At 40.1% G+C, this 72,089-nt stretch overlaps 2 protein-coding genes across 2 annotated transcripts; one reads left to right on the plus strand and one right to left on the minus strand.

The window, feature by feature from the left end:
• The first annotated feature begins 9,083 nt into the window (after nt 1–9,083).
• On the plus strand, nt 9,084–39,680 carry NRDE2 (NRDE-2, necessary for RNA interference, domain containing). Its single transcript, XM_010394068.4, has 14 exons — nt 9,084–9,209; nt 13,012–13,120; nt 15,185–15,397; nt 15,877–16,026; nt 18,411–18,873; nt 19,065–19,467; nt 23,070–23,203; nt 25,232–25,352; nt 27,359–27,534; nt 28,228–28,614; nt 29,774–30,702; nt 32,906–33,044; nt 36,447–36,518; nt 37,172–39,680. The coding sequence occupies exons 1-14, from the start codon at nt 9,131–9,133 to the stop codon at nt 37,295–37,297; spliced, it is 3,501 nt and encodes a 1,166-aa protein (XP_010392370.3). The 5' UTR covers nt 9,084–9,130; the 3' UTR covers nt 37,298–39,680.
• A 1,061-nt stretch (nt 39,681–40,741) lies between these two features.
• PSMC1 (proteasome 26S subunit, ATPase 1) lies at nt 40,742–49,428 on the minus strand. Its single transcript, XM_039552336.1, has 11 exons — nt 49,371–49,428; nt 48,941–48,994; nt 48,005–48,101; nt 47,485–47,609; nt 46,816–47,001; nt 46,492–46,620; nt 45,494–45,590; nt 45,113–45,302; nt 43,919–44,070; nt 41,755–41,909; nt 40,742–41,040 (listed from the first exon to the last, which is right to left on the minus strand). The coding sequence occupies exons 1-11, from the start codon at nt 49,371–49,373 to the stop codon at nt 40,906–40,908; spliced, it is 1,323 nt and encodes a 440-aa protein (XP_039408270.1). The 5' UTR covers nt 49,374–49,428; the 3' UTR covers nt 40,742–40,905.
• Nucleotides 49,429–72,089: the final 22,661 nt, after the last annotated feature.

Below are 72,089 nucleotides of genomic sequence, written 5' to 3' on the forward strand. Positions count from 1 at the left end.
TGTTATAGAGCTTATCCTCTGTACTTACCTATGCATTCTCCTCTTTTCAAGGTTGTGCAGCATACTGATGCTTTTTGGGTTGCAAAGAACAGCTCATCAGCAGAATAACTGCAATCTGTATGATGGGACTTTCACTGGTAGTAAGATAGAGGATTAAATTTTAATAAATATATAATTGATTAGTCCCAGTTCATACAGTATTATGACTTAGTGATGCCATCCATAATTTAGGTATATTAGGTTGGGTTTTTTATAGGTTTAATAATCTTCAGTGTGCTGAAAGAACAGTGTAATAGTTGAGGACAGCAGGATTTCAGGCCACTATGTTGTAGATTTTTTTAACTGTGTATTTATCAACTAGCTTCAATGCCTGTCATATCAGTTGTCTAGTGACAGCAATCAGCATTCTGGCAGAGAGGTGACATTGCATACAACTCAAGCATTATACAAATTGTCTGGTAATAAGCTTTTCAATACCAATAATAGATACCTATGTGATATTATTTACAAATTGAAATTTTCTAGAAAACTGGGGAAAATTTATGGTCTTGTTGGCAGTTGAATTAATGTTACTTTGCAGCACAAAAGGAGAGCGGAGAAAGGAAACTCTGTAGGCATCTGAGCTGAATTGTTGGTGAAACATGGGGATGAGGAAGATTTCTGTCAAGGTTGAAGAGAGATTAAAAAATGCAGCTGTACAGTGGAAGACATGGGCTGCTAATTCCACTACAGCTCAGATACTTGTGCAAGTGTCAACAAAAGCTTTTTATTTTTCTGGGTACAAACTGATGCTATTTTAGACTAATTTATGTAGGTAGTAATGATGGGGAGGAAACTGGTTGTGTTTAAAGTCAAAACAGAACAGTCCTCTCTCCATCCCCACCTGGTTGAAAATTTCAAATGAAATGAAAGAATAAACAAAACTTTTCGGACAAAGTTTTAGAGGGCTTTTTAAATACTATAAGAACAAATATTGATAAATTAGACATAGTAGTTGAGGTAATAAATCAGAGGCTCAAACATGACAGAGATCTGGAATTTATCTAACTCAGATACAAAAAAATGTCTGGAATTTACATTCCAGGTATGAAAGAGAGATGAGTAACTACCTTGACAGTCAGAGAAAAAACAAGGAAAAGCTCTGTATAGAATGGAGAAGAGAAATGAATGAATCAAGAAAGCTATGATTTGGAGTCTTGGAGGTGCAGACTCAAGGAAGATTTGCCAAACCTAACTCAGAGTTAGATCTTGCAGAATACTGAATCAAAATGCAAAAGACTATTTAGCATTATAGGCAGCACATTGCAACTAGCACATAAAGAAGGGGGATCCCTAAAGGTTTTGTATACTCTAGTTGCATTCCCCAGCCTAATGAGTAATTTTTGCAGCTTTCAGAACAGACAAAGATGTAGAAAGGAAAGTCAAAGCCAGAAGAGGATATACGTGAAGTGAAAAGAACTGTGGGATGGAAGCTAAACTAGGAGAGCTCAACTTGTTCAAAGGGGTGGGGAGCATTACTGACCAGCAAAAAAACTAGGGAATGAAGTTTTATGGCGTATGGTAGACATTTTAATCCACCTGTGGTATTGTGGTGGTGCTATATGGCAAGCATCACTTCTATTTTATAAACATTTGCTATATTAGCAATTATTCTGTTAGTCTACAACAACACACAAAGCTTTAAAATAAAGTTTGAAATTAATGAAAGTATGGAAATAAATGGAAGATAGGATAAAATGCAGTTCAAGTTTACCAAAGATAGACTGTGAGTTTATTTTAATGGCAGCAGAATTTTTATGATGGAAACCTGTTAGATACAATTAATTTTTATTTGACAGTTTACTACTTGTGAGATTATTAGGTGAAATGGGAAATAGCACAAGAAATGTAAGTTAGATAAAGAAGTGGCTAAAAAGAGGGATGAGAATAGGCCTGTGCTGGAAATGGGACTATGAGACCAAAGAGGGAATTCAACAGGAGCTCCTTATACCAACATTTGGCCAATATTATTTAACAAAGGCAATGACACAAAAATAAGAGTGTGCTAATTAAACTTGCTGATGGCAAAAACAGAGGCATTGCTCACAACAAGCCGTATCAAAAATTTCAGTCCTATAAAACAGGTGATCTAGCAGCTTGCAGTAATGGAAGTAAAGCTGAATTTAATACAGAATAGAAGGGCATGTCCTTAGGGATTAATAACAAGATTTTCTGGTATAATAGGGGGAATTCATAGAAGGGAAGCAACTGTTTTGAAATGCCCAATTATAGTTAGTAATTATGGTCCTTATGAGCCACTAGTATGATTCAGCCAACTAAATGTTAAATGCAGGGCTGTAGAATATTTCCAGTAGAGACTGAGTACCACCGTGTCTTGAATACTGTGTACAATTCTAGTTCAGAATATGACCTGAGAGAAGTGCAAAAAATTCAGTGGACTGAGCAACGAAAAATTTTAAATTGCTCATTTAATGGCAGAAAGGCTGAGTGGCATATGATTACTGTCTGTGCATAGATTACATCCAGGTTAGCACCCTCATGAAGCAGAGAGCTATTTTAAGCCATAGGAAATTGCTGGCCTAGAAACAGATGGATATAAACATGAATGTAATTAAGGAGGAAGCCAGGATGTTTCTAAGCATTGGAACATCGTGGTTCTGGACCTGTCTCTCTACATCAGTTGTGGGTAGAAAAACCCAACAAATTTCAAAACTGAATATATGAAAAGACTTATGTGCTGAGGTTTTCTACAGAGAAGGCTGAACTTGGTGACTTGGACCATCCCTTCCAGACATATGGTCACAAAAGGTTAGAGACTAGGGATAAATGCCAAGATAAACTTTACTTGGGGGAAAAGTCTAATGATAAATTAGCATGGATTTTACATAAGAAATAAATAATGAAATCCAGGGAAAATGCAGAATTGCTAAATGCAATAGAAAATGGAAAATTCTGTTTGTGTAGCTTTTTTATTTTTTAAATACTATTTAAGCATGTAGGCTGCATTTTGAAAGGTTCATTAGGAATATGACTCCTCCTCCAAATTAACATCTGATCCTATGATCCCAAGACACTAAAAAACCAAAAAACTCACTTCATTACAGTAACTGGAAGCTTCACCTGTGGCTGCATGATGAAGCCATAAAGTCACCTCAAAATTATGCAGTAAGTTGAATGTTTTCTGACAAAATGGCATGTAACACTTGTTTTGATTTGAGAATAAAGAAGTATGTCAAAAGCATTTTTCTTACAGGACGATCTATTACTGTGGTATTTTTAAAAGAAAGATGGCAGAACTACAGGGTACAAAAGATACAATTAGGCCAAAAATAAGGGTGGATGTGGGGTGGTTGATTGTTTGGTTGGTTGATTTGGTTTGCATTTTTTTTGAGGATTAAAATTTGTCGCCTCTTTTCTCTGCAAAAAAGAAACTGGATAAAATTGCATGGGTCTGATATACAGGAAGTTCTGATCATTCTGAATTTCTTAAAATTCTCTAGTCTTCATCATGAGAAGGCCTGTATAAAATGCTAGTGGGCCTTTCTAGCAAACAAAATGCTCTGCTTATGTCTGCAAAATACCTCCTTTCTCTTCTACTGTGTTTTGTTCACAGTAAATGTACTGGGAACAATATCAAGACCCTCATGTTTCTGGAATCTATATAGAAATAACAGATTTATATTCACATATGCATACATGCATGCATAGCAGAACTTAAAATACTTTACAAGTCTGAGGTTTATGTCTAAACACCTCATAGACCTCTCTTGAGTATGGCTTTGATACAGATTTTTCATATTAATTTTGTTGCTGTTTCTGTTTTGTATAATGGAACAGTGTATACATATTTCAAACTTGCCTACAAGATCAGTCTGACCATGGCTTTAATTTGAAGTTCAAGGCCAGCACTGCCATGCAGCTTGAAGAATCAAGTAAAAAAACTCCTTTAGGTTTTTGAAGTGTAGCATCAGAATGTGTATCTGAACTGAACCAGTTATCTTTATTACGTGTCCATCACAAATATACCTGTAATAACTGATCTACCCAGCAAGCACTTGATAGCCCAGCAAGCTTTTTGTAAGTGAAGATCTTACAGATAGGACTTGGATCAGTAAATAAACCACCAGATTTATTAAAGCATTAGAAAGATGGCCTGACAGCCTTTGTGAAAATATTAGCAATAATGCATTGATCAACTTGTGTATGTTTATTTTCTGTTTAATTTTATCTGTTGAAGGAAAAACATTTCACCTTTTCCATGTAATTTTATATCCCTATTTTATTAATAATTTGAACCACTAAGATTTTATTCAGGTATTGTTTATTACATTGTAAGAAGAAGGTGGTAGAATTGCATTTTTATAACGTAATCTTCAAAATATTTGTATAAAATACTTTAGGAAGAATATACATACTGACCTGCAAAGTAGGTCCTTTGAGGATAAAATATGATACATCAAATATAATAGCAGTATTATATAGTATCATCAACTGGAATACTTACTGTACATGTAATATAGTAGATAATTAAAAACTGAAGAGGACATTAGTAATTGGAATTTTTTGCTAAATATGAGTTATTTCCCTTTAAAAATACAAGAGAAGCCTTTTGAAAGACAGATGTAAAACTACTATACCTTCATATCCAGCTGTGTTTAGTTTTGATCTGTCAGTTTTGAGGATTGGAAGAATAACATTAGACATTTAAGAAGAACTTTTTCTTAGAAGACATCTTCTTGAGTTGCCTCTCTCAAACAACAGCAAAGCATGAGACGATGGAGAGCTCTACATCTTTTCCTCTGTGAGATGCCCCAGCCATGCCATGCCTGATGCAAGCAGCATGAATCTGGTTAGTTGGGAGAGAAAGCAGGCAGGGAGGAGAGCTGGTGGAGGTACATCAGACATGGGAAGGGTGAAGGGCTGGGAAGTGTAACAACAGCTTTGCTGGGAAAGAGAGCACAGCCAGTCTCCAGCTCCCCACAGCCCTGCCCTCCCCAGCCATGGGCCCCTCCAGGCTGGGCATACTTGTGGGTCTCTGTCCCAGCCTGTCCTTGTCCCCAGGGTGGTGCCTGGTTCCAGACTAGGGCTGTCTCTGGTGCTGCCAGTGCTCCCTGCTCCTGACTGGGAAGCTCCTGTCCTGGCCCACACAGCTCCTGGGCCCCCAGGAGCTGCCAGCCCACACAGCACCCTGACAACAGGGTAGAAAGAGGAAATTAAATAACTATAGGGACTTCAATAGCACCATTGAAGTCCTAAACATGTGATGGTCCTGCAGGAGATAATTTTTCCGTGCTGTTCTCCTGGCAAGGCCAGCCATGGGATGGTGCTGAGGTTACAGCCCAGCAGCTACACGTCGCACCTGGCAGAGCTGAAACCAGAGTTCTTGTGTTTCTGCCTGCTTGAGTAGGTGTCAATAAAAAATTAGCCCTTGGTAAAATTACTGAGTAGATCTCAATACATCTGAGTAGTGCTGGCATAGACAAAAGGATTTCTTAGTGAAAGAAACATGAGGAAGGGCTGGGAAAATGTAGAGTAAGGCTGGAAACTCCTGTTGTGCTCCACGAGTCCCACTGCAGGGAGATAACAGCTATAGCCCCTTCGTTTTACATTCACCCAGTTCCTCTCACTCTTGGAATATGCTAAATGCAGGGTATCAAAGCCATGTTGGAGTAAGCTGCACAAGCATTCTAATCATGATATGAGTGCATCATCACATGATGCTGGCAGCACTCAGTTCATCAGTGAGGTTTGAAAAGGCTGGAGCAAAAGCCTGCTAGTCCATCGCATTAGGGTTGTTCAGGGGAGCCAAAGATGGCTCCCAACTGTTCCTCTAGCTCTGTGACCAGAATGGAGATCTGAATTACTGCTTCACATGGCACCCATTTCACAAATGTCAGATTCACAAATATCCACTACAATTTCATTGTAATAAGGAAAATGGGTCTCATGAGAGGGCTTTTTTTTGCCCCTAAATATAATGCCATGATTTTAATCGAATCATACAAAAGAACTCAAATTCTAAATCTACTGTAATCAATCACTCTCACATCTGTTTAGGCAGTTCAGTACATTACTCATTGTAAAGTTTTTCAAAGAAGAAAATCCTTATCAAAGAACAAAAATCCTTAAAATTGATTAATTAAAAAAAATTAACTCTACCAGACTTTATTATGTTAAATAGGTAGAAACAAAAAAAGCAGACCAGAGCGTTCTTAAGGGACTTGTTAGTTCCTCTAGTTGGTTAGTTCGTTCCTTCTTATTAACAAGGAACTCATGTTGTATGCAGCTATTGTGGTTTTGCCTGCAATGTAAAAGGCTTGATGGTTTGCTTTTATTAGGATAGAACTGAAAAAAAACTATGCTGAGTATTTCTTTACTCTAGACATCAAGAGGTCCTTTGGTTAGGTTTTTTAGTAAATCCTAAGGAAAACTGTGGCTAAACTCTGTTGAGGCAACTTATTTATTTAATACATTCAATACATTGCAGAAAACTACATTTCATCAAAATGGGCCCTGCTCGCTCAGTAATACAAGGAAATGTCAAAGTAGATTTTACTAGAGAGCCAACTTCTACTAACATTAAATAGCAACTATTTGTGCAATAATCTAAGAGCAACATTCACACAAGTTTAACTTCACTTGTGATAATGGAAGAAATTGCTTTCAATTTTGTGGTAGTGTTAAATATGTTTGGTTGGGGTTTTTTTGTCACAGTAAGAGATGTATGGCAACAATAATAACACTTTGTTAATGCATCCTTCTCTTTAGCCATAATTTGGTATGACTTTCAGGGACACAGGGCATAAATCTGTGTTTAGGATTCTTATAAACTCTATCTTTGGTCATTTGCTTTACTCTCGAAAAGCACATTTTCTGTATTCTCTTTGTTGAGAAGCCATTAGCTACCATCACTGTGAGCAGCTGAGAGACAGTGTGAAAAATGACATTCAGCAAATAAACTGAATGCTTTTTAATTAAATCTATTTAGTTTCTCTTGCACTAGAGCATCAAAAGCTTGAAAGCGCTTTGAGTCTCACTCCTAAGAGAATAGGGAAATAATTATTCTTCTGTAGATTGGTGGTAGTTTTCCCATTGCTGAGGTATGCAGAATAAACACATTTACAGATTTCAGAAACTATCCAAATAAGATGATAACAAATATTTCCATGAACAGGAGAGTTCTGACTCAACCTTCTCAGTAGGACAGTCTCCCAATGTGAACTGCACGCACACTGGAGTTTTGCTCCCACTCAAAATCCTGCTCTGACTTCCTACCTGTTTTCATCTGATTTGCAGCAATGTAATAACCTGTAACCTTCTTTTAAATTTGGTTGATACTGATCATGAGTTCTAAAACTACCTGGAGAAATTATGCCAGGCAGACAGAAACACAAAATTACATGTTTTCTCTTCTCAGAATAAAGGCTAAAAGGTGCACGTGGAAAGGTAATTACTTCTTAATTGTCTCTTCAAAATTGGTAATGTGCCTCTTTTAGGTGTCTTCCCTATCTTCTGTATCAGTTCTAGGTAGATACATGTTTCTGTATGTTACATACTACATTTTCTACTTTCTAATGTTTTACTACAAAACTTCATAGATGTTAACATACCTGAACAAAAACTTGGCTTCATATCAGTAGGTGAGAATAAACTTAAAGCCAAACTTTCAAAGCTGGAAATCAGGCCCCACTCCTTTGATGACTTCCAGACTATCAGTGTCCATGACCACTATTTTGTTCTGAATCCTCTTCTCTCTGTACTTTCATACTTATCTGCTGTTGATGAATAGCATTTTATGGACTAACAATAAACTAAAGGTAGTAAACAAGGATTAAGAAATAGTTTTAGAGTTTTCTAAAGGATGAACTCATCAACATCTAAAAAAAGGCTGCAAATGGCAGCGACTGTAGAGTTGACAAAGTCTGCAGATGGTGCACAGGTATTCATGGCAATCAACTGGAAATCTGACTGGGAAAGGCTGCTGAAGTATTTAAAAAATAAATTATAAAATGACAAAAATATCAGCTCGTAGATGTGAAGTAGTGTGTATAGGGAAGGTACTCCTATCATCTACACACAGTAGTTACCTATTACCTTTTGCCAATCATAAATGGTCTCTTGACAGATACTGTAGCTCAGGAGAAGACAAAAGCCGAACAGAATGATCCGAAGGTATTGAAAAAGGAGCACAAAACAAGCCAGTTGTCATAATTCCATACAATCCCTAAACTCACTAGCTTAATCATGACATGAAATTCTGGTCATGCATTAGTATTAATGTAAGAATTAGAAAAACTAAAGAAATTCAGCAAGGAGACTATTACGGAGTGGCTTTAGCATACAAAGAAAAAAGGCAAAATTTTCAGTCTAGGAAGGAGAATACTGAACTACATTAATAAGGTATAAAATTTTGCAGAAAAAGGGACTAGGGTAGTTATTTTTCCCCTCACAATGCAAGAATCAGGCATTGGCTAGAGGAAAAAAAAGGAAATACTGGTTCAGACAATACATAATTAAGAAGCAGAACATCCTGTCCCAGAAGGCACAAAGAAATAATTTTTCCAGTTCCTTTGTGGAGAGCAGGCTCATGGATGCTATCAGACATGATGGGTGACTCCCCGGTCAGGAGGCTGAGAGAGGCCCGACTGCAGCAGGTTATTTGTTCCCCGTGCCCTCCCTGACGCTGTTGAGACAGGCTACGAGGGTGCTCGGGCCTCCAGGCATACACTCACTAGTTCCCAACAGAAAGGCCGCCTGGCCTTTTACAGCATCATCTTTTACACAGCTGAGCATTCCAGTCTCCTGGAGACATCGCTTGGGAGTTCTGTCCCGGAGAACCTCATGAAGGATGAGGGTGGTGGGAAGGAAGGGCTGGCTCTGGAAGCTCCATCCCGCCTTTTCCCGCAGCAGTCCCCTCCGCCAGTCCCGCAGTGCGGCGGCGAAGGGCGCACGATACACGAGAACCCGCAGAAAATCGGCCGCCCGCAGTGGCCAAAAGGCCAAGCTTTCCTGCCCTCAGCCGCCATCTTGGGCCCGGCCGGAAGAACTACCAGTCCCCAGCGCGCTTGGCGCCGCGCCGCCATCTTGGCGCCGGGCAGGTCGGGCGGGGGGCGGCGGTGGCCGCCGAGACATGGCGCTGTTCCCGGCCTTCGCCGGGGCCGCCCAGCCCGGGGAGCCCATCGCCGGCAGCTCCAAGGGCTCCACGAGAGGTAAAGTCCTGGGAGAACCGTCTTTCCCTTAACAGCTCTCCAGCGGCCCTCCCCACACACCGCTGGCCCCGCTCTGGCTGCCGTGCTTGTCCGTGCTTCCCCCGCCGTGGAGCGGCGGCGGCGGGGCGGTGCTGCCGCTGGGCCCGGGCCCATCGGCCCGTAACCATCGCCCCCGGAGGCTGCGGAGCGCGGCGCGGGGGCTTGTGGTTTGTTGTTGTTACTTTCTTTTTTTTTTTTTTTTCCTTCCCCACTATCTTTGGATATCTTGAAAAATGTTTTTTAATTCCTTGCTTATTAAGCCAAATCACAGTTTTGAAGGACGTGTTTTGGATTATGATTCATTCTATCACATTTACCTGCAGTTGCGAGTAATACTTCTAATAAGTAAATAATAATATTAAAGGAAATAACACTTTCTGGTGTAGTGCCAAGCAGTGAAGTAGGTACTACGTTTATTAATTCTACTGGACAGGATTTGAACTAACCGTTCCTTTTGCTTGCCAGGTTCTACCACCCTTAAATCTTCCATTCTCTAGACACCACAGCAAAGGGAAACAAGAGAAGCATTTACCTAGGCTGAATTTCTTGTGTATTTGGTCCGGTCGGTGTGGTGCGTTAGCTTCTTGTTCTAACCAGTTCTGCCTTACTCCGATGGCATAACAGTGGTTGATACTTGCTCTGCCAGTACAGAAATGTTCTAGCTGCATTTAGGACCCTTTCTGGTAATGACTCTTGGTGTAGGGAGTAGTGGACATAATAAGATACCAAATTACAGCTTCTAGGAATAGAGGAGCTGTTCTGCCAGGGAGAGATACAGTAAAATTCTCTGGTAATAAGACCTTGGTTGTATTTTAAAACTTTGGGAATTTAGCCTTTAAGGTTGTTACAGTAGTCTGTGTTGCTTCAGGCCACCTGTCTGGAAGATCAGATTATACAGAAAAAGATGTGAGATTGACTTGTGGATCCAGATTTCAGTTGTTAGCACTGTTTATGACTTACATTTTGGTATACTGAAAGATTTTTGTATGAGAATTATTGACAAAACTGGAACATAATTTGTTTGGTTTATGTTTTAGTAAATATTGTACTTTGGTTTTGACAGCAACGTTTTAATGTAAGTTGTAAAAATTAAATATTAACTCAGAACCACATTTATGGTGGTGTATATCAAATTTCACACATTCAGCTTGTGAGAACTTGAGAACTTGACAGGCAACTTTAGTATCTCTCTGATAGATGGTTCTCTGCTCAGAGCTGCTGTGAAGCCAAAGTGCATTGTAATACAGAGATCCCAGAGTATTTTGATTTTAGTGTTATGTAAAACTGAGGTGCTTTTTGCAGACATTTAGGACTGCTTCATGGCTTTATTGTAAAAGTTGAAGTAATAATGTATATATGTTGGTCATGTTTCATTCAGACAACCACTTTGCATCATACTTTTAAAAACCTTCCTACACCACTTTTAAAGCAAAAGTGCTGTCTGAAACAGAAACAGAAGTGGTGCTTATGCTTCCTGTGTTGCCCAGTTGCTGAGTTGCAGCAGCCTCTAGAGTGCTGCAATTTTGTATATGCTTTGTTACAATTATGTTGTCAAGCTTAATTAGTGTTTGGTGGAAGATAAATTGCAAATTTATCTGTAGCCATGAGGAGAGCAGTAGTAATTAGTAACCCTGATGACATTAGTAAGCGCCACATGCAGCATTATTTGCAGTCTGAACTATGCTATAGGTCAGATGGTGCAGTAAATTTTGCTGAAAGCAGATTTTCAGGATCCTGAGAGGCAACAAAAGGCTTCGTTTAGCTCTTAAAAGTTGTTGGTGTAGACATGCACTGTAATTTTGTAATTTTTCTTTTTGCTTGAGAAGGTATAAAGAGAATGCCATTGGATTACTGCTGCGGTTGTGCTCATAAACATGTAACAAGTACATGCATATTATCGCAAAATAGGTCTTTTATATCTGGTCTGTGAAAACGATAAACTTCTTAGACATTCCGCAAGAAAAAAGCCTAACAACTGAAGAGATAGCTGGATACAAGCATTTCGAACATCACAATGCATTCCAAACTTTAAAACACTAGCTGATTCACTTGAGATTATTTACAAGCGGTTTGAACTTGCATGTTGCAAAATGGCAAAAATGGCTCATTTTTTTCTGAGTATTAGGTCAGTTTGATTAAATTCTTCAGAAAATACTGTACTTGGAGAATTCTGAGCTTCCCTGCTGTAGCCACAGATGTATATTGACTGTGCTACAGGGCTTGGTTCTCACAAAGTGATTCTTCAATGCATTAAAGATGCAACTTGATCTTAGCTGCTCAGGTAGAACCAAGCTACAGAAACAGGCTGGGAAATGGTGCATGGTGCTGTTCTGCAGCATGTTGGTTAGGCTCGTCGTGGGGGAGTGTGATTTGGTCTTGACAGTGCCATGAATTGTGGATTCTCCCATGCACAGAGATGGAGGTTCAAGATGAGCCAGGGAGGTGATCCCTCCTTATGGGGCCTTTCATAATGGGAGTGGACTCTTGGGAAACACAAACTGGAGCTTTGCTTTATCGTATGTACTTCTTGATGTGTTTAGCTTAGGTTAACAAGCTGTTTTGCAGTCTGCTCTGCTTTAAATCCTTTTGTGGACAACAATTCAGGGACATGAGACAGAAGAAAGCTTTTCATACCAAAATTCTGTTTATGAAAAAAATACTTTAGAGAAGGAGGAGAGGTATCTGGCTTGACAGACAATAAGTTCATTCTGTTGAGGGGTAGAGGTCAGTGTAGTCAAGAACACAAAGACAGGAGTGTGACAGGAAGAGCACTGAGGCAGAAGTGATTGTAAAGAGCATGGAGGAGAGGCAGGGAGACCAAATTTGTTCCTTTTGTTATTATCTCTATCAGTGTGACACTGGAGGGGCTGCTGTTAAGTTCTGTATTTACACAAAATAACTTTTGTTGTTTAATAGCTAAGAAATTTCACATGCTTAAAGAATTCTAGAAATGAAATCTCTATGAAAATTGTTATAAAACTTTTAATATCAGTAAAATTGTGACAGAAAGTTTCCCTTCCACATCCTGTCAGTGTCTGATCTTATATGGTGACTGAAATGCAGAGGTCTAGGTGCAGGATGCTTAATGCTGACTAATATATACAAATTAGCATCCAGTGGCTTTCTTTCACACTATTGATAAGTCTAATGATATTTCAGTGACATGTTTTGGCCATGTATAAAACACTTGAGTGTTACTTATCAGTAATGGGTGTGCCTATCAATAAAATTGTGTGAAGAGTATTTTCCGCACAGCCAGTAATGTATACTTTTGTTAGTTTGTATAAATTGTATTGCATTCATTAACTACACCTTTTGTTTAATTATGCCTTTCTGTAATTTTTTCAATTTCACTTTTTAAATATGTAAATATTTCTATTCTATATTGTATATAGACATTAATGTATAATTAATATATAGTGGTAAATATATTATGATACAGTAGATCTTATATATATGTAACAAATTTATACATATATAAATATATAAAGTTAGAATTTTAAATGATAAAAATGAATGTTGGATAGCTTCTTTTTTTGTGTGTAGGGCTGTGTATTTTTGTGTATAGAGCTATGTATTAAACATAGCTTTCAGTATGAGCTAAATGGAAATTTCATGGACTGCTTTCGAATATGCTCAGTTATTGCACATGACTTAGTGACATTTACTGTGAATTTAGCTGTCTGCTGACTAGATTAACCCCTAACTTAAAAAAGCACAGCAAGCTAATTTGTGTTGATCTCACACTTTTTTTGACCTGCAGATTTAGACTGGCTGAGTAACCCAAGCTTCTCTGCAGAAGATGCACTATTACTGCACCAACGAACTACAGAAGATGCCGATCTCATTCCTGAAAAGTCACCATTAGTAAGGTAGAGTGTACTCCAATGTCTTTTGAAATAGCCTCTTTCTTTTGTCTTGCGTATCTTTTGTTATGTGAGACCAAATTCAGAATCTAAAAGCTTTTCGTTCTACTGTTCAGTATTTTAAAATGCTTGAACTGAGTCATGTGTAAAAGTATGAATAATGCTTCCAATGTCTTTTAACTTAAAATAATGAGAAATTGTACGTATGCAATTACATTCCCATTTTCTTTTGGGATTTGTTATTTTGGAATGGAGAGGGAACTGAGCAATCATGATTCTTCATTAGCTTTTGAATGTCTTAAGTGACCCTTGAAATAATCTAAAGATTAAGCATTAGCTTTGTGATTTCTCTGTGGAAACGAGAGAAATCACCCATTTCACAGTTGAGTTTTTTATTTTTTAAAAAGCAGTTGACAATGTGAAATAATGAAATATTACATGTATCAGGTTGTGTCTGGCTGTAGAATATGCTGGTCAACTGAAGTGGGTGATGATATCCTTTTATAGAAATGAGCTTTAAGAAGCCGTGTTTGCTGAAAAACTGTTTTTAATATGTTCACTAGACTCATTGCTATACTTGGCCTATCTACACTGTAACTAGCACTCAATAGTGAATGCAGTCAAGTTGTAGTTGTCGAGTTCAAAACTTCAGTCACTTTTAATTTGATGCAAGCTTCCATTTTTATGATGATTGGTGGTGGTCATGATATGGAAAATCTTTATAATACCAAGCACACCTGAATACATCTTTTTCTGTACTTATTCTTGCATTTACATGCATTGTGTGTTTGAAATGCAATCAGTGTTTTGTTTATCAGTCATGTATTCTAATTCTGTTTCTTCAAATCTTTGTAGGACTTTAATGTCATAAAACAAAGGATTTTGCAAGTTGCCATCAGACAGAATCACATAACAAACCCACCATAATAATTTTATCTTTGAAAAAGACTGTGTCAAAAATTAGTGTGCAGAAAAATGTTCGGGTGTTTGTTGTTTGGGAGTTTTTTTTGCCTATTACTCAGGTACTTGGTTTAATAAAAACTAATTTGTTTTATCTCAGTTCAATAGAAACTAATTGCTCCAATGTAGTTGGTGGTTTTGAGAGGGTTTGCTTTGTTTGTTTGGTTTGCAGAAGTGTGTGTGTTTGTTTTAAAGGTCTGCTTATGGTTCTTCCTTCGTTTCTTTTTTCTTTCTGTGTCAGGGCTGTTACTTGAGATACCTTGTTTCTGAAATACAGTATTTTCTTTTATTGAAATATTCAGAATACTGAGAGTTGTAAGAATTGAAATTAAATCATTGAAATCTTTCATTGAAAGATTGCAGAAAAAAAAAAGTTTAAAAAGAAGTTGTGCTTTAATTAAGGGTTAGAGAAGACCTCCCTTATTCATTTGATTATTAAGTGTGGGAGTTTATGTGGTATGTACAGTAATATACATGTGTTTTGCCAAAACTATGTGTCCTTTGTGTGATCTCTCAATAACTCAGTTGTCTGTTGTACGTAGTGTTATTGTATTACATTATACTGTATTATATGATAACAGTTCCGTAGTCATAAAAAATTGTTTCTTGATTGGTGAGATTTGATTTTCTAATCTGGAAGTGATTTTAAAAGTGTGGTTTTGATACTTCCTGTGTAAGTCATAAAAAATCCCAGGGAAAACAAATCAGACTTTTTTTCTTTTGCAGGTCACAGTGGAAGATTTCTCAGTCGTTTAGCTTGAGCTAAGTTGTTTAGAAAAGTTAGGAAATTTTATCATCTTGGTCATCTTCTTTAGTTTGGCAATGTTAACAGATGGATATTTGCGCAGATCACACATCAAAATGCCTTGACAATTAAAACGTTAAGGCTGGTTGTCAGTAATTCCAGCAGCTGAAAAATATAGTTGTTATTTAATGCAGATTTATATCACTTTTGCTGTATGTGTTACTGCTACCTTCTCAAATAAAATACAGGGAGAAAAAATGTAAAGAGTAAAATGTTCTGAACTTTCTTTTTGTGGTATTCCTTAACAGTTTTACTGCTTAGCTGTATAGGTATATATATAGATGTATGTATTTTTTTCCGAGCAGGATTACTTCAAGATCTGAGTTGTCTGAGGAGAGTGATACAGATGAGAGTCTGAAACAGACAAGTAAGAAAAGGAAAAAGAAAAAGCATCACCACAGTAAGAAGACAAAAAAGAAAACCAAAGGAGATTCCAGTAGCAGTGAATCGGATGTGGACACTAAGCACATCAAGGACAAAGGAAGTGGCAAAAGGAGTGAAAGGGAAGCAGCGGCAAAGTATGTATATATTAATGCAAGATGTAAACTCATTGTGTTCTTGTGCTTGTCTCTTCAACTGAAATTTTTACCACTGGTTGATGATCTTTTTCTAAGCTTTATATGACTAAACGTGCATTCAAAGCAAGGGAAACAGATTTAGAACCACTTGTTTAATCGTATAAAAAAATTGTGACTGAAATATTCAGTGAAGTACTGTTGTGCAGAGCAAAAGCATGGTATGGTGATTATGAAATAAATTTTTAAAGTCATGTAGAGGCTTATGTTCAGTTTTTGTAAGCATCTTGTTTCCTGTCACAGATCTCTTGTGAGGGTTTGGAGAGGGGTTGCATTAAACATTCTTAATTAGTGCAAGAATCTTAATATGTGGCTGGGTTTGCCTTGTAGTGTAACTTCCTCCTCACAGAGTTAACATTTCCTTGTTTTTCATTTTAAGAGAAAATTTGTTGTATGATTTAATGTTTCTTTTATTTCTGCAGTCTAGGTAAGAAAGCATCAAATGTTACGAGCAGTCGCTCTATTTGGCTTGATGATATCCAGGCTCCCACAGCAGACACCTTTCGGATAGACAAGAAACCAGACCCTGCAAACTGGGCCTACAAATCCTTGTATCGTGGGGACATAGCAAGGTATGGAACGTTGTTCTCTATTGGTATCCAAACTATCACAGAGTTGCTTGAGTCTGGCTGTGACGTTTTTATATAGAAGATGAGAAAAGATAACTGAGTAGCCTATTTCAAAATTTGACTTGGCTTTGGGCCAGTGTCAGTGGCAAGTGGTATCCCCTGGGGGTCTGTACTGGGACCTGTGCTATCTCATGTGCTCTTCATCAGTGACAAAGACAGCAGGATCAAGTGTACACCCAGTAAGTTTGACAACACCAAGCTGAGTAGTGCAGTTAACGCTTCTGAAGGATGGGATGCCATCCAGAGGGACCTGGGCAAGCTCAAGAAGAGGGCCCTCATGAGATTTAACAAGTGGAAGTGCTGCACCTGGATCAGGGCAACCCTCAGTGTCAACACAGGCTGGGGGATGAACAGATCCAGAGGAAGGGCTCGGGGGTGCTGCTGGGTGAGAGCAATGATGAGAGCAAGTGGATGACGAGCTGGAAATACGCGCTGGCAGCCCAGAAAGCCAGTTGTATCCTGGGCTGCATCCCAAGCAATGTGGCAGTAGGGCAAGGGAGGGGATTCTGCCCCTCCCCTCTGCTCTGGTGAGACCCCACCTGAAGTGCTGCATCCAGCTCTGGAGTCCCCAGCACAAGAAGGACATTGACCTTTTGGAGTGAGTCCAGAGAAGGGCCACCAGAGAGCTGGAGCACCTCTCCTATGAGTAAAGGCTGAGAGAATTGGAGTTGTTCAGCCTGAAAAAGAGAAGGCTCCATCCAGTACCTGAAGGGAGCCTACAAGAAAGATGGAGAGGGACTTTTTATGAGGGCATGTAGTGACAGGACACGGGGAAATGGTTTTAAACTGAAGAGTAGGTTTTGATTGAATATTAGGAAGAAATTCTTTACTGTGAGGGTGGTGAGACATTGGAATAGGCTGCCTAGAGGAGTTGAGGATGTCCCATCCCTGGAAGTGTTCGAGGCCAGATTGGATGGAGCTTTGAGCAGCCTGATCTAGTGTAAGTTGTCTCTGCCTGGGGGGTTGGAATGAGATGATCTGTAAGGCCCCTTCTAACCCGAACCATTCTATGATTCTTGGATAAATGTTTTAAAAGGCAAAAGATGGCATGAAATAATGGGCATAAAGTGCATGATTTTAGTTGTTTTTAAAAACATTCTGTGTAGCAAACTACAGGGCCATCTGGAGATGGCAGCATGGGACAGATTCAAAGATACGTTTTTGAGGTCAGAAATCCCAGGTTGCGTTATGAATCATCTTTGGGCAAGTGCTCTCTTTGGTCTCTGTTGTTCTGTTTCTATGTTTGAAAGGGAGGTGAAGGTATTGATTATTTTATACTAGATTTATCATGAGATTTATTTGAGTAGTTAGATACCCTTGTAAAAAAGCCCAAAAGCTACAGGTATATTCTTAGCAAACAGATTTCAGCCAGGCCTTGTACTAAAATGTGTCTGTCCTATGCAATGCTGCATTTCAAGTTAGTAGAGATGAAATTGCAAGTTCAACATCCGTAGTGGGTTACTGGTCCTATGATGACCCTTCAGAACATTTCCTTGCATTAATACAGAAGCCCATCCAAAGGAGCCTACACTTGGCTCGTGCATTACGTATGTACACTTACTTCTTTATTTTCTCAGGAAAATTGTTTACTGTATATACAATAATACTGTGTATAATTCTTTGTGGAGGAGGGAGGATTTATAGGTTATATTTTTGTAGCGTTATATACCTTTGCAATAAAATTGGCTGGTTACAATTCATTTCAATTTTCTATCACCTTTGGACTGTCAGCTATTTTCTGAGATGAAGAGTGTTATTTTAGCATTGCACGCCACTATATCTGCCACTGAAATTACATTCTTGGTAATATTTGAAGATGGTATTTTCCTATCTTAATCCATAGGGTTATTGTGGCCTTTATAAACATGGCCTCTCTTTTTCTCTTCATGCTTCTCTCCACTTTTTGATGTATAAAATGGACAGAGGCTTAGGGATGCAGAAGAAAATTACTGGACTGAACAACTGGTATCTTATTTTCAGTTTAAAATAATCTAATCTAAGTAACCCTAAATAATGTCTGTTGTTCTTTCTCCAGGTTTGTCTACATGGCTTAAAATGATAGAAAGGAAAAAGGGTTTTCTTCTGCTTGAGTATGACATACATTGTTGAACTCAGAGGAAGCTTAGTATGATATTAAAAGTGTGATGACACTGAAAGAATTTATAAGTTGAAGTCTTAAATAAGGAGAAAGTTACCAGGTTCTTAAACTTTTGAAGCTCTACACATACATTATTTGGGTCAATTTGAATGAAAGTATTTCTTTCAAAAGGAGGTGTCTTTTCTAGTGTGTATTTTGGAAGATGTTTAATTCTGTTTTCTCTTTCAAGATATAAAAGGAAAGGAGAGTCCTGTCTTGGCATAGATGCAAAGAAACACTGTATAACTTGGGACAGTTCTGCATCAAAAAGGAAGCAAGTACAGAGTCGACCTGAGCGCTACTTCACAAAGAACAACGTGAAGATGCTGAACACAGATGGGATTCTTGTTTGTAATAAAAATTCTCCATCTGACTCACCTGCTTTTATACCAGTTTCCCAAGTGGAAACTGATGATTCTTCTGACACAACAGAAGTTAATCCTCTTGGGATTTATGATCAATCAACCACAGTGTGGCTACAAGGAAAAGGGTGCAAGAGTGCAGACAATGGGTCTGTAAATACACAGCAAACAACTCAAGAGCCTGGGATAAACGTGAACTCCATTCTAATGACAAAAGTGGAAGAACATAACAAGAAAGTCAGAGAAAACCCAAGAGATATTAATGCTTGGATGGAATTTATTTCCTTTCAGGTATGTATTCTAATGGACCTTGTTGCTTATTATAAGTAATGAACATCATATTGCAGTTTCATTTGTTTAGAGCTGTATATCTTCTGTTGGTTAAGAATGAGCTGTTAACTCATCTTCACAAATGGCAGCATTCTTGTGATTCTAGTGATCATTCTTCCTAAGGTTGTAGTGATGTTTCTTTTTGTTTTAAGGATGAATTAATGAGAGGACCTAGCCTGTATGCCAGTAGCGGAGAGCAGGAATTAAGAAGAAAATCACTCAAGTTAATCCTGGAAAAGAAACTGGCTATTTTGGAGAGGGCAATTGAAAGCAATCCAAGTAATATTGATCTAAAACTTGCCAGGCTGAAGCTTTGCACAGAATTCTGGGAACCACCAGCTTTGATCAAAGAATGGCAGAAGCTAATTTTTTTACATCCCAATAATCCAGAGATGTGGAAGAAATACCTTCTGTTCTGTCAAAGTCAGTTCACTACCTTTTCTGTTTCAAAGATCAACAGTCTCTATGGAAAGTGTTTGACAACACTGGCAGCTGTACAGGATGGCAGCATGGTATCCCATCCTCTGCTGCCTGGCACAGAGGAAGCTATGCTGGGTAAGGTTCTTTCTGTTTCATATTATGGTCAGATTGGTCTTCACAGGAGCTAACTGCATTAAGAAAAGATTTTCCTATGTATTGCACGAAGCTTTTCTCCTCTTCAAAATGCCTGGCATCCTGATTTCTTAGCTGAGAATTAAAGCAGATACTCCAACCAAATATGGATGTAGCAGATCCTTCTCTTCCCCAGGAGAGCTTATGATACAACATCCAGTAAAGTCTAACGTGTTGAGTGGTTTATAGTACAATGTCAAGACTGGAGAATTGCAGCCAACAGCTGGAGATGTGCTTTTATAAAAAGGAGACTTGTGAAAAAAACAATTATCTTTTGTTCAGAAGTTTTACAGCTGATTACTTTAATCCAGAAAAGAGAAGGAACATTACAAGTCTGATGTGAAATATTCTTGAGAATCCCAGTTTGTAGATGGAGAATTCTAAGCTGTAATACCATGTGATCATGCCTTTTGTATTTATTCTATGCATACATCTACTACTTCATAATTTATTATATAATTTTCCCTGGAAGGAAAATAAGTCGGATAGTTAGGATGCTGGAGTGGATTCAGGGAAGAGATGAGTTCATGCTCAGTTCTGGCATGGTCTTTAAATTTATTTGGAGCTAAATGACTTAGCCTATCCATTTCAGTATTGCTTCTCTATCTTGGTGTGTCATTGTGATTATTAATCTGTGAATAGACTGAGGAGGGGAAAATATTAGTGTTACCATAAATATCACCATGTCTTGGTTTTTTTTCTTTTAAAATTAGTTTTCAATCTAAAAGAGACTATTATGGAGGAGTCCACTTTTTTCATGTACATCATAGTCCAAGAAACCTCTTGTTTTTATCCAGTCCTGTAATTCCTGTTGGAGCAACAATGTTATGCAATATCCAGTCTGGACTTACAGATTGAGATGCTGGGTTACCAGATTAGTTTTAGGTGTTCAGATCTCATACGATCTTTGGCTGATTGATCTTGGATCAAGCACTGGAAAAAGTGCTGCGAAGGGAAAATGCTCTACTGACCAGTGGATATTGTACAGCCTCGTAGCTTCTAATTACTTCTGCTATCTCTGATTTCCAATATTTCAGTCACTTTTGTACACTAACCACAATGAATGATTCTCAGGACAAGTGTTTTATTCAGAATCTATTTTTGGAAATGGGAAGTTTTTTCTTTCGTTTTGTTTTCCTGTACATATTTGAACATGTGACTCATGAAATACAAACTCATGAAGCAGTTTGCCAACTGCTATGAGAATTTTTTTTTTTTTTAATAGAGTTTCTTTAGCAAGTTAACTAATATTAGATTGAAGTTTTTCTAAGTACTTTTTTGCTGGCAATATCCACAGATAGGTTAAAATGAAAATGCACTCAACTTCATGAGTGGAACAGAAACACAAATAACTACTTGTTGTTCTCTTTTAAGCCTATAGTGATTTGTTTATGAATGCTCTCAAGTATTCTATTTTTCCCCTTCAGAATTCAAATGATAGGATTAGAGAAATTTCCATTGGGAGACTTCTTGTTTTGAGATTTCTTTATTAGTGACTCAACTATGTAATTCTTGGGCTGAGTTTTAATTGACAGTGTACTTATGAGGAAGGTTACCAAGTTGTTTGTTAAGCTGAAATAGAATATTTCACAAATTAATTATGAGGTGAGTAGCAGTGTAGGTGTACATTAGGCTTGTATCTTCAACCTTTGACCTTTGCTAAGGACAAAGTGTTAAGAGCTCTAATTTTAAATAGTGCAGAACTGTGCCATCTAGTGTTCAGTTCAGTATGCAGTATTATCTACTGGGAAATAGGTAGGTGCTTTTTTAAAGTATTTCTAAATCTAAAAAAGGTAAAACTGAATTTAATTAAAATGATAGATCAGTCTTAATGTAAATTTTGAGATAAGAATTTATAATACTTTAAATTTACTAGGAACTGTTAATATAAAGCAGATGATAAAGTATTCTTAAATTTTGATGTGTAAAGGGAGTCCTGTTTTTCAAATTATACCTAGTGGTTGGGGAGAAACATCCTTATCTTTTAAGTCAGTTCAGCTGCAGAAGTGTCTTAGCATCATGGACTGAATTAAGTATGTATTCATGCTTTTTTCAGTTTTTGCCACAAAGAAAATGCTGATCTTTGCATTTCTTCAAATACCTTTTTGTTTTTTCTAATGCAGAAAATTTTACACTCTAATTTATTTTTGGCACCAGTTTGGCAGCAAATCCTGATGAGACATTCTCTACATTCAGAGTATTTTAATCCAAGTTCATCTCTGAAGCTGAGAGACTAGGAAAGGACAATTTTTTCAGTGTAGTTGGACACAGTGCCTAAATCGATTAAAATACTTGGGAAGATTGTATTATAAACTTAATCATTGTTTTTGTTGTTAAATACCTTCAGAAGTCTCAAAGTTTTTGTTAACAGCAGTAATCATTGACTTTACAGAAAAAATTGGATTAAATGCCTACTTTATATCTTCTAGCTGAAGTCAGGTTTTTATGTGCATGCATCTTATATACATCTAAATTCCGATAAAAGGAGTGAATAATTTCTCACGTATTAAATATAAGATGATGATTAAGAGCAGTTGATGCTAACCTATGTTGTTACATGTGTATCTAGACACCTAAATATTTGGATTGTTTAAAACCCTCCAAAGCTAATGTGTTTAGTGAAGGAATAGTAGTATTTGAAGAACTGTTTTACTGTTTTCCAAGCTGTGGGTGATTTATTTAAGTCTTTATGGGCTTGGGGTTTTTTTGCAAGTTGATTATGATTTAAAGCAATTTGAACAGCTTCTATTTTGTTAGGACTGGAATGTAATTTGGAGTGACTGAGTGTCACTGAAATGTCCTTGAGCTGCCTCATAATCGAGGTGTTTGGAACACCTCTTATTTCTCCAACTCTTCCGTTTAAGACTCTTGTTGCAAAATACGAAGAGAAACACTGGGACTTTGCTTCCCTTTTTAAGCTGAGACTGAGGCTCAGTGTGTACTAGGGATATGGCAGTCTAGGGATATAGACAAATAATTTGTTGAAGAGCAAGGGATAGGGCTCTTCCCTAATTATAAGCAGTAATATTTTGACCAAAAGACTGGTCTTCTCTTAACTCAGGTCTTACATAAAGGAAAAGGGAATGACAATTGGAATGAAAATGATATATTGCAAACATATTATCAATGTAAATATGTCACGCAAAACTGAGACAAAAAGGATTTTTGTTGTTATCTCCTGCTGCGTGCATTGTGATAATGCCCAGCATCTTCAAAGAGGGCTATGACCCACAGGCAGACGTTGGATACAGTGACGTTCAGGCCATTGTATTTAACTTTCCATCAGTAAGGACAGTGCGTGTATGGCATGAATAAAAAGTTACCTCTTTGGCACATTTAAAGTGGGCAGTCCTAAAGTTAATTAAACAGTGACAATTTTGACATGCAGTTATGCTAGTTACTCCCTGTGTTTTGGATTTTGATACTGTTCCAAAACAATTATGTTCTACAGCATGTTGTGTATGTATTTTTATATTTGTGGGCTGTAATGAAATACTTTGCAACAAAATTTGAAATACTAAAATTTTATCTTGTTTACCTTACAGCTATATTTATTCAGCAATGCCACTTTCTGAGACAGGCTGGCCATTCTGAGAAAGCAGTGTCTTTGTTTCAGGCTCTGATTGACTTCACCTTCTTTAAACCTGACAGTGTAAAAGATCTGCCAACAAGAGGACAGGTAGCAATTTCCATTTAAATGGGTGTGTGTCTTTATGTATTTCAGAGAATCCTGTACCAGAAAAATGTTGATGAATTTTTAAGGACATAGGGAAATATTTTGGATAACAGTTTACTTAGAGGTTCTTCAAGGTGATGCTTGCATTGAAAAAATGCTTGTGAGTCCTCTGGAACTACAGGCCAAATGGCTTCTTCTACTGTATATTATATAAGTGTGATAACCAGTAATTTTCTATCTTTTTTAATAATTAAAGATGGAAAAAATTGAACTAGCTGACCAATGTCTGTGTCTAGTTAGCACTTGCCCTGCTTCTTTTCCCCCAAAATGCTGTTGTTCTGTTACTGTTGATGGAGAGAGCAGATAGGCCATAAAATCTTTCCGTTCCATACAGTTTTTGCAAAAGTCTCTTAGGTTCTCTGTTACCTATTTCCATTAATTTGGTGGCTACATTAGGAAGACTTTCGTGCTTTCAAGTGCCTTTTATTCGACCCATGAGATACTGTTCAGTTTATAATGGTAAATGTTGAAGTACTAAATCACTTTTTCTCTTAATTTGTTCAGGAGAATATTGCACGTGCACCCCACTAATAGTAAGGAAATATTTGGATGATATTTGGATAGTATTTGGATGCCAGTAGCATCTTCCCACTGAACTGTTAGGAACTGTTTCCTTTTTAATGAGTGGTAGAGAGGCCACCATTTAGGCAGCTGGGCTACTGTAGAGGGTAAAAATTGAATTTGCTTCTGTTACCTCACTGTCTTCCCCAGAAACCCAGACTCCAGTTCTTGCTCTCTCGATTAATACTGTTACCCACAAATGGAGCAATCTTACAGCTTAAAAAATAGTGGTGTCTCCTTAAAGAGCTAAAATTTAGAGTTCAGTCATAGCTATCATGGAGGATTTGGTGTAATTGCACAGATACACATAGTTACAATTCCAGTCATTTGAAAAACTGCATTATCTGTAGTATTTAAAAAATCTTAGAGCAGGATGAAAAGGAACCTCAATTCAAAAGGACCATGTTTAGGTTGGAAAGTGCAGTTCTTGAAAATAGGAAAATGCCGGATTTACAGCTGATCACACATTCTGCTGTCTTACAGAAGTGTTATGACTCAGTCTGGAATTACTTGTTTCTGTACTTTTTTCACAGTTCACTTTCTCACTTGCAGCAAAGAATAAATCCATGAGGAGCAGAATTGTATTTTGCAGTTGCTGTAAGCCCTGAATTTTCTGATGTGTTGATGCTTGATTTTTCTTGGAGTAAATTTTATTGTTAATATTTGTACTAACAGTCACATCTCAATGTCCAAGCCAGGGGTTGGTACACAGCAGAAGCATGTAATAGGAGAGGGATGGTCATTAGAGCTACGGATACACAATGCAGAGGAGGGCTTGATGAACATAGAGATGACTGATTGCATACTGGCAGTGACAAATTCACTAGGACTAGAACCCCGGACTTCTGATTCCATGGAAAAGCACCCTGACCTTGTTGACCACCTTTAAACCTGAAAGATGAAAGTCCTTACTGATCTTTTTCTCTTGTCCTTAGTCCAGTCATATTTATGTGCAACTGTAACATTTTGATTTGACCATAGGTGTGTGACTGAGTTATCATTCCATTAGCCAAACTCTTCATGGTCCCGTGGAAGTTAGGGAGGGAGGGGAGTTTTGGGTTCTGAAAGCTGCATCCTGGGGACTTTGGATCTTTATCTTCGAAGGATCTATAAAGGACTGAGGCACAAAAGTATTTTGCTTTCTTTAAAGCCTGTTACCTTTTAAAACAATCTTTATTTTCACGAGAAGAGCTGATGACAGTCCTTATGTGCCACAGGCATAACTGAAGTACTCAGTTGTTCCTGATGAATCTTAAGTAGCATCTAACAAAGTCTTCAGATACAGAAATTATATCCAGATAGGTGTTTTTAGGGTCTGGAAAACTTAAGTTGACACAGCTGATGTCTGTACAACAGCAAAAATTATTTTTCAATATGTTTTGTTTCGGTCAATCCTGTCGAAAACAATAGGTGGAATTCTTTGAGCCCTTTTGGGATAGCGGAGAACCACGAATTGGAGAAAAAGGAGCAAGAGGCTGGAAAGCATGGATGCACCAACAAGAAAAGGGTGGCTGGGTTGTTCTTAAGCCTGGTATGTGTGTGTCAGTATGTGTAGTTGTATGTCCATATGTTCTTCTAAACATTTTGATTAGAATTATATAATCTGATTTTTGTCGTGTTTTTGCATACAAATTTAAAAAAATATTTACTGAGATCAGGATGATGTATATCACACTTCACAGGGAATAGCATGTTTTGAATGTTCCGTGCATGTTATTGTTTATGGAACATTTTTGTCCTTTATACAGTGAGAATTAAGGAAGAGGGTGACATATCCTCCACTTTACGTTGAAAAATTCAAGCTAAAGGTGTGAGTACTTGGTGGAGATTCATGACCATCAAAAGTGAAAGGAAGCTACTTCCCTTAAGACCCTTTCACCATATTAATAGATGAGGTGGTATTATATTATTAGATGACAGTTGCCTCAAGGATACCTAGATTTATGATTCCATTTCTAGAATCAGATTTCAGTTTCTTAAGCAAAGGTGTAGTTAAAATAGGAGGAAAACCTTTCCTTTCTCTTTGTGATGCAGAAAATGAAGGAATTGTGTCTTCACTTGGCTGGATTGCTTCTGGATGAGCAGGGACGCAGAAAACACTCCCCGCTGCTTAGCCTCACTTTGTCATGTGGTCTACAGCACTTCCTTTCAAGTCAAGGACTGTTTCTCAAACAGCTAAAGCTTTCAGGGAAGCAGGAGGCTGGAATGTGTCTGACCAAAGATGAGCAGTCTTTGCTTTTACTAATCCTACTGCTGTAGCAGCTCTGATGAAGCAAGTTTGGGTCTGCTTTCAGTAAAAAAGGAAGTGAAAGTGCTCCCCTTGTCCCTGGTTTAAGATGGAATTTCCTTAGCCTGTTGCTGAGGTCAGCAGTTTTATTTTTGATGGCTCTAGACATTTTGTTCACAAATTGAGAAGACTCAGTACAGAGAAGAGGACCACTGTCAGTCTTGGGCAGATCCAATATGTACCAGTGCTTTCCCCATACGTGTCAACCCCTAAAGTTCAGGTGCAATCTACAATTGAGTGTTCATCAAAAACCATCAGGTTTCTTCAAACTTTGATTAGATTGTGGAAATGCTGTCTTCTTTCATAGAGTTGCTGACTAAAGGAGATACTGTTGATCACAAAAATACATAGAGAGTAAAAATCTTGCAACAACCTGGTTGTTTTACCTCAAATTTAAGAAGAGGTGGGATTGGGAGTGTTTCACCTAGTTAATGGCAAATGTCAGGATCAAGAATTTGGAGGTGGTGTAGAAATGGCTTCATTTTTGTAACCATTAAGTTTTGAGGGCTATTTCTTTTCCTCATCAATAAAAAACATCTCTGCAAGCTTTCCCTTCGCCTATAGGTGCTCCTCAGTTTCTGCATGGAATTAATATATTGCTGTCAGAGGAAAAATATGGTAATTTTGTCCAATAGTCCAGAAAGATTATAATAGTGGCATGTGGTTAAGCATGTCCATTTTTGTGTATGTGTCAGTACATGGGTTGTTTCAACTGCACATTAATTAAAATGCTGAAAATACCACATACTATAAAGTAACATGGCCAAACTTGTTTTGCAATGTTTAATGTTAAAGTACCATTTTTAATACACAGTGGTTTTCTTAAAATGTTTTATGCACACTAGTATTCATAGAGCATACTTGAAATTTTATGCCCAGGTATGAAGAATCTAAATTGCACAAAAGGATGACTGACTCTTGGCTGTTGCTTGCAAATTGGTGTTGATAAAAGTGGTCCACAGCCTGTCAGTGTTTCCTTTTCTCCTCTGTGAAAAAGTTTGAGTGCTGACACTAATTCACAGCTTTTAAAAGTTTGGAAGCTTCCTACCTTCCTATTTTTACAGACTTGGTGTCAAAACCCAGAACCGTGATGTGGAAGTTCTCAGCTATGTCTTGTATGTTGTTTTATTAACACTGTATTTACTTCCATTGTTAAAGTAGTTAAAGTGTATGTCATGTCTGGCTTTTGGACTTGGTGGATTAATTTTTCTTTAATAATTTTGTGTGTTTATATATTGATTTGATTTTAGATGATGAGGATGATGAAGAGATAGATGAGGATCAAGAAATAAAAGATAAAACTCTTCCCAAGTGGCATATTTGGTTGGATGTTGAATATTCCCGTGAAGCAAGGCACTGGTTACCTTGGAGGCCAGACAAAACCAAAAAGGAAACTGAAGAAGATTGTGAAGATCCAGAAAGACAGGTCACTGCGCTATAATAGAACAAGGGGAGATGATAAGACTAGTTATCCTTTATTTTGAATTCATTGCCATGTTTTTGGGTATTTTAGAAGAGTAATACTTTCCTTTGTTTGGAAAAAAGATCTTTTCTTTGAAATTCAAAATTTGCCTGAGGTTTTGTGCTGAGACTTCTGAAAACCATGGGAAGCTCATGGTAAACTTTGGAAAGTCTGGAGGCAAATAGCCTGTCTTTGCTGTTCAGTGATTCCTGTCATCTGTGTGGAGAAATCTCACAGAAATATGTGCTTAAGAAGAGATGTGCATTAAATGAAGTTTTCATTGCCTTCAAGTCAGATAGTTGGATAATTTTTATTCCTTGGGAAATAGGTCAAGTCAGACACTGATTTTCAAATCGGAATGTGTTAAATGGCCTATGCATTAAAGTCTTCAGACCTTCATTTTCTAAGTTTTCTGTGGAGGTCTTTGTTGCTCACAGGCAAAGAAATCTCTTGACAGCAAGTTTACAGTCTGACTGGAGAAACAGATTGCTTGTTTAACTTGTCCGTTTTTAATTTAAATGACATTCTGATACCATTTAATAGTAATTCTAAATCATATTGATTTGAAAAAGTTCTTTAATTATATAAATTATGGATTTTCTGCTTTTATTTGATTGCATAAATTAATGGAATTTGTTTTAATTTCGGTTTTTTTAGGTGTTATTTGATGATCTTGGACCATCTTTAATCCGTCTTTCTAATCCAAGGCTTCAGCATCAACTATTGTACTCTTTTTTGCAATTCCTGGGAGTTCCATGTACAAGTAAACCTTTTCCTTCCAGTCTCTATGTTGCCATGGATGAAAATAACATCTTTGACAGTGTGCTTTATGATGATAAACCACTGACTTCTGTTGATTTTCCACTTTCTGGATTCAGCAGTATTGGTCATATGGATACTATGTTACGAGGCAGGCATCAGATAGGCCGCTGTAAAGAAGGAGAGGAGTTCATACAGAATGTCTTCCAAGTTCTGTCCCAGATATTTACAGGAAAGGAAAAATCTAACCTGGCTATTTGTTGGCTACAGTATGAAATATCTAAGGTAATGAAGAGTCTGCGTATAATCAATTTTGTGATGTGTGGCTTTCTTCTGTTTTAATGTTTATATTGAATTTAAATAAATTTTCATTCAAGTTGTCTTGCAGGACTAAGTATTCAAATTGGGAAATGCCAGTTAAGATTGCACAAGGGGAAAAAAAAGCAAAAACCCCTTTTCTTCAGTGCATGTTACAGGGTGGCATGCTTGTAGCAAACTATTTTGAAGTTTTGGATAAATGTTATTATATGATACATTGTATGCTGGGCAGGAATCGCTGCAAGGGGTTTTTTACAGTGCAAAATGAGTCAGCCAAGTACTGCTAAGTGAATAATCCCTGATACCATAACAAAAACACCTAATCAAGAAACTTTCTGCCTCCTATACAAGTTACTTTTGTAGTGTTCTTGAAGGATATAACACCATATCACTTTCCCCAACTCTGGCAGTGTCCAAGGCCAGGTTAGATAAGGCCTTGAACAGTCTGGTGTAGTGTGAGGTGTCCCTGCCTGCAGCAGGAGGGCTTAGGACTAGATAATCTTTAAGGTCCCTTCCAACCCTCAAAATTCTGAGATTCTGTGCATATGGGTTTATTCAAGTAAAACTTCTCTAATAAATGCGCACAGAAGGGCAGAGGTTCCAGGTTGCCTTTCTAGTTCTTAAGAAAGTTTGATACTGTGTTTCCTTATGGGTAAGCTCACCCTCTCTTACCTCAACACTACCTGACAAGAAGATCTCATGTCCTGTAGTCTTCCCATCCAATCTCCACATTTGTCTGTTAGCATGTTCCTGATGTGAAAAGCTACTTGGGTTTATTTGTGGTAGTCATAAGCTACATCATTTTTTTTCCTTTTCTCAACCATCACAAGTTAGCAGCTCTGTGTTTGAGCAGCTGACCTTTTAAAAGAGTGAAGTTTGATATTGTTACTTAATGTCAGCAGCAGGAGTAAGAATGATAAACCTTTGTAATTTACTGTGTTGGAGGGAGCTGACAACAGGCAGTTGTGACAACAGTATTCAGTAGCAACAGATCTGGCTGGTGGTAAAATATGAAACAATATGAAAACAAAACACAGTAATGAAATAAAAAAAATGCTGTGAAGGTTTTTTTTTCCTTTCTTCTTCCATCCCTCTCAAAATATGCTCTGTTTATTTTCTCCTGCAGGTAATTCAGTGTCTCCAAGCAAAAAAGAAAAAGAAGCTAAAAGCACAAGGGAGGAAGAGTAAAAAGTTGGCCAAGAATTTCCTTAAAGCACCTGACAACCGAAACAACCTTTGTCTCTGGAAACTTTATGCATACCTAGAGTGGCTGCTTGGTAACACAGATGATGCCAGGAAGGTGTTTGACACAGCTCTTTGCACAGCAGGCACAGGAGGATTGAAGAGTGCCCAGCTCTGCAGCCTCAGCCTGCTTTATGCTCAGCTGGAAGTGGAACTGCTAGAAAGTATAGAAGGAGCTGTTATGTCACGTGCTGTTCACATATTGACCAAATTGACTGAAAACGGACCATATGTGCCCTATAGTGGACAAGTGTTATCTGTGAATGTCTTGAAAGCTCGTAAAACATATGAGCATGCACTGCAAGATTATTTAAGTAAAACACCAGTTTCTGATCAGGATCAGGTCAATGATACTGATCAGCTGGTTAACCTGGTTGGTTGTTATGCACTGTTCCAGTATTTGACTGTTGGGATTGATGCTGCAGTATTAATTTATACCCAGGCTTCAGAAAAACTTGAAGCTTCTGGTTCACAGAAATGTGAAAATACTGGAGAGAATTTTGGCATTCTAAATTTTCCCACTGCTCTTGAAGCTGTCACACTGCTGCATACAAATTTACTGAGATTCCACATGAAAATTAGTGTTTATCCTTTGAATCCCCTTCGAGAGGCACTAATGGAGGCTCTGAAACGGTATCCTAGCAACCAATCTCTTTGGAGGTCATACATCCACATCCAGAGGAAGTCTCACAGTGCGAGCAAAGCACGAAGATTTTTTGATAATGTCACAAGGTCTTCTAACTCTTTAGAGCCATGGCTGTTCGCAATCCAAGCAGAGCAGATGAGAAAAAAACTCACAGAGAAGGTCCAGAGGTAATACCTTGCAGCTCCTTACAATTACGCTTTTTTGAATCTGTCTAATCACCTAACAGAGGAGAGAAAATGCTATCACAGTTCTCATTTTTCAGATGAAGAAGCTGTAGCCTAGAGGTTTTTTGTTCAAGGCCGAACAGGGAGTCAGTGGCAGAATCTTGAACAGAATTGGAGCCCTGGGTGATAGCCTTATGTCCTTTCTACTGAGCCAGATTGTATTTGAATTTGTTTGATTACTTGCTACTGGCATCAGGATGATACACTTTTCTTTAAGGAATTATTAAATAACTAAGCCTGCTTAGATGGTCAAGATAGACACTGTGAGCTTAGAAACTGCTGTATTTTAGTACTACAGCAATAAAGAGCATAATACAGAGAGCTACGCTGCAGTTTCTGTCTGAGCTGGCTGCCCTACTTAACTCCTGAATCACAGAATACAGTTGTGGCAGATCTGTTTCCATAGTGAGTCCTTGAGAGTTCAGTTTTCATATGGGGCTGTTACTAGGTAGAAGAGGCTGAAAATTCTATGAATTCACAGTGGTCTTGGCTCAAATTTTTTGCTCCTGAGAAAGGTGAAAAGGGTAGGAGATATGGGGAACAAGGTACATGTTCATTCCTAGAGCTCAGTCTCTTAACTGTTGTCTTCTCGTTGTTTGGAGCTACGTATCCACTGCTACCTACGTATCTCCAGTGACATCGACAGCTTGGTTGGTTGTGTCTGCACATAGCAACAGATTTCTAGGGAAGAGTTACCTGGAAGTTTTACATAGCTGTAAGCTCACAATATTCACACTTGGTGAAATGACGTAATTATCAGTATATTTGCAATTATGGGGCATCCACTTCTTTGACTGCTGCAGACTGGCAGCAGGCATTCAGACATGCTAGTGACATTCCTGAGCTGTTACTACAATTTAGGATGACACAGACTAAGGGTTCTACAGCCACCAAATGTAAATGAAGATTGTACTTCGATTTTCTGTTAATTACAGATTAACGCTATGATAGGTTTTCATTATTGTTACTTGGAACTGAAAATTTCAGAATTATTTTCTCAGTGACGTTGAGTTCCTTTCCAGATTGTTCACTGCTAGTAAAGCCTTTCCTATACATTATATTTATAAGGAATAAGTTGGGTGTTGCAAGAGCAGAGCTGAACTACTGCAGCAGGGAGACAAGTGGCCTGTCAGTCATGCATAAAACTAATGTTTTGTGATGTTGTGACAAAATAAGAAAATGTCTGTGCTATGTCTGACTATTTCATATTCTGGTTTGTATTTCTGCTTAAGTGCATGGAATTCAGATGAAAAAATGAACATGAAGGGTAAAACAGGAACGTTCGTAAGTCAATGTTAGGTACAAGGCTTCAAATGTTTGACTACATGCAGAGTAGGTTACATAATATTCCCTTATGGCAAAGGTTAAGATGAGAGGGAAAATTACTTGAAAGGCACATGAGAAAAAGAGACAGCTTAGGAGCCAAATGTTAATGGGGAGTGGAACAAGCTGACAGGCTAAGAGAACATACACAGGCAAGTGATGTTGCCATCAGTGCTCCAGTCTTTTTCTTCAAGCTCAAGCATCAAAAGTAAGCCAGTCCGTATCAACTGTAGAAGGAAATCAGTGCTTTGGTGAAAACTACATACCTTCTTTTGTGCTCTGCCTGGAACTTAGGGGATTTGAATCTCTGGGTGAAAATTACTGTTGTAATTGTGGTTGAAATCCAGAGTTGTAATTTTGACCTTGATCGAAGACCAATGTATGGCCTTATAAAAGTGAGGGGTAAATTTGAACAAACTTGCCTGGGCACCAGAAGAAGATGTGCTGATCCAGACTTGAATTTCTTTTGAGCTGTTGTGCCAAGCTTAGAATGATCTTGGAGGTAGACTAAGACGTTTTAAGATCATATGATAGTGGATTATCATGTTCAAAGATAAATGATTTTTGAACATGCTACATGAATTTTCAAAAAATATTAATTTATATTTTTTCCCTAATTTTCCTATTTAGAAATGTGTTGATTTCATTAGCAAGTTCTAAAAATTTGGTTTATAACATTGAGTTCATAGCATGAATTACCAAAGCCTGGCTATATACGGTGCTGTGAACAGACAGTACATTGTTCTTTACCCCTTCTTACCTGGATGTGGTCCCTTGGCTTAGGTTTAAAGGACTGTTGTTTCTTCTCTCCTCTGTGTTTCAGGGCAGATGTTGGTGAAATACACTGTACTATTCCTGAAACTGGATTAACAAATCGGATTGTAGCTCTATTTGAACATGCAGTTCAGAGTGAAAATGGTACCCATTGTCCACTGCTGTGGAGAATGTATTTGAACTTTATGGTAAGAAGAGTATCAGTTTTGTTTTGTTTTGGAATTCTCATAAGCACAGCTGGAATACTGCTTAGGAAAATGAATACTAAATGCTGCCATGCTTCTGTGATTTGCAAGGTGATATATTTGAATTGTACTGCTCCTAATTGTTGGGAACATTAAGGAAAAGGTAATTCACGTGGATTAGGAGTAATAGCTTCTGACAGTGTAGTCTTAATACAGATGCAGACATTGTGTCTGTCATCTTACACAGATAAAAAGTATGTCATATCAATAGATGTCAAGCTGCTTGCCAGTGGAGTAGACCCTAGCATATATTGGTGAAGGAATTTGCACTTCCTGTTGAACTTCGAAGTTCCTGTCAGCTGATTTCTTCATTCCATTGTGATCCCTTCTGGATGGCAACGTGACCCTTGGGTGTATCAGCCACTCCTCTCAGTTTTGTGTCATCTGCAGGATTGCTGAGAGTGTACTCTGCACCATTAGCCAGATCATTAATGAAGCTGTTAAATGAGATTGGTCCCAATTAGTGTCCCCCAGGGTACTGCTAGTCACTGACCTGCAACTAGACTTGATCCATGGATCACCACCCTCTGGGCCCAGACTTTGTGACAGTTTTCTCACTGTCTGTGCATCCAGTTCTTTTGTCAACTGCTTATTTAGGAGGCTCTTACAGGAGACAGTATCAAAGGCCTTACTGAAGTCCAGACAGACAATGTCCACTGCTCTCCCCTTATCCACCAGGCCAGTCATTTAATCATGGCAGTTTATTGAGTTGGTCTGTCATGAGCTTGAGTGAATTCACAGTCTGCTGCTGAGTTTCTTTTCACTCACGTGCCTGGAAATAGTTTCCAGGGTTAGCTGCTCTGCTACCTTCCCAGGGCACAAGGTGAGGCTGACCAGCCTGTAGTTCACTGCATACTCCTTTTTCCTCTTCTTGAAAGCAGGAGTGATGTTTTACTTTCTTCAGTCTTTGGGTGCTTCTCCCAGTTGCTGTGATCAGTCAAAGATTGTCAAGAGTGACCTCTCAGTGACATCTGCCAGCTCCTTCAACACTTGAGGTTCAGTCCACATGCAAAATAAATGCATGGTAGGCAGAACATAGCTATAGCTTCTATAACTTGCCTTCAATTTTGACAGTCTTTTGAAACTTAAAAGCTGCATGTAAAAGTTCTGTTAACTGGTGTTGCAGTTCAATGCTAAAAAGCAATAATATTTGTTTCTTCCATAATTCCCCATGGAAGTACATAAATAAAATCATATAGTCAGCTTTGCTATCTTGGTTTTCTGGCTTCTCCAAAGTACAATATGGAAGATGAAAACACTACGGTAATGACTTTCATTTCCCAGTGTTACTCCTCTGTTCACATCCCCTGGTGTAATGAGTTGTCAGAGGGGGATCCAGAAGGCTGTGAAATACAGAGGAGGCAGGGGAAGGAGAGATCTTGTTTTGTGTTTGAGAAGATCTCTTGCATGAGACTGTTAATTGTAACCATTTCTACACAAATACTTGCTTGTAAATATTTTATACAACTTTCTTTGTAGGAATGTACAACTGAATTACTGCTATTCTTTACAAACTAATAATGACACCCCAGTATGCATAAATGCTAAAGATCGCCCATTATGTATTTTATCACTAGTGCTTCATTTGTGGAAGATACCTTTCCACAAGAACAACAAGGAGTATTTACTAGATGCTAATAAGATGGAGGAAAATACTGTTACAGTAATAGCTTGGAATAACATTGTTTAGAGAAGCAAAATCAATTAGAAATATTAAAATTTTCAGATATAGTCATAGAAGAACTTGTGATTGTTCAGTATTACACTAAGTTCTGTAGATCTCTCTGTTTTCTCTTTGCTGATGAAACATAGGTTGTGGACAGTGATATGGGCTGGACTCTGGCTGAACTGCCAGGCTCAAAGGCTTGTAGTCAGCAGTATGAACTCTGCTGCAGGCCAGCCACTGGTGCTGTACCCCAGGGATTGATACTGGGACCAGTGCCCTTTAACATCGTCAGTAATGATCTGGATGATGAGAGTCTGTACCATCAGCAAGTTTGCAGCTGATAAAAATCAAGAGGAGTGGCCAAAGCACCATGTTCTGCTCTTGGTCTGTCCAGGCTCCTTTTGAATAGCCGAGAACCATGAAAATGAATGAGGGGTTGGAGCATGTGTCATACAGGGAGAGGCTGGGGATTTGCGGTCATTCATCTTGGAGAAGTGAAGGCTCCTGGAAGATACTGTCAAAGTATGGAAATACCTCATAAGAGGGTGTGAAGACAGCCAGAATCTTCTCAGTGCTGCCTCGTGACAAGACAAGAGGCAATAGCCACAAGATTAAATATGTAAAATTCCATTCAGACATGAGAAAAAGCTTTTTACTGGGAGGGTGATGAAACACTGGAATAGATTGTCCCAGAGGTTATGTAGTCTCCAACCATGAAGATACTCAAAACCCAACGGGATGTGGTTCTGAGCAGCCTGCTTTTGCTGATCCTGCTTTGAGCAGAGGGCTTGGAGCAGATGGTCTCCAGAGCTTCCTTCCAACCTCTGCAATTCTGTGAAAAAGGCAGAGGCAGGACACTACTGAAAGCTCTTTGCAGAGCTGCAAAAGAGTTCCTAAATTTCAAGAACTGACAAGGGAACCTTTTGATTTTTAGCAGCAGTACTGATGTAGTCAGAATAGAAGAAAACATAAACTCATTATGAAAGACTTCTCCAAATATCACAAAATATTTAGTGTATTTTCAGTATTCTGAAATTAGTGGGGTTTTTTTGTTTTGCTGTAAAAACCCATTTGTTAAGTGTTCTTTAAAGTATCTCAATTCAAAATATTTCTTCACAGGAGATTGTAATTATTTCTACCTGTAACTGGGATGACTGAAGCTAAGGGACTGTTCAGTACTCTGACCTCTGCTGCCTTTCTCAACTTCATGATAGCTGTGTGCTCTGTACTTGTATCACATAGTTAAATGGGTGCTTTGAGGAAGAAGTTTTAACTCCTTCCAGACAGTTGCTAATTTTTCATATCCATTTTTGTATGGAAGGAAGTTCAGCTGTACCAAACTGCTGCTGAGTAAGAACACGTATGTACACGATTTGCACTGCTGAGTATTACTGTCAAATCTAGGCAAAGGCACTGACTTGAACTGAAATACTCAGCAGAGGCTCTTTCTGTGAGTCCTTGTTCTCCTACTTGTCTTTAAAGTAAAGCCCTGAAACTCCTTTAAGATGTCAGAGGAGTGTAACCTGACAAATTGCATAGCTACCACAGTGTATAGTAAAAAGGAGTTCACAACAGAAGAACACTGAGCTTTTCAGCAATCATTTCTTTCTCTCAAAAGTAATTGTTTCAATATTTCAGCTATTACTGCACTAAAGTATGAACATTTTTTTATCACACAGGCTTCACTAGGAAAAAAAGAAAAAAGTAAAGGGTTGTTTTATAAAGCCCTTCAAAACTGTCCTTGGGCAAAGGTAAGCACAGAAAACAGGTAAACTTGTCATCATACTTTAATATTTGAAGTTCTGTATTTGAAAAAAAAAGTTAATCTTTAGTAGTTGTTGTAAGGACTTAGATGCAAATGAAAGGAGAGGTTTCTGAGGAAGTAATGTTAGGATTTTCTGCAAGTAAGAGATGCATCTTAAATGGAAACAGGGTCAGTAGTCAGTGCTGTTTGTGTTTCAGGACAGGCAGGTGTTGCATTGAGGCACAGCAGTAGTAAATCCTGTGTGATCTAGAAATGACTGAGCCTTTCAGACTTTTGTCATGAGCATGGTAGTATCAGAAATACACAGCCAAATAAAAAATTATTTATGTAATAATATATAAAATTATTTAGGAGAACCTGCAACTCCTCAGGTAATGTCTGTATGTGCTGCAAATGCTCCAGTGCCTCTTGACCTCCATTTTATCTTTTTGAATGAAGTTATTTAGTAAGAGTTGGAAAAGACTTGCTTAAACATCTACTTGGCTGTCACTTTAGAGTACTAATCCTGTTTGTATTACTTTAAAGAATACTTATATAAGAATATTTATGTTCTTGCTACAGAGTTGTTGCTGTTCACATATTTATACTGTGTTTCTTGCTAGAAAGGTTGCACAGAAAATGTTCTTGTTGTCTTTCCAGGTACTTTATATGGATGCTGTAGAGTATTTCCCTGATGATCTGCAAGAGACGCTCGATCTAATGACTGAAAAAGAATTGAGAGTGCGGGTACCTATGGAAGAGCTGGATCTGCTACTAGAGATTTAAAAGAAGATTGTAGCAGAGCAGAAAAAGTACAGAGGCTACTTCCAGAGCTAACAATTAGATCCATCTTTTTTCATCCAGGAACTCTGTTGGGACTTGGGTACTATGTACTTGATATTTTTTTGTTGTTGTTAAATCTTTTATATAAATTCCTATCAAAATGGAGTTCTACCTGCAAGTATTCTGGAATCAAGAACTGCAATTTGCCTACAGTAATGGATCCATTTCTCTGAAGTATTGCTGACTCCCACAGAAGGATACCCTCTTTAAATAGCCTCCTGTTGAAAGTTGCCTGCATTTCTTATTCTGTTGTTTGAAATTACATTCCCTAGGGTTCAGAAGAGGTTCAGTACATGCCAGCTATGACTTGGTGAGCAGCACAGGAAATAAACATCTGCCAAATGGATGCTCCATTGTCCTCCAGTTGGCAGACTTCAGTAATTTCCTTCAGCTTGGTATGCCTGGTAACTACCCAGTCAAACAGCCATTACATCTGTACATTACAATCTGTATATACACTGTGAGTAAAAAGTAAATTTTTTGTTTGAGCAGGCACCTGTTTTGCTGTGCTTTGACAGATTACTATTTTAATATAAATATTTATGAAAAGTATACCTGAATATTTGAAAATTCAAAAGTAACTTGTTTTTCATTTTTTAATTTAATAGAACTCTGAGTGTATTAAAAATGAAAATGTGTCCGTAATGCATCTCTGAGCAGCTCACTTCTAAACAAATTTTTGTAATTGATTACTTGCCTTTGACCCAAATCCAGGCAATTGTCGTAAGAGAAGTGGAGGTTTGATCTGTACTTGATTCTCATCAAAGAAGGCCCAGTCTTCTATGATTGTTTAAAAAGCAGTTTATATTCCAGGAGACTTTAAGCAAGCTCCTAGAGAAGTAATACGAAATGTGGTAACAATTTAAAGATACAATTATGTTATACATTTATTTTGTAAGACAGAATATGCTGAAATATGGAAAGGACTGTTTAGCTAAGAAACTGGATTTTCATCTGAAACAAGCATACCTGCAGCCACTGAATACCCAAAACTGCTTCAGAGGCTTTTCATGAGAAAACTAATTGTCACTAGCAGCACTAAAGCAATTGGGATCATCCAGCAGGTGAGATCTGGTTACACATGAAACTATGTCTGGACAAAGATGTACAACTTCTGGCTTCGGTTTGCCACCATGATACAAGATACAATACGTTTTAGTTCAGGCTGCATTTCATTTATTCCTTTCTAAAATTTTTTTAAATATTGCAGGGAGTGTATATAATTTTAAATGATATTACAGCACTTCTGAAGAGCCTTATAATATTGATGTAGTTACAAGTGATGCTGGTTTTGCTGTGAAAGTAATTGATTAGACTTTGTGAAAAATAATATAGTTTATTTTTAAAATCTATACTTCCTACAAAAATGACAGAACTCCTGAATTGGAGGTAGAAGTTACTCTGTACCCTGAACAGTAACATGACAAATTATGCCTGTGTTTGTTTATGCTTTCCCATCACAGCAGAATGCCATTTCCTCTAAAGCCCTGAAAGGGCCATGGAGAAGGGAGAGGCTTGATTGTGCTGCTGCCCAGGTTGGGAGGGAAAGATCATCTGGTCCAACCTTTTGTGGGACAAGTAGCCTAGATGAGATTAACTAGCTCTCTTTCCAATCACATTGGAAAACTTCCAGTGATGACTTCTGTATCCATCACTTTTTTCTTCCATGCATCCTGTCCCAAGTCCTTTCCTTTGCACAGTTTCTCCCAAAGCAGCAGCTGGGCTGTTTCCTTCATTTGAATGGTCAGAGGCTTCCTGGAGCAAGTCCTGCTTTTTAATTCAGACTCCAGTAGCTTTCCTGTCCTTGTGGGGAATATACTTGCTGTTCACTTTCTCCTGATATTTATTACTTTTGTCTTGATGTTCAAGTTCAGAAACTTTGGTCCAAGTGGTAGAAGTAATTCTGCTGCAAAAGCTTAAGAACTGAATTTTCAAACGTGTATGTTTTTCAGTTCCTGTGGTGGCAGACAGGGTACTAGAACAGAGTCCTTGGGTTCATTTAATGCAGTGCAGCTGCTCTTCAGGGACCTGAACCCACCTCTTTGTGGCTGTTGCTTTGAGCCAGCAGTAACAGCCCTGTCCCAAATAAGAAGTGCCTTGCTTGCCACACATGTCATAAAGCTCTTCACCCTCGAGCAATGATGAGATCAACTGCCATGATTAGAAAGTGCAACAAAATCCCTAGCTTTTTGTGGCCTTTCCAAGAACACAGATCTCCTAAGGTTTGTAAGAATGGGTAATAAAACTTGTTTTTCTAGCTCCAGATGAAAAACAATTCTATTTCAGGGTTTCTGTCATCCAGGTTAAATAAAGGGCTCCATTCATCTGTAGGGTTCATTTTTAACAATGGGCTACATAATTTTTACACAGAAAAATAGAATCCCTTGGCCCTGCTGCTACCACTGTTGTTGGAGCACTGGCAGTAAGCAAAGGCATTGCTCTGGGTATAACTCTCCACTGTCTGTTACTGGTCTGTGTTTGCTCCCACAGAAATTTCCCAGAACAAAGACTGCATGTTGCATAACTGGTTTGCATGTGGAACTTTTGTATAAAGATCACATGTACAACATTTGGAAATTAATTAGAACTTGGCAAACCCTTTACAGAAGTGTACTACCCAGGATACTTCATAAGGAGTATATGCATGACTACAGCTGCTGAGCCAACACACATCCAGCCCCCATGGGAATGGAGCTGCACAGATTTGTGTAGAGGGGAAGAATTCAAGGTTATGCTGTAGAACACCAAGCATGGGATGTGTAGTTAAGAGTTTCTCTGTGCACATCTGCTGCATGACAGACCTGGCACCTCTAGCGCTGGGGCTGGTGCCTTATGAGCACACATGTCCTGCCTTGGGAAGCATGGTGCTCCTATGTTGGTTCCTTTCAGAGACATTCTCTAGCTTGGATACTTACATAATGAACTGTAACCTTTTTGGGAAAAACAAATTTATAATCTTACAAGTACCCTGTCCAAACATGTTTTGATGTTTAAGGTAAGATTACTAATGAGCATCCATCTTTCTCTCTTAAAAGCTGCAAGTGCTAGAGATGGGTACCTTTAAATTGTACTCAGTGTTACTCAGGGTTGCACACTTGTTGATTTTTGTGTATAAATGACTGATGACAATGAGGTTACTTAAAAGTCACTTGTCCTAGTTAGCCCCTAAAAAAAGATAAAAGAAGGTAATCAAGAACAACAGCAATTCTAGAGTAGTTGTAACAGACTGCCATGCCTCAGGAGAGTTGGGGCACCTGCACTGCTCCCTGCCCCATGTGGTGTGGGTCGCTGAGACAAGCACTCTTGGGGCGCCAGCATTTGTTCTTGAAAGTAAGTCAGAGAATACAACAGTTCCATGTAAACAGCAGGACTTTGCCACCAAAACGGTTCAATTCAAATAAATGTTTTATTGGGAGGTGAAGAGTTACACTGACTGAAAACTCACAGCCCACCAGCTTTCAACCTGTTCATGAATGCAAACTAGCTGTGTGGTTTTACAAGACTCTCATCAACACAGAGAGTTCTGTATAGTTCCCAAAGAGACAGATGACTTAAAGATACAGTCCCTCAGGGGTTCCCTCTTGCTTTTTATAGAGAACGTTCTCTTTAGACTTTTTGAAATCTTCATTTGTTACTTTCATTCTCCGTTCCCTCAAAGCCATCAATCCAGCTTCTGTACAAATTGCCTGCAACACAGAAAGCAAGAATAGTTACAGGTTCTTTGCACCCCCTTCAAGCCACACCCTCAAAGGCAGCTGCATCTTCCTACTGCTCTGGTAACTGTAGAAGTGAGGAGTGTTAACAAGATCTACATTCTTAAATTTGATACTGTTCTGTAGAACTGAAGCAGGCTGGATAAAAGCAGATGAGTGTGTCCAAAAGGACAGAAGTAGTCAAGAGTTACACATCCCTGACAGAAAGGCAGCTTTGTAACAACAGTAATTTCCCCTGTTCAAGGAAAGACATGCCCAGATGTGTGATCCTTCTACAGGGATGTGAGGGTTGTGTCATCTTGGTTTGAGCTCAAGAGTGTGGTAACTGTAGCAAGGCCTCTATCGGCTTTAAAAAGAGCAGACTGGGTATGGCTGAAGCTTCCTAATAAACAGTTACATTTTTATCTGCTTGCAGCCTAGTCCCTAAAAATGCTACTTACCCTGCACTATCTTAAGTAACGTTTAAGATACCTCGCACAAGAGTCCATATTCTCCTTAGAGTTTCTACTTTGCTACTTTAAAATTTCATATTCAGATAACACAGGTACATACTCTTACCACCACAAGCTACCTCACAATTAGGATTTTGATGATTTCCCATCTGTAAAGCAGAGCAAATAAAAAGATGCAGCAAAAATGAGATTTGATTTTTGCATTGAAGTATAAACAATGGTGATGTGCACTGACCTTAATATCTGCACCACTGAGATCATCTTTTGCCATAATCAGCTCATCCAAAGTCACATCATCTGCCAACGTCATCCTACTTGTGTGAATCTGAAAGATTCGTTTCTTCGTCTTCTCATCAGGTAGAGGGAACTCTATTTTCCTATCAATACGTCCTGTGGAAAAGAAAAATTCAGTCTTGGATTTTTTGCATGCAGCCGTTGGAAAGAGCAGGAAGAACACCTGACGGGTTTGACTGACAGTAACTGCTAAGCTGCAGCGTGTCCAGAGAAGGGCAATGGAGCTGGTGAAGGGTCTAGAGCACAAGTCACATGAGGAACATCGGAAGGAATATCTGGGGATGTTTAGTCTGGAGAAAAGGGAGCTCAGGGGTGACCTTATCACCCTCTACAACTACCTGGAAGGAGGTTGTAGCCAGGTGGGGGTTGGTCTTTTCACCGAGGAAACAGGTCAAGAGAAAATGGCCTTAAGTTCACATGGGGAGGTTTAGGTTGGATATTAGGAAAAATTTCTTCATGGAAAGGTTTGTCAAGTATTTGAACAGGCCACCCAGGGAAGTGGTGAAATCACCATCCCTGAAAGTGCTCAAAAGAGGTGTAGAAGTGGCACCTGGGGACATGGCTTAGTGGTGGACTTGGCCATGTTAGCTTAATGGGTGGACTCAATGATCTGAAAGGTTCTTTCCAACTTAAACAGTTCTATGATTCTTCCTGCCACAATGAATCATGACTTGGAGTAGAAAGTGAGGTCAGACTATTTGCAATGAACAGGAAGTTACTGAAGCTGAAAGATACCATGCTGCTGAAACAGCCTGTCATTGCAGGGAAGAGACCCCTCACCTGGGAAACATGAGAAACCTTCCTTGAGTCGTATATAAATACAAAAAATTGCACTGTCTCAGTACAGGGAAGTGTTAAAGAAATACTTAGGTTCTTGTAATATATTTTATTCTACACTTAGCTTACATTTAGCTCTGACCTTTAATTTTCTGCTGCATACGCACACAGAGAAGATAAATCACTGTGCCAACTTTAATAACTCGCCCTATTAAAAAAAAACCTAAAAAACAAACAAAACCAAAACCAAACTGAGGAAGAAAGGTTTTGCAAAAATAGTTGGAAGTTGCTACTTGCTGTTTCCTCTATGTCAGTAGGGACTCTGCATGTTCTGGTACCTGTTGTTTCAACTGAGCAATCTTTTAAAATGTGTTTTCCATCTTCAGATCCCTCCTTTTTTTCTTTACAATGCCTTTTCTGAAGAGGGTGATGGTACCTCATAACACAATCCAGATTATCATAAATCCAGACAATGGTAAATCAGTCCATCGAGCTGCTCTAAGTGCCCTGGTTGCTTCAGCAGTAGTTGTAATTTAAATACCTGATACACAGGTGTAGGAAGCTTCCTTCCAACAACTTCCAGATCATCTTAGCTCTCTTTCAATACTGGCATAGTATTATCTCCTCTGTATTCTAACAGCACTAGGTCTGACCTGAAGGGTCTAAAGCTAAATGATGACAAAACCAGACCAAACACACACCTCAGCAACTTCATACCATGGAAGTATTTCAGCTTATTCCATTGATCTCTGTGTTGTTTTCTACCTTCCAATTTAACAGACACCACAGACATACTGTGCCTTGGTACATTTTTAGTGGTCATTTGGAAATACTACCTGGGGGCCTGCTCAGTATGTAACACACGCATCTCCCTCACTCATCCCCCAAATGGCAGGAGTGTGCCAGGTCAGTAAGGAGCAGCCTGCATTCCTTGCACCAGAATCCAGGCTGTCTCTGGTGAGGCTTAGGCTCTCACTCCCAAAACACAGGTGGCGCTGCCCTGCCTTCCCCAGCTGCTGCAGGTGTGCTGCTGCTGCACACAGCCTCCCTTAATAATTACTTAAAATGGCTGTGCCATCTTAATAGAAAAGAAGAATATTCAAATTGCTTATGTATATGTAAAGAAATTAACAAGTTTCTTCTCTCCCAAAGATTTTTCTATTTAGAATCTTGTGAATGGGTTCTGATTTTAACAGATGCAGCAGCATACATGAGAAGGTGAATAAGGACAAACTTGCAGTCTTTTTACCAGCCTGTGTTTGTCAAGTTAAGACAAGTCCTTTCACACAAAAAGTGGCTTAAGCATACACAGCAGGGAAGTCCCTTACCTGGTCTAATTAAAGCTGGGTCCAGTGTTTCTATTCTGTTTGTAGCCATGATAACTTTAACATCCCCCCGAGAGTCAAACCCATCCAGCTGGTTCAGCAGCTCCAACATCGTGCGCTGGATCTCTCTCTCACCCCCTGAATTTGAGTCATACCTTGAAGAAAAAAAAGCATAGTCAGAAAAAGCACTATGTAACTGCCAAAAAGGTATAAACAAAAGGGGGAGAAAAGTATTTTGTCTGTAAACATCCGTAAGAGATTTAAAAAAAAATTAATGTTTATCCATATAAACAAAATGCAGGTTTTCAGAATCATGTTGTGACAGCTAGGGAAGTAAAGAGACACTGAACTATTTTTGTAGTTGGGGAATGTAACAGCCATCATGTGAAGGAAATCTGTTCTTTTTCTATGTTTGTTATTTATTTGGAAATATCTTTTCCCCACCTAATAAAGTTAACATAAAAAAGGGAAAAACTTAATTCTTAAAAGCACAGACATCCATACATAAGGCAGCAGCTGGTACTTTGGGCTAGTGGCACTTTGGGCTTATACTGGCACTTCGAGCTAGTTGCCATGTAGTAAACATGTATGAACACCTTTTTATTTATTTAAAGAACACTGACTACTTTAAAGACTATTTGCATTAGACAGTTCCAACAAGCCTAAAGAATTTTTGAAGTAATACAGTTTGGATATGGGCTGAACAAGAGTTTAGTGTGGCACAAGCAATGCTTCTCCATGACATACACTGTAACTTTCTGTAAAATCCTCTCAGCGCATAAGTATTTAGTCACCTACTCGAGAGGGAAACAACAAATGGATATATTCTATATTAAATATTCTGCTTTACTGTTGGATTACTAAAGCCAATTACTGTATATGGACTTGCAGCTAGAGGACCCCATATACACAGTGTCTCTGGTTTTGACACTCTCTCTTAGAGATTCTGCCATGTAGCAAGACAACAGAGGTTGTCTCTGGTCATGTCTATTTAGTATGAAAAGGCTGTGATATATTGTGTTTCCATGGAAATTATTTGAAGTGTTACTTGTTACAAATGCTTACATCAAAACAGTATATGCAAATGGTAGCAGAGCAAAGAAACTGAGTCTCAGTACAGTTACAAAAGAAGTGTTTCTAGTAAAGCTTTGGTTGTGCTGGCAATCCCTATGTGTGAAGCGGAGCTCACAACTGCACCTCTTTGTACCGATGGCATCAATTTCATCAATGAAGACGATGGATGGGGCGTGCTCCTCAGCCACACGGAACAGCTCGCGCACGAGCTTGGGGCCGTCACCCAGGTACTTCTGGATGAGCTCCGAACCAACCACTCTCAGGAAGGTTGCTGAAGTTTGGTTTGCCACTGCTTTGGCGAGTAAAGTTTTGCCTGTTTTCAGTTGGAAAGAAATATTGTAATTAGTTTGCAGAGAAAGGAAAGAAAAAGAGAAGGAAAAAAGTGCCTTAACAAAACAGTTGTATGAAATTTGTGACAGACTTGGCAATGCTTTAAATACTAACAAAGTGTAAATTATTTTACTTGCGTTATCTCAGCACAAGTGTTAAGTAACTGTAAAATACCTGTCCCAGGTGGGCCATACAGAATGACTCCTTTGGGTGGCTTTATACCCATCTCTTCATAATATTCAGGGTGGGTGAGAGGAAGCTCCACAGACTCCTGCAGCGTAAGAAACACAAACGTGTTTTTATAAGAGTGAGTGGTCTCCAACAAAGATCTGCAGGGATCTTCAGAACAGCAATAATGAAAGCAGTAAAGGCAAAAAGAACCTAACTGATTTCAAGCCAGACCTTAAAAAGCACGGCTTTCTGGTGCATCCATTTCAAAGGCAGACTATTACTCTATCTGCACAGGTCTTCCTATTGTTTCCACTTGATGTGTGGTAGAGCGGCAGTGAATGTTCCCCCTCCTCCATCCTCACTGCATCATCCCAAATTTAGAACCCTGAACCCCAAACACTCATGGATGACCTTGGGGCCAGGGAACCCTTTATGAAAAGATGCTTTCTATAAAGAGTTACCAGATACTACAGATCAGTATTTTAAGAGCATTTGTGTTTTTAGACCCCTACCCAGAAAAATAGGGTCAAGTTTTAGCAAGGTTCCGATAGAGTTCTGCTGGTAGGGAAGAAACCAACCAACCCAACCCACCCCAACCAAACAACAAACAAATGCAAAAAAACCCCAATCAATCTCCGTCAGAGACTAAATCTTTAGACTGCACAGCATCAGACACTCAAAATAACCTCTGCAGTTTTTACAATTTAACTTTCATCTTACAACAATTGAAACTCTACATGTTGCAAAGTAGTAAGCTATTAGAGAGATTTTATGAGCGCTGGGCTCTATGGGTTCCTGAGCGACTGTGAAAGGTTCTTGTGCACACAGCCCCTGGTGACCCACTTAAAAGACTGAGGTCCACAGGTCTGCCAAGTGAACTCTAATGAAGAAATGCCCCACAGAAAGACAAAGGACACCACTACAGGAACAGCAGCCAGTCCTGCTGTTTCCCTTAGCTCCTAGCACAACAGCTACATTTGTAAATGAGTACAACTGAGTACCTTGATTTCTTGAATTTGGTTGTCAAGGCCACCAATGTCAGCATACGTTTCTTGAGGAGCTTTCTCTACTTTCATCACAGTCACTAAAGGGTCTGTGTCATCCATCAGAACTCCTATCACAGCATGAACCTAATTCAAGAATTAAGAGTTGTCAAAGAAGGCAAGCAGGATTATTAATACAAGCTGAAGTCTCATCCCTATGACCGCCTATTTAGGTGTGTGAAATAAACAGCATTCTCTCTCTTGTGGTCTTCAGAAAAAAAAAGACCAGTTAAAAACAGTACAAGAACTTGCAAGAAACTTCATTTTATAAAAACAACTCACCTTATGATTTAGCAAAACAGAGCAGCCTGGCTCTAGCAGGTCCTTGTCCACAAAAGACAGAATACTGACATAGTGTTCTGATCCCACTGATGTGGACACAATTGCGTGGTTGTCATCAATGATCTCCTCCAAGGTACCCACCGACATGGGTGTTCCTCTCAGATCATCCACCTTGGATCGTTCTTCCTGTTGTCAAGAAGAATCCAAGAAACAACTGAACAACACAGCCAAAACATTCTTGTACAACACTGGCTCAACAACTCAGACACAACATAGCAGAACCAGTCTTTCTTATTGTTGTTTCACTGCCCCAAAAGGCATAACAGCAGAGGTCAGTAACAAAATCCACTATTATTTTAGTCCTACCCTATAGACACTATTTATGTGGATGTAAATAACTAGAATCTTCTTTCACTGTTGATGGGTATCTGGGAGCTGCACTTTGATAGAGCATTAAGAAAATGAAAACTCATGTGGCTTCATCTGTAGTGATCTGTGCTTGGTCTAAAACAATTTAGCCAAATAATGAGGAATTGCGATAAACCTGATATGTTTGCATCAACTTGCACACTGATGGCACTTTATTTCCACTGCTTTGGTATGAAGTAGTTCACATTAATTAAGAGCATTTCCTGTAACATTAGAAGTAACAGTTCATTCAAACCTCACCTCTTGTTTTTCTTCCAAAGGTTTCATCTGTTCTTGATTTCTGATAAATTCTTCCTCCATTAAGAGGTAATCTTTAATTCTCTCCAATTTCAACAACTTGAGTCTGCACTGTGTGTGAGGAGTCACTGTAACCAAAGCAGAATCACAGTATTTTAGAGCAAGTTTGACATGGTACCAACTAATCACTAATTCATTACTAGAAATCCTGCTTTATTTTCCTCACAGTAACTTCTACCTTACTTGTACCACTGTAATTCCAGGTGAAAAACAGATTTAATGTTTCCCTTGCATTCTTCCTCAGTTTAATTTCTCTCTCTCTCTTACCTGGGAATTCAGGGGCTGCATCTTGCAAAACAATAATCTTTATTCTATGGAGGGCTTTTCTACGTTAATTAAAAACAAAACTATATTTGACTTTGTGTCAGTGACCTCCACAGAGCCAGATCTTGAGGAGAGAAGAGCTCTGCACTTCCCAAAAAGCGGACAGTCCGCAGCTCTGCAGGGGAGGAAGAATGCTTACCCAGGGGGAGTTTGCTGGCAGCATCTGGTCCCTTAGTCTTCTTCTTCTTTTTCCCCACTCTGGTAGGAACTGGAGGTTCATATTTCTTCTTCTTATCCTTATTCATAAAAAGAATTCCATAAGAAGACAAAGAAATCAGGATAATAACAAAGAAACAACACACACAGGTGTTAAGTGCACAGACTAAAAGAGAGCTCAAGGTGAAAGACTCCATAACAAAACTTTCTCCTTATGATCTGTAGCGAGAAGCCCAAAAGAAATATGACTCTTGTTTCTCAGGAAAGTTGAAGAATTTCTTCTCCTGCTTATTTTACACCCCTCTTTCTAATTTAGACTTCTGCCAGTTTTCAGGGAGTATAGACCATGGAAGGCTCAAGACTGAAGTAAATCACAAACAAAACGAATAGATGAGACAATAAGGAAAATATTGAATCTCCACCCTTCTGCTGCACTCTAATCAGTAAGTAACACACATTCAGTTTCCCAGCCTAGACACTGCTTGCTGTGTACACTGTACTTCCAGCTCCAAATAAGACCAGAGAGGCCTCTGATGTCCCACAATGTGAAGTACAGACCTATTGCAGATCATTGTGTGGTATCACTTTCAAGCCAATAACAGTTCCTTTAGTGACAGCTTGAAGGCAACTAGTCTTTCCTAACCCTGACACATTTATACTTCTATTTTTTTAAAAAAACATGTCACCGTCAAGAAATTTCAGATTTTCTTAAGCTCCCTTTTCTATTTATGAACAACAACTGTTTTCCCCAATGTGCACCCAGTAAAGACATTCATCAGAACCAGCAAGAGTGTAATTTTATGCAGTTCCAAATACAAGAATAACAAAAAAAAGTAAATTAAAAAAGCTTACTGCAGCCAGGCTCCAAAGCAACACACTTGTAGTTCATTCTGTAAGTATTTATTTGGGTTTCAGTTACCTTGTCATCCTTCTTGCTACCACCAGGACCATGTCCACCACTCTGACTTTGACCCTAGACAAAAGGTAAAAAACAAACGAAAAACCCTAAATATGTGTACAGTTCTATAAATCGAGAAGCCTATGGGCAATTCCACGTACAGAAATCCCATAACTGGATTTCTCCTATCTAAACAAAGCGATAACATATTCCAACTTATTGTCCAAAAATAAAAAGAAGTGTCCCGCCCGGCCCGGCCCCACCGCCCGCGCTCCCCCCCTCGCCGGGCCGCCGGCCTGGAGGCGCCGGCGGTGACTCCGCAAAACGCCGGGCGCTGGCGGCGGAGCCTGAAGGGGCTCCCGTTGGGCGCCGCAAGCAGAGCCGCGCTGTGCCCCCCCGAGGCCGCCGCTCCGGTGCCGTCCCGGGCCGGGGCTGCCGGGGCCGCTCTCACCATCGCCGCGACCGCCCGGAAGCGCCCCGCACCGCACGCTACGGGCCACGGCGGCCCGCGTCACTACGGGCAGCGGCGAGGGACAAGCGAGCGGGCGGGGCCGAGCGCGGGTCCCCGGCAGCCGCGCGCCTGTGGTGCCGGCAGCGGCCGACAGAGGGCGCCATGTGCCCGCGGTGTGTGTGTGAGGGGCGCCGTGACCCCGCGGTGTCGGTGAGAGGGTGTAAGGGTGGGGGGGTGTGTGTGTGTGTGAGGGTGTAAGGGTGGGGGGTGTGTGTGTGAGGGTGTAAGGGTGGGGGGGGTGTGTGTGTGTGAGGGTGTAAGGGTGGGGGGGTGTGTGTGAGGGTGTAAGGGTGGGGGGTGTGGGTGTGTGTGTGAGGGTGTAAGGGTGGGGGGGTGGTGTGTGAGGGTGTAAGGGTGGGGGGGTGTGTGTGTGTGTGAGGGTGTAAGGGTGGGGGGGTGTGTGTGAGGGTGTAAGGGTGGGGGTGTGGGTGTGTGTGTGAGGGTGTAAGGGTGGGGGGTGTGTGTGTGTGTGAGGGTGTAAGGGTGGGGGGGTGTGTGTGAGGTGTAGGGTGGGGGGTGTGTGTGTGTGAGGGTGTAAGGGTGGGGGTGTGTGTGAGGGTGTAAGGGTGGGGGGGTGTGTGTGTGTGTGAGGGTGTAGGGGTGGGGGTGTGTGTGTGTGTGAGGGTGTAAGGGTGGGGGGGGGTGTGTGTGTGAGGGGTGTAAGGGTGGGGGGTGTGTGTGTGAGGGTGTAAGGGTGGGGGGGGTGTGTGTGTGTGTGAGGGTGTAAGGGGGGGGCGGTGTGTGTGAGGGTGTAGGGGTGGGGGGTGTGTGAGGGTGTAAGGGTGGGGGGGGTGTGTGTGTGAGGGCGTAAAGGGGGTGTGTGTGTGTGTGTGAGGGGCGCTGTGACCCCGCGGTGTCGGTGAGAGGGGGTGGGTGTGTGGGGGTGTCAGGGGCACAGAACTGAAGAAGAGTGGCAAATCTTCATGCCTTATATTTGAAGTTACAGGGTTTTTTTTCCTAGACCTGATCCTTCCTTCCACCTCTTGTATCAGCTAGTCAATATAAAAACATATTATTTTTGTGTGTGCTGTAAGAATTGTTTTTCTTGTGGGCAGCACTTTAAGAACACGTGTAAAATTTTCAGGAAATCCCTCCCTCCAGAAAAACATAACTTTTATACCTACAATGAGTTCTACTGGTCTGTGGTATTCCTGGGGAAATGCAGCAGAAACTTTCAGTATCTGCTTTTGACATTTTCAAAAGTAAAGCTCAGACTGAACTCAAGCAACGTGCCCAATCCCGGATGAAAGCCACTTTTGGGCCAAGCCTGATTTACACCACTTCTTTGCACCAGAGGTCCCGTCCTTGTGCGGGGCCACAGCAGCTGCTCTGTGCCTGCCTGCCAGAACCAAAGCTCCTGCCTCCTCCTGGGGGATCTTCAGATACTTCGCTGCTTTGGGCTGAAAAGAGCATCGCTATCAGCAGAAAGTTACAGTCAAGATGAGGGCATAGTCTAAAAATACTTACAGCCTGCTCTCACCCAGTTAACCAGCATATAGATTGTATTTGCATCCATCACTGTTTTCAGTGTAAAGATCAGAGCATTTGTGAAAAGAGGCTTCAGTTCACAGCAGTCAGTAGGATGTGGGATTGTTTTGCTTTGCTTTGATATTGTTTTTCTTTCACACTTTCTCTAGAATTCCTGTCTGAGTAGGGAACGTTATTAATTATTAATGTAACTGGCTGAGCTGTGTAGAAAGGTGTGAGGTTTTGATAATTTACTTTGGTTTGGTTCCATTTTTTCACAAGGGTTACTGTTGTGCACTGTGGATTTAATTTGAGTTTTCTATTGTTTTTATCATTTTATGAATTACCTGCCTTTTTGTTACAGTATCAGCTGTTCTGTAACTTTTAAGGACATTGAAATGAAATTAAATACAACAGGTGTTCTTTGCTTTAATAACATTCATTTTTTGGAGTTTACAGTCTTACAGAATTGCATCTGTATTTCTTTTAACCTTACAGTGTAAAGATGCTAGAACATTCTTTCCATCATGCAATTTTTCCTCACCTTAACCTCCCTTTAGACTCAGACATACCCATATTTATTTCAGATTATACCAGTAATTGGTAGTTCTAGTTATGAGAGAGAATTCTTGTCACTTTTTTCTTAGAAAAGCCTGATTTTAGTGCCGTGTAGCTTTGCAGCCATTTTAACTGAGAGGATTATGGCATAAACTGACCTAAATGGTAAAGGTGTAGGATGAATGTAAAAGCTGAACTTTCCATTTATGAGCTGACAAGACAAATCTGTGACAGCCTATCTGGTTTTGTAGTTTTTATAAGTATTAGGAAATTATGAAATTATAAATATGGCAGCAATAGTAAAATGATGTTGTCAAGATTGTTTCCCAGCTCGTTCACTTAAACGCATACTATGGAACAGCTGTGACAGAAAACATGAACCACAGCAGGGAAATACTGTGTTTGGGGTGATCTGGTTAATGGCTTTCAGTTCTTGGGGTGAATAGTGCTGGCAAACGGGAAATGAAATAGAAATGTGGTTCTCTCACCTGGCTGCTTGCCTTAACTTTGCACATCCAGAATTTTGGTTCGGTTTCAGAGTACAGATAATGTCAAATTAGGAACTTTAAACAATAAATATGTTTAATGATCCAACTGCCTCTGATTTCTAGGGTTATGCTTACTAGAAAAAAAAACCCAAAAGAGTGAGCAGGGGTAACAGGAAGGAACACACAGTCCTTGTTTGTTAAAGATGAACATAGCCTCAGGGGCATCTAAAAGCTCTTCGTATCAAAAAATACCAAGACTTGTTCAGAGAGGGTGGGGTTTTTTGCACTTTGTTTTTAGCTAGTGTTTTCTACCCGTCTTCTTTATTCTGCAGTAAGCTTACTGCTGATCTTTTAGGCATATTGTAAAGCCCCCAGCTCTGTTCCCAGGCCTCTGTGGAGGAAGAGGGCAGCTGAGGGCTGGGGGAATATTGGTCTTGGGATTAGGACATAAAGAGGTTTATTTTCCCTTTGCACATACAGGAAATTACTAGGATTGCTTATGTTGCTGATGTTGATTTGTCTTTCTTAGTATATGTCTAGCTGCCTAGAGCTTTTTATGTTTGCATAAAATGAAATAAACCTACAGATCAGAAAAATATTAATCTTGCTATTGCAGCTACATATAGTGGGTTGCATTTTCAAAAGCTGCAATTTGGACTCCCTCTTTTCATAAATGGGCTTTGAACTTACATCACCTTCAATAAATGAATAAAAATGCAGGGGTTTAAGGACCATTTGGATTTTTTTTAAAGTGTGAATGTGTCAAAGTACCAAATTAACTATTAAGCTTCTCTGCTGCTTACAAGTTATTCGAACAGTTTAGAAGTGGAAGGTATTCCTACCACTTACTAATTGGCAAGTAACAATGTGAAGGATAATTATTAGCATAATACTAATTCTTGTAGGCTCCTCACAGAAACAACTCAGACTAAGGCTTCTCACCTTCTGGAAGGGTCTTTTACTTTACATTGTCTGTCCATGGAACTAGGGACATGACTTTTTAAAATTAAGGTGCTCAAATAAATGCCTGATATAAGGCAACATGATTGCTTCCTCCTTCTCCCATCACCAAGATTCAAATATGATTTTAAAAATAGGAATGTCACTTTCACCTCCAGTGTTTTTCCTGAAGTCTGTACTGTACATTTGAGCCAATTCATTTTCAAAAAGGAGTGGAAGCCAATAAGCTTGAGCCCTAACTACATCAATGTCTCTTAGCTAAAACCCCTTTGATGTGAATTATTGGGTATTCACAAAGATGGCATTCCCTTAGGAAAGATTCACCTGATGTTTCATGACTTGAATCATCAGTCATAAGTTCTCTGGTCTTCCTTGACACCGTGCTGTGTTTCTCAGCTGTGAAGGGCTGTGGTCCTTATGCCTTCCTGGTGTTCTGTGCCTTGCTCCCAGTGTGGATGTCAGCAGCTTCAGCCTCCTCTGGTATGCAGTGACTCTGCTGCATCCCCAGGCGCCAAGAGCTCTCGCCCTGCCTTTGTTTCCTTGCATGTGCTGGCCAGGCTGCTGCCCAAGGGAAGGAATGAAACAGGAAATGAAGGCAGTTTGCTAATTCCTCGTTTCACTGGAGAGCCCAGAGGGATGCCCAGCTTTAGTGCAGCTTCATGGTTGTGAATTAGCACCAAGAGGCGGTAGCAGAGTAGAGGGTAAGGGCTGCAGCCACGAGCTTATCCCCCTAAAACAGCAATGCATGTTCTCACCAGTGAAACCAAAGACTCCAGTGAGATTCTTCTGCTACTCAAATTGAAGCAATTGCCAAGGTGGACAGATTCTACTGTGCATTGGAAAGGAGATGCTAAAATAGAGGAGGAGTCCTTACACTCTTACTCCCCAAACAATTTGAAAACTACATTTTCTGCATGGCTAGAAATAATCTGGATGAACTTCATGTTCTTGGATATGCCATCCTCCATTTACACAATCTTAGTTGGCATTTATTATATTCCTAAACATATTTATGCATAGTTTACTGTTGTGAAATTTTATTTCTTGGCAGCAACCACATTAGAGCAATGTTTAGGTATACTAAAAATTAATTGTCTTGACAGCATTAGCTATGGACTTGCTTTGAAGCTTTGATTACTACAGTATTGTTTAGAACAAGGTCAGATATGAAAGGTTTCTGAGACTATTCTTTAAAAGTAGCTGATGCACTTAATTTTAACAATAACTTTAAGATTTTAAGAGGTTTATTATTTAAGCTCAGCGTATACTGTAGAATTTTCTTTGAAAACAGAATTAAGTTTTTTTTCATCCACATGGAAAGGCAGTATCTTACTGGACACATGAATCTTAACTCTCCACTGAGAGGGAGGGCTATGAAGGGTAACTTAGGAGACTGTTAAGTGTCACAAACCACCTAAAGAGATTGTATAAAAACAGTAGCTTTTATACAGGGGCTGCACATGTTTCTTTGGTTTTCTTGGCCATATACTTTGGAGCACACTGTGCCATCAGGTCAGCATGCACTGGTCTCTGGAAGGCTGCAGGGCTGGGCAATGGAAACAGGAAGGACTATTCCCTAAACATGGAGCTTCTGCACAGGGTGGACGAGGTTGGTGTTGTCAGCCAGAGTAACTTCCATGCTGCAGTGTATAAACCTGTTCCTTGTTATCTGCTGGCTCTTCTCTAAGAGCTGCAAGTACAAGCATTTTTTGTCATTTTAACATATTTATTTTTCACTTTTAAAGTAAATAAGTTGGGGTCATGGTTTAGTGGTGAAGGTGACAGTGCTGGGTTATCAGTTGGACTCAATGATATCAAAGGCTTTTTCCAATCCTAATGATTCTATGATTCAAAATTAGCTAAAATTTCTAAACAGTATGGCATTAATGAAACTGGTTTTAGTTTAAAAAGCAAGTACAATGAGTTGACAATGTTGAAGTTTTATCTCAGGCTTTCTTTGAGTAATTAATTGTAACCAACCCTTGCCATAGTCTTACTTTTGGGGGAAAAAAAAAAAACCCACAAACATTTTGCAAAGAAAAATGTCAAAATGTCCAACCAGATATCCCTAATTAGCTTTGGAAAGAAGTGACATTTTTGTCCACTTTCCAGATTAACAACTACTTTAAATAAAGTTGAGCAAGTCTGGTTTTGGTTCTGTAGCCAAAAGGACCAAATTTGATATATCAAAGATTTATCTGAAGGGCAAATGATGCCAAGTTGAATGGAATAGAAAAAACAATTTCAATCTGCAAAGGGCACAGTAATTCAGACATACTGTTACAGTTGAAGAAAGGTATTGCACTAAAAGGTATGTATTTGAGAGAGGGAAATCAGGAAATAAGGAAAAATTACCAACTGCTGAATAGCAAGAATCATAAGGAAATAGAAATATGTTTGTTTCTTAGCTTAATAATTATTAAGGAGACAGCTGAGCAGTACAGCAAATGATTACTCTCAGAGCTGTACTAATCACACTGTGCTTCAGTGTAAACAGGATGGCGTAACTTCACCTTTCTGCTCTAGGGGGTGAAGTGTGCTGGGCATGTTGTAAAGCATCTGTCCCATCCTGCTTACCTGCTGGCTGTGGCAGGTGTTGATTAGTGCCACAAGTGATATGTTTAATTTCTCTGCAGTATCTATTCATTTGGATAGCTCACCTGAGTTTCTGGCTACTGACCCATCTGCACATCATATCCTGCACAAATATCCTGCTGATATTTGTTGGTGTCGTGGTCTGATTACCACTGAAAAGCAGACTTCTTGGAGCAGAAATTATTTGGAACTAGAGAAGCAAAATTCAAAGTATCTGAAGTGCACAGATGCTTTCAAAAAATTTTGGTAATAAAATCCTTGGGAGTCTTTCCATGCTGTAGCGAAGTCTGGCACCTTGAAGATTGTTTCATACATGTTTTCAGAATACTGCAGATCAAGTCATTTTATTAAAAATTATGTTTATAATATCCTATGCCTTTATGTTTATAATATCCTATGCTCTCATTTGGAAGTCTCAGAGCAACATACAATTCCCCTAAGTTAGGCCTCATAGTCTTGCAGGTAGCTGAAGGAGACTGTCTCAGTCTTACCATCCAAGAGCTGAAGTGAAACTACTTCTCCCTTAGTGTGAGAAGTATCAGAGACACTTCTTTCACCTGGTGGCAAATATATTCCCATAAGTGATGGCAAAGTTTGGCCCAAAGGATTCCAAGGGATGAGAGCAGAACAAGAGCAAAGTGGAATCATAAACCCAGTGGAAAGTGAGTGTAAGAAGAAAATACCTTTCACCCTGTGCAGAGGTTAGCAAAAAACCAGGTAGTGTGGCTTATTAGTTCTCATATTTAGGTAAGAGAAGATCCTGTGGTACTTCAGCAGTGACCACAGAATGATGTTGCTATGGTGACTTCTTGTTGCTTGGCAGGAAAATGTAATAAGAAATTGATTTTTTTTTAAAACATATTAGCTGGTCTAAATTCTGTAGAGTTTTTGGTAGCTTTATGAAAGCTAGAACAAAAGACTGTGTGATAACAAACTTACTACACTTGGGGCAAAGAGAAAAAGATAAAGGATCAAATATGGAGTTATCATCTAAACGGAATACAGAGTTCTTCACCTGGCTAATTAATGGTTGCTGATGTTGAAAAGATGCCATCACCCAGTGCTCCTCAGAGTCAATCCACTGATATACTAACAGCTGAGGATGGTTTTAACAAACTGAATACTTCATCAGTAATTACATCAACATTCACATAAACTAATTGGATTCACTTTGCAGGACTCAGTCAAATGATGAAGAGATACTGAAATAACTTTTATGGAAAAAATGAAATAGGCTTTTCCTTTCATTTCAGAGAAAGTAGTATTTCTAAAGACACAAATGCTTTCTAAATATTATACTGACTACTACATAGGCTGTGAGTCTGAAATTCCTAGACAGTAATCAATCTTTTCCAAATCTGTGTGCTCCATTGTTTTTCTAACTGCTAATGATTTGTATGTTTTCCATCATGAAAGGGCAGAGTTGTTATAATTACTCATCTAATGCTGCAAGTGCTCCTGCTTTGCAAAACCCAGGAAAGTCATTATGCCTGCTCCAGGTCCTCTCCTCACAATGCAGTGCAGAGGGAGGCCAGAGGGCAGAGCACATCAGCACAAATACACCAGCAAGCCCTCATTAAAGACAGGAGTTTGGAGGAGAGTCTTAAAGTCAGAAAGCTTTAGGAACGGTCCCACTGAAGCAGACGGAAAGAACGGCTGAATCTAACAATGAAAAGCCTAAGTGGACTGAATGCACTGGAGTATTAAAGGGAGTAGAAATTGGAAAGAAGGGAGAGAGCCATCATCAGTGTAGGGGAATGGGAATTGTCTGAGACATCAGAAAAACAAGGTCTCTGGTAACCTAGGAGCCACTAGCTTCACCACCTTGCCACTGGAATTGAAGATAAGTTGGCTTTAATTTCTCCTCCCTGAAGTACTGGTTCTGCATTAATCTGTTGACTATAATGTAATGGCTCCTTTGTCATTTCCTGCAACACTGTAATCTAATACTGCACAAGTGTCTCACCATGTTCATTCTCTGTTGAGTAACTGTGGCTCTGGTTTCATGGTGCGTAGTCTGTTCAATCAGCCTGTAATTGCAGCACTATCTGGAGGTATGGTTGATATATCTATGTAATTATGTTTATTGTTAATAATGCAAATTGAATCTGTTGAGTTAGTCAAGTCAGTCATCCTCAAGAAGCAGTTCCTACAGATGATTTTTTTAGCTGCTGAGGACTGATTTTTTTAGTTCTCCTTTGCTCTTTCACAGAAAATATACTCTTATTGAAAGATAACTTTGAAAATAAGAACCACAGCCCCATCGTGGAAGTGTCAGCATGTACTGTAGAGCCTCTGCAGAAATCTTGTCTATCCAAAACATCTGGAGAAGGCCCTGAATTCAGTCCAATGAGTGTGGTACTAGCATGTGGAGTGAGAAATGAGAAATGCATGAATTCCTGTTTGCTTTGGGTATTGCTTCATATGGGCTTTTCTAATAATTGGCAGGGTGATGAATTCAGGAGTGTTTGGAGATGCCAGTCTTGTCTGGAAAAGCACAGAAGCTGTGCAGGTGCTGTGGCTCTGAAGCTGTATTTTATCTTCTACAAACATGTCTGTTAAAAAAAACTTTGTCGCTCCCTGATACAGATTTCTTTCCCTGCCAATCTTGCATCAAGTCAGCCTTGGCAAAGGTTTTCAGATGCAGGTTTATAGTTGATGAAATTGTCTGTATTCCCTGCTGTAAATATAGCTCTCTGTATAATTTTCCTTCATATTACTCAAATGTTACATCTATCAGAATAATATACTTCATATTCTGTTCAAGGCCAGGTTGGATGAGCCGCTGAGCAACCTGATCTAGTGAATGGCATCCCTGCCCACAGCAGGGGGGTTGGAACTAGATGATCTTTAAGATCACTTCTAACCCAAAACATTCTATGATCCAATGGTTATAGTGTGAAGTGTTCAGACTGTCTGCTTCCTAGTCATATATGGCACATCATTTCCTTCTGCTGAAACCCGCTTTCATGGGAATTTTTTTGTTAAAAGGAATTGCTCATTTTGTGGTCTTTTTATCTCAGGATGCTCTTTTTGTAAATGAAGAATTGGTTATACAGTATGAATAACACTTGAAAATGGGTCTCTTGAGCGCATTTAATTGAGACTGAATATAGCACTGTTGCAATAAAATAACTTCAATTCTGCATCCAACAGCTGGGAGCACTGCATTTTACATTTTACAGCCACAGAGTTCTCCCCCCTTTTCTGCATTTAGGTGGCTGTTGGAAACCATTTGTTGGTTCTGCATTGTTATTCTGGCCAACTGTATTGCCTGTGGCTCTGTAAACTCCCTGAAAACAACTCTGAGTTCAGCTATTTACATAACGACTGTGGAGTTTTCTTAGGAAGTGCCCTCTGAACATGCAAGTCTCTCCTCACCTTGCTGATTCGTATGGTCCCTGTGAAAAACGAGGTTCACTCTCCTGTTAGGATTTAAAGGTTTAATAAAAGACAATAAGGGACAAAGATAATAAAGCAAAATTCACAGCGCTGGGTGCTTTGGCACTCAGCCAAGAGCACACCTGTTATTTCAGAGACACCCTTTACATACCTGTCCTATGGCATCAGCCTAGTGCATATTCATAATCAATTATGCATATTCAAACTTTCCCCAAACTAGTTTACATGTCCCAGGAGCTGTTTAGCACGGCTCTTCCTTGGGTCCGCGTTTTTAGAGCATGCGCATTTCTTGGCTGTGGTTTTAGTCAGTTTTTATTATCACCTCCAGAGTGGGCTTTGGTCGATGGTTTCAGTTGCCGAAGAGTTGGCATGTCAGTAGCAGGGGTCTTCAACACATGTTGGTTGGATGCTATCCAACCAAGCAGACAGTTCACAAGCATAACTATATTAGCTATTTCACTATTATGTCTAAGTTTTTAGTTAATGACAGAAATAAAGGCATTAGTTATTGCTACAAAACTATATCTTTATAACAAAGCTACTTTTACATATAGCAGAAATAGTAGAAAGCCACTATTATAATATGTATCTATTACAATAACAAAGCTGCTTTAACATCACTCATTTTAACATTTGCAGAAAGCCAACCTTGTAACATTTATCTATCACAGTCCCTCAGCTCTGACTGACTCCAAACATCACTTTAAGTTCTTATGTGATGGCAAAAGTGCACCAAGAAAGACTGTCAAAGACGGAGCATTCAAGGGGTAGTGTTATTTTGTTTACACAAAGCTCATAAGCACCCTCAAGGCACTCTCCCTCCATCTTCCTGTCTCACCACTGGCCAGCTGGGTGGAGATGGCCCTGGCCATGCAGCAGCTCTTCAGAGTCTTGATGGCAGCTGTGGGGCGGGGTTACAGAAAAGGTTACAGAAAGCAATCAAGGGGAACCTACCAAATTTTCTATTGGTTCCTAGCAGCACTGTCAACCTTTTTATACTTCATTCTTCTGTCTTCTGCTTAACCGTTGAAGTTTCGGAGTATTCACAAGGACTTCAGGGTATTTTACCAATCAATCCAGGCTTTTGGCTATTCAGACTAGTGCACAGTTACTACTTGGTAAATTGGAAGCACTTCCAAAGTGGTGTTACTGCAATTCAATGGGAACACTCACTGTTTCCCTGGCAGGTAGCCAAGAGCCCTCTCCATTATTGACGTCCACTGTTAGTCCACCTCCCCTCTGCTCTGAATGTGGGACTTTATAAGGTCATGAAATAGTTTCTTTCTCTACAATGTGAGTGACAAATAATATTTTTTTCTCTTTTTACATCTTCTTGATAAAGAGACACTATTTGCCTTTTTTGCTTAACGTAAGTACTATTCCTCTGGAGAAATAACAGAGGCAAGTGAGTATCCCAACAAAGGTGAAATCCCCATCCCAGGGCTTGGGCAAATGCAAACCATATTATTGTATTGGTTTAGCACGGCCTGGTTTTGGGTTTCAGGGGGGCCACAAAGGTGGCTGCTGTGAGGAAGCTGCTGGAAGCTTCCCCTCATGTCCAGCAGAGCCAATCAATCACTGATGGCTCTGAAGATGGACATGCTGCTGGCCAAGGCTGGGCCAATGAGAGAGGCTGGTAACGCCTCTGTGATGACATATTTAAGAAGAAAAAGTCACAAGATTGTGGATTCTAGTCAGAGAACAGGAGGAGGTGAGAATGTGTGAGGGAAAATAACATAGTGACACCAAGGTCCGTGAAGAAGGAGGGGGAGCCGAGATGCCTCTGCAGGCCGTGGTGCAGACCATGGTGAAGCAGGTTGTCCCCCTGCAGCCCGTGGGGATCCACGGGGGATGCAGAGATCCACCCACAGCCCGTGGGGGAGGTGCCCGTGCCGGAGCGGGTGGATGCCTGGAGGAGGCTGTGATCCAGTGGGAGACCCGCTGGAGAGAGAGGGCCCTGCTGCCAGGCTGGAGCAGCCTGTCCTGGGGGGACTGCACCCCGAGGAAGGAGAGAGCCCCGGCGCAGCAGTTTGGGAGGGCTGTGGGCCCGTGGGAGGGGCTCACGCTGCAGCAGGGGCGGTGCGGCCGCTGCTCGGGAGAGCGGACCCACGCCAGGGAAGTTCAGGAGAACTGTCTCCCATGGGAGGGACCCACGGCCTCACAGGGGAAGACTCCTCTCCTGGCGCAGCGGAAGGAAATCCCGGTGATGGACTGACCAAACCCCCAGGCCCTGTCTCCTGTGCTGTCGGTGGGAAGGAGGGAGGGGCTGGGGGAAAAAGGTGTTCTAATGGCTTCTTTTACTTCTCATTATCCTCCTCTGGTTCTGTTAGTAATAAATTCACTTCAGCTTAAGTTGAGCCTGTTTTGCTCTTGAAGTGTTTCTCCCGGTCCTTATGTCACGAAGCGTTCGTTAACTTTTTTTCCCTTTTCCCTCCTCTGCCCGCCCAGCTGTGGCAGGGGAGGGCGAGCAAGCAGCTCTCGTGGGTGCCTGGCGTTGGGCCAGTGTCAAACCATGACAATTATCTGCAAAGTGATTTCACAAGAAAAGTAGGGCACTCCTCTGAAACATAGACAGCAATGGTGTGTTCCCAGAAAGCTGGTAAGTCTCAGGAATAAGCTGTGATCAGGGAAAGTGAAAACTCTTTTTTTTCTTTCTTTTTTTTTTTTTTTTGGTCCTGGTCAATTCTTTAAAGATGCCACACTTCTTCTACAGCAGACAGTACATGGTGTATCTTAAACACAGCCCAACACTGTGACTCTTGTTTTGGAGGTTCTGACTTTTTCTAAGCATTTCCCCCAGCCAAGTCAAGGTCATCATTTCCCAGAGGTGACAAGAAGGAACTCAGAGTCATGTGATTCCAGAGGATTTTGGTGGATTTCTGATGGCCAATTTGACATTTAGCCATTTGAGAATTTAAATTTATGGCCTTTGTAGTAACTACAAACTCCCCTTTACTAGTATGAACCACACCCAGGCAGATGAGAAGCTGGCATGGTACTGTAAGTAATAATGATATTTAGATAAAAGTCTTAATATTAAATATCTGTTCTTGAGCCAGAAAGATCTGTAGCATGTATAGTCATGGTATTTTCCCTTACGCTAGATTCCAAGCTATGAATATGCTGTCTTTAAGATATATGGAAATTAAAATGCTGTCTATAAGATATAAGGAAATTAAAAAAGAATCTAACTCATTACCTTGTAAGAAGACTGTCTCTCTCTTATTGACTAACTTCAGTCTGTGTCTCCCCAGGATATTTGGAGCAGCTGATCTGTCTTTCACCTCATGACTGGGTTATTGGCTATATTTCAACAGGATAAATGGAATCAAAACAAATGGTACACAAACGATGCATTTGTACAGTGAAGGGGAACAGTGTCAATCATGGCTTGTGTGGACTTCAGTGAAAGTTTTCAAATTGTTTAATATCATAAGCAAGGCAAACTAGAAGATGGAATCTCTAGAGCGGGTGGATTTGCTAGCCCAACCAGATGCATTTTTCAGAGGTCCTACTGCCCATTAAAAAGTGATTGGCTTTGTAATTATGGATATGATTACAAATATTAGATCAACAGGCTGACAATGATCATGGCAGCCAAGTTTTAGTCTCTGGCAGAAATGAGATTAACAATTGAGAGGTTCTTTCATGGAGACTAACCAGATTTCCTGTGCAACATAAGCATTTTTTATTAAGGTTGTCCAATGAAAAGGCATCCTGAAATAGCAGTTTGTTTCACTGTCCTCCTCTGAATAGGTCAATGTCTGATGTTCCCATCAGTTTGTTCTATAGGCCACTGACTGTGTGTGGAATGGGTGCCTGGTTTGATGAGCAACCCAAACATGGCAGGGAAGGCAGCAGAGCTGGGTCACCGCTAGGTGAGGTGTCTCGTCTGAATCTGAAGCAGTGCGGATTCTGGCCAAGCAGTGGGACACTGGTGCACAGACTGTCCACAGGCTGTTCAGGGCAGAAGCCAGGTTTGAATTGCAGTCAGAAGTCACCAATTTCCACACTAAGCAGGCAAAGGTTTTGTTTGAAGGCAATGCAACTCCAGGGAGGCAGCTGACACCATTCACTTGAGTCTGCATGTTCACAGCACTGGGTACCTCCTGTTCCTGCCAGTTTGCAGAGTCCACTTTACCCCTCAAGAAGGCTAAATCCATTGTTAGAAGCTTTTCTCAGACTTCTCTGCTGCCTCCTCCTGGGAGTTTTTCAGTGGGAGCTGCAGACAATCCACCCCCATGCTAACAACTGCTCTCTGCAGGGCTTTTGTATAGCATTCACAGCACTTCCAACTCCAAATCCCAAAGCCATACTGTAAACACTGAAATGAGAATTGCAATATTTCCCATGATTTTTAGAAACACATTTTAATGGTTCCTCTGCCCACAGCTTTATGACCTTACAGAGTGTAGCAGGATCTTGTGTTCCAGCTTTGTTTGTGACCATGACAGAGTACATTTTTTTATAAAAGAAAGCTGAGATTCTCCCAGATGACAGTGACACAGGGGCTGGAAGTTCGAAGGAAAGTGTTCAGGAACTGGGAGTTCCAAGGAAAGTGTTCAATATGCTCAATACACCAATAAAATCATGGTGTTGAGAAATCCCATGATTATGGATGATTGCACCAGGAGCACAGACCTTGCAAGGCAGTGATGGAACAGTAAGAACTTGTTGGTTAGACAAAGGGCAGCAACAAGTGAAGCAATGAAAAGAGAGGCAGGGGAGCAGAGTTTTATATGTCTGTGCTGCCTGGCTGCTGGCTGAAGTGCAAAGGGATTTCAGCTGATTGCTGTCACCTATAGCCAGAGAAGGTATTTCTGTAGGAGGAAAGTAAGAGTCTGGAGGAGATGTGTAACAGCGAACAGAAGAAAATGGGAACATCATTTAATTTTCATCACTAGCTTGTGGTAGGAGCACTGGAAAGTCGCTGTTTACATACACCCCAAATAAAAAGGAGCGCCGGGCAGGCAGAGATCTGACATGTATCGAATTATTACAAAACCAGCAGGGATGTGATGTCTCCATGCTCTCAAACTCCTTGGAGGAGGCAAAAATTGCTGTGGGAACCCTTAACCATTTACTTGCTTTAATGTCCTGAGTTTGTAAACAATTTGATTCCTTCCTTCCATGGTAAAAGAGATGCAGTTTTGGTTCTGGGCTGAGATATCCTTACACTGCTTCATGTCCTGTAGAGCGAGCTTAGCCAGGCTTCACAGTGACTTGGGGCTACTGGACAGCTCCTGTATTCACTGCTGGCAGCTGAAAGACAGCCTCACACAGAAAGGACCAGGAGGTCTTCTTTTTTCCTTCTTCTTTCCATTCTCCATGCATCATGGCTCAACATACTCACTGACAACCCTGTGACTGAAGATTTCTATACATGCAAAAGACAGCCTGGATTTCATCCCTACTTGTGTGACCTAAGGATATAATTCCAAACAGACAGAAGTTCAGTTTTCATGACCCTATCCCTCTTAATCCTTTCCCCTCAGCTCAGGTGGTGGCTAGGCATCCCAGCTGCAAAATATCATGAGGTAGGAGCATCAGTCCCAGATAAACTGGGAATAGACAACTCACTTCCCAAAACAACTGCAGAGGAACAACCAGGTGCTGAAAGCATCCGGACTCAGCAGCCACCTGGAAACTTGTAGTGACAAGCCCAGAGGGAAAATCATGGACTGTCACCGTGGTGCTATGAGCTCTCCAGAACAAACAAGTAATACGGAGGAATGGAAACATACACAGTAGCACCTACAGTGTGTCAGGAAGCTCCCTGCACATGCTATTCAATGGTAGACATATATACAGTTGGGCCACCTGACATATTGATTTAATTTCGAATGGATGCACTGTTGTGAAAAAGAAGAGATGAGAATTTCCTCTCATGTGGCTTGTAGCAACTGATTATTGTAGCAACTCACTGTGAGAATATGAAAAACACAATATCTCTTGAGAGCATGTGAGCTGTTTGGTGCCTTTTTGGCCAGCTCCATGTTATCTCTGGTGTAGCAGAGAAGTTCTCAAGTCCCTTGTATACACAGATAATTGAAAATTAACCTCCACCTCTCCAAGCATGAATGCAACACTCAGGACCAGAACTGAGTTTGGTCATGAGGCTAATTCAACTCTGTGAAAGTAAGTTTGCATCAGGGCTGACTGTAAGAGTCTGCCTGCAGTATAGGCAGTGGCCAGAGCTAAGAGCTCTGATGGAGGTCCAGAAGCAGTAATAATACAAATACTGGAAGTTTTCTCACTAAAAATTTGATTTCTATTAGAGGCCTGTACATTATTTCAGTTAGGCTTAAGTGTGTGGGACCAGAAGCACATGCTGCTTGAGGATTATGTCATTGAGCAGCTATTGTTACAATTAGCCTTAATAGAAAAATCCTCCTGAAAGAACATTTCAGTTCATTGTCTGAACTCTGCCTTTAGCTCAGTTATTAATTTCCTATCTAATTACCAAGTCATATTTCCTCTTTGCTACAAATCCCTTGCTATTTTATGCCTTATAAAGAGCTAGTCTAAATTTTTACACATTTACTGCTATTTATCTAACAAGTAAATTGCTTCAGGAATTCCCTTGGGGCAGTTTGTTAAGCAAAGCTCATTAATTTACTTGCCTGGATTGCCTACACACTTCTCTGCAGCTGGGAGTCCAGGTGCATGCAAACACTGGTGACCTCTTTTTACAATGTAATCCTTTCCCTTGCTGGCACTGGTGAGAGAAACGTGCTCCCTTAACTCACCTGAGTCTGCTCAGAGCAGGGCCATGCTCCTGTCTCCTGCCTTGGCAGCTCCAGCACTCATCTGTCCTGAGTCAGGCACTCAACTGCCTCTGTGCCCAAGAGTTTTAGTTCTAAAGTCAAGCAAAACTTTACCTTGTGCATCAGAATGAAAGAGCTAACAAGCACATAACGTATTTCAACAACTTCAAAAAGGTGGAGGGGGCTGTTTGGGTCATGAAACACAATCCCTATGACCCCAGACAGCCACACAATAGAATTCTCCAAAACATCCCCTCTGTGATATAGCTCTGGCCTGGAAATACTTCCCCATTTCCTGTAATAAATATAACCTCTTTTGTACTCACTACCAAAAGTCCACAAGACTGTAACATGCTACAGCAAAAAGGCACAGGAGATACGGAGAGAGTCACCACAGTCCCTGCAGCACTGGGTCTTTAATGGATGAACATGCCAACCTGATCTAGAAACTGATGGCAGCTCATCTCCACTTGGGTTTGAGTCTTCCTCTACAGATTCTTTCTTTTGTCACTTGGCAACAGGGAATTTCAATGAGTTTTCTCTGCCTGTAAATTGGATGGTTTTGTTACTGTGCTGCCATCTTTGTACCTATGTTTCGAAGCTGTCAAACAGCTTTGTAACAAAGCACTTCTGATTGCAAATTCCAGATTGTTTACTTACACTTGATTTGGTTTCTCACACGAAGTCAGAAACCATACTGGCAAATGAGAGAACAGGGCTGTGTTGCTAATTAGTGTCCTGCCAATTTATAATATTTTACCAAGCCTAAGCTCCCAGCATGTGGTCACATGCTACACTCTGCTCTAAATTTGCTCAAAAGATCAAATGGAAACTACAGTGGTTCTTTTTCAAAAAAGGCAAATTAAAACTTAAAGTGAATGTCAAAGATGCACTGAAACCCATTGTTCCACTTAACAATACAGAATTCCTATTGATTCATCTGGAGTTCATGAAGCATGTCTAGGTCCCAGCACAGAGAATCTGAAGTCTGTCAAGAGGGAACTGGTCTGTAGAAGGACCAAATGATGTCCAGAAGAGTATCAGCCCCCATGTTCCCCAGCACTGCAAGCAAGCCTCTGGAGCACCTGTTGCCCAGGCAGTGGAGGCAGGTCTTTCAGCAGGGGTTATGCTAGAAGGATGTGCTCTGTGTGTGGAGTGCAGAGACAATGCCACAAACAGGAGTGTCTGTAGAAATACTCACCCAGAGGAAACTGGAAGACAATGATGAAGTACAAGAGCAGTGCCGACATTCCCAATCTTTCAGTTGTCTTCCTGCTTTATACATTAGTCCTGCAGAGATCAGCCTGAGCTTCCCAGGGAATACACTTTTTGCCACAGCTGGGGTCAGGGCAGTCACCAAGCTCCCCACAGCAGCTGGTTGTCTTCTTCTCATGCTGGAAAGAACAACTGTAGTAATATAAGGGCTTTTATGTTTTGTTGACCCCTAAATTTGCAGCAGCTGCTGCTACTGTCCTGGAGGTACTTGGAGCTAGAGATGCAAGCAGAAGGAATAACTCATTGCCATAGCAATAACCTCCAAGCCTTCAGTGTGGAGTGAGGCATGAAGGAAGGAGCCCACCACAGGAGAGCAGCTCCCAGGATTTTGAAGTACAAGATTTCAGTGAATTGGCCTGTCCCTGGGAGGTGTGAGCGGTTTAATGTTAAGTGCAGTGAATGACCTTACATCTTTTTCATACTTCTAGAAATCACTCTGAGAAGTTAGCACAAGTAAATCCTCTCAGGAGTATGTGCCACCACTGCTCAGGATACCAGCTGGGGAAAGCACTTGGATTTTAAACATCTAGCAAGGACTGAACTGCCTCACAAAACTGTGACAGCCGTGCTGTGAAACATCCTGCACTCCAGGTCCCCAGCTGCTCTGCAACATCTGTTAATTCTCACAACATGCCATGGTGTTGATTTTGATTGCTTTGTTTTTACAGGCAAAACCAACTTGAAGAATAGGTGACTGAGCCTAGAAAGACAGTTCTGATGTGCATAATTTTGCCAAGTTTATAGATATCCTTCTTAAATACTGAAGGAAATTTTACATACTGGTGCAGAGATGAGGAGGCGTGGACAACACCAAAACTGATATCAGCAGAACACAAACCACTTCCCCAGAGCGCAGCAGCATTGCCATTGGTACCTGATGGTGCCATCCATTGTCACAGAGTGGAGAATGGAGGCTTTTAAAGAGAGTGTTTCCCTGCTCCAGGGCAAAAGCACCCACACAGATAACTAAAAAGAGCATTCATGTCAATCTGATGCCATTATGTTTAATGGAGCTAAATGTGTGACTTCTGCAAAAACAAAATACTCCTACAGCAGAACGAGGAGAGAGAGACGGACATTTTAGATTGCAGCAGCCCCATGGGAAAGAGAATAAAGGCTATTGATGCTGTGAGCCTAATCACACAGCTCTGGTTATTTTGCGCATTGCAAAACATGGGATTGATATTTACATAAATTCCCTGGGAGAGCGCTCATAAAAGTTACACAAAATTCTAGTGTTTATGGTGTGCAGATTATGGATATGCTGCTACCTCCCTTGATCAAGGTTCCATTAATACCCCGATTAACAATTGTGGCCTTGTTTTAGAACCATGTACCGGGGCAGATCAGTAGTGACGTTGGTACAGGGCAGGAAACATCCCAAACTAAATGCAAAATAGATATTAATTCCCAGTCATCCTCCAGAGTTGGATATCTGGAATCAAACCACATGATTGGACAATTTTTGGAGGAAATAATGTATGTGCCATTTGGCTTTGTAACATGGCCCCTGCAATCACTCTTTCCTCAGTGCATGTTTTCACTGTACCATTCATGCAGATTTTGGAACAATAGATGACAATGTAACTGCTAGTCAGTTTTTTACCCTCTCTTTTGCTATAATTATGGGTCTCTGTTCAGTTCCTTATTACTTAAGGAATCTTTGGTTTTACATGACTATTAAATTAATCCAATTAGTTTCTGAATTAAAAACCACATCTTCAATTTCTCAACTTCTCTCCAGGGTGGGAAACTGCTCAATTAGTTTTACAATACAGAATTCTCTGAAGGTCTGATTATAGATCAGGTTCTCATCACTGTGTTGCATCTATCACTTGAGGCTCAATCCCTTCAATAACTAACAGGAAAATGAAGAATTTTGAATTTAAATGTCATTTTGATCCCAGTTCAACAGAGCACTGCGGAGCTGGTTCCTCAACAGCAGGGTTTAAACAGCCTTGCAGACTGGGAAACTGGGGTGGAAATCTGAATGTTCATGCCCCAGCAAATTCCCTGGTAAGCTGCCTGCTCTGCACTGGATGAACTGTGAAGGACTACCTGTGATGTCCATGTCATGGGAGCAAACCTGGGAATGGACTACCAGATGTCCTACCCAACCCTGCAACACTTCCTTTTGGATCAAAGAGGGCAGACATGAAAGTGTTCTTCTGAGAGGATGAGAAAATGTTTTCTTTGGTGGGTTGTTTTTTTTTTTTGGTAGCCTTTTTTGGTGCTTTTTTTTTTTTTTTTTGGTGGGTTTGGGGTTTTATCATTTGGACTCCACTGTGAGCCTTTTGCAGGTCTTGACTTCGCTGGTCTTACTTAATTTCCCTGGTTAGATGAATCAAAGCATCCACATCCTAAAGAGAGGAGCCCTGGCACAGTGCCACTGCCAATGCAGTCAGATGTATTTGAGATTAACTGGTTGGGAGCAAAGTGCTCTGACTTCTGTTTGGTTACAGTCAACAGGTCAGTGAGATGGAGGTCGTGCAGATCAAAACAGCGTCTTCTGGAGGGCTTTTGGTTTTTGGAGGGAAGTCCTGGGACTTCCCAAACTGACAACATTAATAAAGTAACAGCTGCTATGAGAAGAGTTTGTGCATCCCATGCTTCAAGAACTAAGCACATTGATGCCTGAGTGAAATGGACTCTGCTATTGAGTCATGCAGTCTTTATTAGAGAGTTTCTTCCAGAAGAAGCTGCATTTCCTACTCTCTTCAGGGCTTTATTTATTAGTCTTAAGAATCTCAAAGTCTTCAAATTGTCAGGCTAAAGCACAAGAACACACTGGAATGGGGTAGAAGTTAATATACTCTTTCAACAATTATACTGAATTGGGAAGACAATTTTTAATTGCTTTCAGGTCCATAAATATAGATTAAAAGCCCTTAATGCACAACTGCAGTGCATAAATGCTGCTTTACCACTGGTGCTTTCCTTTTGTACATTTCAATGCATCCTACAAAAGCGAGCTACTGCAAACTTTTATAGAGGTGGTGAAAGTGAATTACAGAGAACTTAAGTTACCTTTCCAAATCCCTGCTTGGAACCAGCATTATCCAAGCAAAGTCCAGGCTTCATAAATCCATATCCATAATGCATGAAGTACTAATCACACATAGAAAAGCAGTAGAGTTATGCTCCAAGCCACAGATTTCCCAGCTCATTTTGGAGCCCACTCTACCAATTTCCAAGCCTTAGGTGCATTGGTGTGTTTGTGTGGGCAGGTGTGCTGGAAGGTGGAAGTTTGCACCTTCCCACTGCTCCCTCCTTCACCATGGCTCTGGCTCCCACAGGGTCTTCTGGTGAGGTCCTGTTGAGATTCCTGCTTCTCTAAGTGAATAGATTCTTTTCCCCGGTGCTTGGAGTGTGGATAAGAGCCCTTCTTTCTTCTGGCAGCAAGCTGTTGTTGCAGTCTGAGTGATCTTGTCTCCTGAGACAGCTTGTGCTTCGACTGACCATGGCTTAAGGGCCTCTAGAGCTGGATCTACTGTTTCATAATGCAGAATCAAGCATGAAGCAAATTACTAATCTGGTAACAATCCTCTCAAATAGCTGAAGTTCCTTCAAAATGTTTGCACTGACAGACTTACCAACCTTGTACTTCCACAAGGTCATGAAGCTGATGTAAACTCCTTATTCTGTACTGTGGCTAATTTAATAAAAATGCAATTGCGTGTATATGTAGGTCACTCCAGGGTTAAAGTTTTATTGTGTGGTCTATGGATCTGCTATTAACAATTACAGACCGACAGTGGGTCTGATCACAGGCATACTTCCTTCAGTCTCTCCCTGCTGCTCAGTAAAGAAGGATATTCATCAGCTAACCTGTTAAACTAGGGGAGTTTATCTTCTGTGGTTATCTGAACTCAGTCACTAAAAATGCAATATACTGTTGCACCCTGAGGATAGAACTCAAATAACTTCCAAAAGAGAAACATAAAAAGCCACATAGCCAAAACACATACACTGATTTGTTCACTGTACAGTGGTAAGATAAACATTCATCTGCATTTATACCTATAACATCACAAGCCTCACCGGAAGTCTATTCACACCTCATAGCAAGCTGTAGGTTCTTTAAAAACAGTCAGTGTACTTCTAGGGAGGTGTAAAGGCCATTGTCAGTCAACACAGATATGATTACATTGTCTGGTGATCCATTGGCAGTTGAATTATGATATTCTTGTTGTTTTTCAAACAAACCATGGCAGCTTTAAATTTCTGAAGGGAAATATTAGCTGTGATCTTAAGATATTGAAATGCTGTGATATATCCGGGTATTTAGTGTTACCATTTCTGTGTTTGTTTGAATTAGTTTACTGCACATGGCTCACTCTTGCAGAGATGGCTGGAATTTAACTTCTGAATGTTGCTCTGCTGCTGGCAGGTCAAGAGTCCCTCAGTTACAGGAAACCACCGCAAAAAGGAACAACAATTGGAAAGTGAGTACAGTTGTTTTCCTTTCCTGCACAGGTAACCAACCAACCCATCACTCTCTGCAGGAGCTGGAGTGTGTGCTTGGGGCCAGAGAGCCACTCACTGCTGGTGGCCATACCCCTCTCTGCTTCCCCCTTTGGAACATGGGGAATATGGAGGTACAGAGAGAATTAATGGGATAAAAATGTTTTGGCTACATGAGTAAGATGTCAATTCCAAGGATATTGGCTTGATTAGAGACATCCTGTTGGGCAACACTTATTTTTACAATAGAAGATTAACTGTCAGTCAATATGAAATCTGTACTCAGTCACAAATATGCCCATATAGAGACCCTAAGAAGAGGATTCTAAATATTATAAAATGAGACCTGGTGACTGATTGTGTATTCGTTAGAAAAAAAACCTGAACATTTCTGCTTAAGGAACATCCAGTATTACTGGTATTGCAGGAAACAATTGCCCAGACAGGCCCAGTGGTTTGGATCAATGCAACAGCCACTATATCCCTGGGGATGCTCTGTAATTATTCTATATTTAAACAGTGACTAGAGTCTCAACCCCCCCATCTTCCTGATCAAAGCTACCTGCACATAATGAGGTCTCTCAAAGTCTTCCTTCCCCCACCATACATACTGCCAGCAAGCCTCATTGTCCCATTTCTCACAAGGAAGTACACTTGGCTCTCTTTGCATCAAGTAACAGGAC

This window comes from Corvus cornix, chromosome 5 (genome assembly GCF_000738735.6).
Source record: "Corvus cornix cornix isolate S_Up_H32 chromosome 5, ASM73873v5, whole genome shotgun sequence".
Lineage (NCBI taxonomy): Eukaryota > Metazoa > Chordata > Aves > Passeriformes > Corvidae > Corvus > Corvus cornix.

Excerpts from the sequence above, each read along its gene's own strand:
- NRDE2 (XM_010394068.4), top strand. The coding sequence starts at position 9,131 with ATGGCGCTGTTCCCGGCCTTCGCCGGGGCCGCCCAGCCCGGGGAGCCC. Across the intron at positions 16,027-18,410 it reads TATCGTGGGGACATAGCAAG|ATATAAAAGGAAAGGAGAGT; the intron begins GTATGGAACGTT and ends TTCTCTTTCAAG. Across the intron at positions 27,535-28,227 it reads GTGAAGATCCAGAAAGACAG|GTGTTATTTGATGATCTTGG; the intron begins GTCACTGCGCTA and ends CGGTTTTTTTAG.
- PSMC1 (XM_039552336.1), bottom strand. Across the intron at positions 48,102-48,940 it reads GTAGCAAGAAGGATGACAAG|GATAAGAAGAAGAAATATGA; the intron begins GTAACTGAAACC and ends TTTATGAATAAG. Across the intron at positions 47,610-48,004 it reads TGCCAGCAAACTCCCCCTGG|TGACTCCTCACACACAGTGC; the intron begins GTAAGCATTCTT and ends CTTTGGTTACAG.